Source organism: Perissodus microlepis, chromosome 7 (assembly GCF_051167445.1).
Source record: "Perissodus microlepis isolate ML-2025 ecotype Zambia chromosome 7, ASM5116744v1, whole genome shotgun sequence".
Taxonomy (NCBI): domain Eukaryota; kingdom Metazoa; phylum Chordata; class Actinopteri; order Cichliformes; family Cichlidae; genus Perissodus; species Perissodus microlepis.
The window spans coordinates 27551425-27621507 of NC_140467.1; the positions used below are offsets into that span (position 1 = coordinate 27551425).

General features: G+C 43.5%; 5 protein-coding genes across 8 annotated transcripts in view; 3 read left to right on the top strand and 2 right to left on the bottom strand.

Annotated features, from left to right (window-relative positions):
* Positions 1-9876: 9876 nt before the first annotated feature.
* Positions 9877-11980, top strand: LOC146383248 (uncharacterized). The gene has a single exon (XM_084932559.1). The coding sequence runs from the start codon at positions 9900-9902 to the stop codon at positions 11766-11768; it is 1869 nt and encodes a 622-aa protein (XP_084788685.1). The 5' UTR covers positions 9877-9899; the 3' UTR covers positions 11769-11980.
* Positions 11981-15705: 3725 nt separating this feature from the next.
* On the top strand, positions 15706-38262 carry xpo7 (exportin 7). The gene is made up of 28 exons (XM_084934493.1): positions 15706-15808; positions 23767-23913; positions 24725-24818; positions 25086-25252; positions 25628-25693; positions 26345-26449; positions 27058-27223; positions 27333-27406; positions 27489-27608; positions 27687-27833; positions 28015-28187; positions 28492-28685; positions 28760-28865; positions 28955-29090; positions 29941-30014; positions 30125-30205; positions 30579-30642; positions 30770-30878; positions 31193-31299; positions 31596-31684; positions 31782-31889; positions 32317-32399; positions 32488-32702; positions 32798-32936; positions 33023-33180; positions 33269-33367; positions 33451-33578; positions 34601-38262. Exons 1-28 carry the CDS (start codon positions 15776-15778, stop codon positions 34692-34694), a joined length of 3276 nt encoding a protein of 1091 aa, XP_084790619.1. The 5' UTR covers positions 15706-15775; the 3' UTR covers positions 34695-38262.
* A 2779-nt stretch (positions 38263-41041) lies between these two features.
* Positions 41042-46493, bottom strand: pbdc1 (polysaccharide biosynthesis domain containing 1). The gene is made up of 6 exons (XM_084934494.1): positions 46394-46493; positions 43260-43325; positions 43025-43084; positions 42593-42733; positions 42384-42495; positions 41042-41502 (listed from the first exon to the last, which is right to left on the bottom strand). Exons 1-6 carry the CDS (start codon positions 46421-46423, stop codon positions 41411-41413), a joined length of 501 nt encoding a protein of 166 aa, XP_084790620.1. The 5' UTR covers positions 46424-46493; the 3' UTR covers positions 41042-41410.
* Positions 46494-48102: 1609 nt separating this feature from the next.
* Positions 48103-63278, top strand: dmtn (dematin actin binding protein). 3 transcript variants are annotated; one of them, XM_084934499.1, is made up of 16 exons: positions 48103-48566; positions 53523-53571; positions 53917-53997; positions 54429-54572; positions 55293-55349; positions 57093-57201; positions 58428-58472; positions 58553-58687; positions 58779-58879; positions 58961-59066; positions 59160-59215; positions 59690-59735; positions 59992-59999; positions 61111-61176; positions 61634-61714; positions 61982-63278. In XM_084934499.1, the coding sequence occupies exons 2-16, from the start codon at positions 53563-53565 to the stop codon at positions 62093-62095; spliced, it is 1158 nt and encodes a 385-aa protein (XP_084790625.1). In that variant the 5' UTR covers positions 48103-48566; positions 53523-53562; the 3' UTR covers positions 62096-63278. The 3 variants fall into 3 exon arrangements, with proteins under 3 accessions (XP_084790625.1, XP_084790624.1, XP_084790623.1); XM_084934498.1 differs by lacking the exons at positions 48103-48566; positions 61634-61714; positions 61982-63278 and adding exons at positions 48592-52527; positions 52686-52784 and having other exon boundaries at positions 59992-61138; XM_084934497.1 differs by lacking the exons at positions 48103-48566; positions 61634-61714; positions 61982-63278 and adding an exon at positions 48592-52784 and having other exon boundaries at positions 59992-61138.
* A 1149-nt stretch (positions 63279-64427) lies between these two features.
* The window catches only part of ppp3ccb (protein phosphatase 3, catalytic subunit, gamma isozyme, b), a 19148-nt gene continuing 13492 nt past the window's right edge, over positions 64428-70083 (bottom strand). Inside the window, exons 11-14 of one of the 2 annotated variants that reach the window (XM_084934496.1) lie at positions 69669-69753; positions 67782-67879; positions 66863-66889; positions 64428-66008 (exon numbers count right to left, since the gene is read on the bottom strand). In XM_084934496.1, the coding sequence (XP_084790622.1) occupies positions 65833-66008; positions 66863-66889; positions 67782-67879; positions 69669-69753 (386 nt within the window). In that variant the 3' untranslated portion in view covers positions 64428-65832. Of the gene's footprint in view, positions 66018-66862; positions 66890-67781; positions 67880-69668; positions 69754-70083 lie in introns of both variants that reach the window. The other variant, XM_084934495.1, reaches the window with a different exon arrangement.

Below are 70083 nucleotides of genomic sequence, written 5' to 3' on the forward strand. Positions count from 1 at the left end.
GTGGTTGTTCGTGCTGTTGCATGGAGATGTTTGTGTTCATTCAGCAGGTTCTCGTGTGTTTGTGAGCCTCCTTCATCCACACTGCGTGGACATTCTCCCAATACTCCAGCTGCAGTTGTTAGCTGCTAAGAACTAAGAGCCCCATTTAGTGAGGCTGAGGAGCGATCGTGGTAAAGTTTATTTAGGTTTCAGCACTAAAAACCCAACATCAAAGAGCATTGTGTGCATAAATGAGCTTGAGCGTCAGCTCTGACAGAGTTTTATTACCTGATGACCTGGAGTGCTGGTGATGAATTTTGTTTCATAGTGGTGGTTTTGGTGTTTTGGTGGTGGTGGAGGTGGTTCTGCATGCCTCTGCCTGAAACAGCAGTTATCCCTGCAGGCTGATGAGCTACACACACAGACCTTGACTGATGTTTGCTCAATTTTTTTCCCCTGAGAAAAACGAGGTGAGCTAAGGTGGTAGATTTTTTGATATGATATTTGTGAGCGTGCTGCTGAGTGGAAAAGCATGGCCTCACACACACACACACACACACACATAAATACAGTGTGTATTCCCACCGTGTGCCAATTTTATGAGCACACTGTGCTACAGTGAGCGCTAACAGAACGGTCGCTGCACACCGGCCTCCCGCGGCATCATCACAGCCTCAGGGAGCTAATGCTGTTCCTATTAGCGTGCTGCGTGATGACACAGGAGGACATCACGGAGTCTGTTCGAGGTCTGCATACGCTCTGAGAGACCATCAGGGAGGCTCTGAGCTTACATCCTCACTCACATAAATGGACCATACACTGTGTGCTTCAGCTTCAGCTGCAGGAAAGAAGGAAGAGAAAACGATCATAATGATCATCTACACGAAGTGAAGGCATTTAGAACACATAGAAACATCAAAGAAACAGAAAAACTGACAAATCTGATGTTAGAGTCAAGTTTAAATGTTTAGAGCCTCAAACATCACAGCTGCTTCATCTTCATCAGCTCTTCTGTTCCATTCATCTTCAGCGTGACTGTCAGGCTTTAAAATAGCCTTATTATTCTTCATATTCTGATTATTTTAGCAAAATTATAATTTAAATTAATTTAACTGATATTTTTTCTGTTTACAGTTACTTTCTCTTCTTGTTTTAGTTATACTTGCATGTTGATCTGAACTTGTAAATGTGTAAATGAGTACAGGTGGATGGAGCTAAAGGGAAAGGAGGACTTGGTTCAGCATCCTCCTCTGAAACTGATGGATGAGCAGGAGACGCAGGAGGACGTCGGCATTCAGGGACATTTGAAGCAGATTATTTCCTCATAGATGATCTATCCTCCATCCATCGATCGTTCTCTCCCCGCGCTCCACAATCTCCTCTACCTGATGGAGTGAAGAGGAGCCACCTGTGGCCTCCTCCTCCTCCTCCCTCCTCCATCCGTTTATGAGTTTGTCTGATGTGCTGCCCTCCTTCTCTTAACCTCATCCGCTTCCATTTCCTCCTCTATTTACTCTCCATCTCCTCTCATACACCCACAGCAATGGTTTTATTAACATCCGTCCTCTTTCTCATTCCTTGCTGTCCTCCCAGCACTCATTTACCTCTGCTTTCATCTCCTCACCCTTTTCATTTTCATCACAACCAACAGTTTCTCACAGGAAACAGCTGACTCTCTCTCTCTCACACACACACTCAGACACAGACAGACAGATAGACAGACACACACACACAGACACAGAAGTGCACACAGACACACAAACTCACAGATACACCCACAAGGACACTCACACACGGTGTTTGGAACATGAGGCAGGAGCATAAACATGTTTGCTTCAGTGTGATGTCTGATGCTGTGCTGCCCCCTGCAGGATCACTTCTGTAAGTGCGGGTTTCTTTCACACTTACTCTTTTTTTCATTCTTTTATTATTTATAATTTATATAAATCTGATGTTTCTATAGCAGATAAGAGATAACTGAAACTATAATTGTTACATTTTTGTTGTATTAATAGAATCAGTATGTTTATTCACTCTGTGCCATATACCAATGTTTACACTTCCCCAAATCTCTCATTTTTATTTTTTTCTGTAGTAGTTTTCCTCTAATATCATGACACCAAAAGTCCAGTTCGTAAAATAAGATGAGCAAATTATCAAAAGAAAGGTCAAAATTATGATACAAAACTAAAATTTCAAAATAAAGGATGAAATAATTTGGTGCAAAATTTAGGTTAAAAAATAAATTTATGAGATAAAAGTGAGAACTGGAATAAAATAGCAACTTTGAGAGAAAAGCTAAAATTTCAAAATGGAATTACAAAATTGTTGGGTGAAAAGTCCAAAATTATAAAATGATAGGAGATCAAATTTAAGAAATGAAAGTAAGAATTACATAATCAATTGGCAGAATTGTGGGCGAAAACTCAAAACAAGGTCATTAAGATAGAAATATTATGACAGAAAAAATGCAATGAAAATGTCAAACAGTGACTATAGCTAATAAATATGAGTAGAAAAAGTAAAATGATGAGAAAAACTCTGGAGTGGAAAACATCTGATTACTGATTAGCATCTTTGGTCAAAATGAGCTTCCATAGGTTTTCTGTACATGTTTGTGCTTTGATGAAGAGGAGACTGCTATAATGAAGTGTGTGTGTGTGTGTGTGTGTGTGTGTGTGTGTGTGTGTCTGTGTGTGTGTGTGTGTGTTTCATCCACCTGTACAGCCCGAAGAAACTCACTGAGAAACATTAAAGAGCAGGTTTGAAAGACAAGCCGGAGAGATGATGAAATGCTAAATGAGGCGCAGCAGGAGATGGCTTGCGGTCAGCTAGAGGCTGAAAGGTTTCCTTCTGTGAGAGCTTCAGCACATGAAGAAGAGTCTCTTCTCGTGGTGCATGTGATGAGTCATCCAGCTGGACAACAGAAATCATCCAACAGTGGAGCTCCACCTCTGTCCCATAGCAGGAAAGAGACACAGAACAACTCAAACTCAATCTCCATCAGTTACTTATGCAACTGATGGAGATCCCTCTATTGCCTGGGTTTCATCTGTATGCATCGCCCATGCATGTGTCTCGTACTTCTTGTTTTAGTTTGACAGTCTCTTGTCCTGTGTGTACTATGTTCAGCTGTGCTTCCCTTGTCTTGTCAGTTTATTGTGTTCAGCCATGTTCCTCAGGTGTTTCCTCTCTGCCCTGAATCCTTCTCGTGTTTTTATTGTCTGTTTCCCTCTGTCTAGTGTCGCGAGCTCCCTCATTCTCCACTGTGTGTTCTACCTGCTTTTTTTAGTCATTTCCAGTCTGTTTTTTGTATTCATTTCAGTCCAGCAATAAAACTGAGATTTGAGTTTAGTTTCAGCTCTTACTAAGTCTTACTTGGAGAGCTGTCAGTATATTCTGTTCTTATTTTAACAGATGATTCTGCATTAAATCTAACTTTAATAATATTTTAATCCAAGAGAAAACATTTTCGCCAGGAGCAGAAACAGCATCCCACATAGCAGACAAGTCTGGCCTGGATCTGGTGTCAAGCCGGCACGTCTGACTGACTGGTGTCATGGCAGGGCGTATGTCAACCAAATGTGGGCCCCGTCTGGCAATGATGGCACTATTTATGTTCCTATTTTCCTGTTTTAGTTAGAAAACCCAAATGCCATGTTGCAACGTTTCAAATGCAGGTTTGACACGTTTGTGAGTGTACACTTTATCCAAAACCTAGTTAGGGTTTACTCGTGTTTTCCACTGTGTGGCTGTAGCTCAGGAGGTAAAGCAGGACACCTACTGATCGGAAGGTTAGTGGTTTGATCCCTGGCTCGTCCGGTCTGCATATCAAGAGTGTGAATGTAGTTAGGAAGCACTCAGTTTAGAGAAAGTGTGTGATTGGGTGAATGTGGCACTTTGAGTAATCCAAGAGAGTAGAAAAGTGCTATATAAGAATCAGTCCATTGACTGTGTGAACAGAGTTTCATCATGTGACAGCACATGTTTTTATTACATGGTTTGATTAAGGTACACATTAGGCTGACATCTGGGGCCAGATCTGAAACTGTTCTGGGCCAGCAGTGTGTCTGCAACTGGCCCGTGGCTGCACACAACTTACACATGGCCCACATACCGCCAAGAATGTAATCCACACATGGGCCAGCACAGGACCAGCAGTGTGTCTGCAACTGGCCTTGTGCTGGCCCACACATGAGCCAGCACAAACCAGATCTGGTCCACCAAAGGGCCGTCATTCTTTGCGGTATGTTGGCCATGTGTAAGCACATTGTGTGGGCCAGATCTGGGCAATACCAATTTTGTTATGTGGGGTGCTGATATGTGAAGATCTTGGTAGTCGACTTTAGAAGGAGGAAGTCTGAGCTGCAGCCTGTCAGCATCAACTGGGAGTGTGTAGAAAGGATTTACAGTATCAAGTTCCTGGGTGTGCACATTGACACAGACCTCCAATGGAGCTCAAACACCTCCGCGGTTTTGCTAACGCTTAATTCTTGTGAGTGTTTTTTTCAGTGTAAAAGCTGTAAAAAATGCTATTTTGTTGAGAATGTGGTTTTACCAAACTTAGATTTTCATTCACAACAATGTAATGAAACACTTTTGTTCCTTATGCACTATTTCTGATGAAATGTAACATTTGTTTTGAAGTCAAATGTATATTTTGGTGGTTTACTATGTAAAACTTTGCAGTAAATTCCATGCAATGATAAACCCAGTAGATTGGATACAGTTTACTGATACAGAGTTATAAGTTAGTTGTAGTTCATCTCGTGATTTACAAAAACACCAATTCATCTGTCGATTTCCCGCTCCCTTCTCCTGTCACTCGTGAACAAGACCCTGAGATACTTAAACTCCTCCACTTGGGGCAGGAACTCGTCCCTAACCCAGAGTGGGCACTCCACCCTTTTCCGGCTGAGGACCATGGCCTCAGATTTGGAGGTGCTGATTCTCATTCCCACTGCTTCACTCTCGGCTGCGAACCATTCCAAGGTGAGCTGGAAGCCATCACCTGATGAGCCAACAGAACCACATAATCTGCAAAAAGCCTTCTGCCACTTGACTACGCCTAGAAACTCTGTCCATAAAAATTATGAACAGAACCGTCAGCCCTGGCAGAGCCCATCAACCACAAGGAACAAGTCGACTTACTGCCGGCTATGCAGATCAAGATCTTGAAATGGCTGTATGACAATAATAATAATAAACTTTATTTATAAAGCCCACTGAAAAACCAAGGGTATACCAAGGTGCTTGACAAAATAAGATAGGGAAAAGGAGTATCAATTATAAAACCATGACAATCATAATACATCAAAGTAGTTAACAAAGCATAATGGATAAAAATGTATCAACGCACACCAAATATTAGCTAGGTGGAAAAGCAAGATTAAATAAATAAGACGTTAAGCGTGATTTAAACAATGACATAGAGTCAGACACCCGGATAGCAACAGGACGATTGTTCCATAAGACTGGGGCAGCTACAGCAAACACACGGTCGCCCCGAGACTTCAGCCGAGAACGAGGTTGCTCCAGAAGAAGTTGGGTAGCAGATCTAAGTGCTCTGACAGGAGTGTGTAACCTAAGAAGCTCATTGAGGTAGCTTGGCGCCAGATTATTGATAATTTTGTACGTGAAGAGTAGTATTTTAAATTGAATACAGTACTTAACTGGCAGCCAGTGCAAGCCAGCAAGAACAGGAGTGATGTAGGAAAATTTCCTGCTACCCGTCAAAAGGCGTGCCGCCGCATTCTGGACAGTCTGCAATCTAAGGAGAAGGGAGGAGGAAAGGCCAATGTAAAGAGAGTTGCAGTAGTCCAACCTGGAAGTCACGAACGCGTGAATAAGGGCTTAAGGGCTTAGTCTTAGAAATAAGGCACAGCTGATGAAAACTAGACCTCACTACGGCAGATACTTGCTTGTCAAATTTAAACGAGCTATCCAGTAATATGCCCAAGTTACTGGTATAATCAGAAGGGGAGCTAGCAAAGGGTAGCACACAAGTGGTCGCAGGGGATTTTACTATCGAACACCACGATCTCCATTTTCTTTTTGTTCAGGACAAGAGAATTACTCTTGAACCAATCTTTAACCTCACGCATGCATTCACGAAAATAATGAAAAGACATATCAAGATTGTCAGTAATCTCAAAGTAAATCTGTATGTCATCAGCATACCAATGAAAGGCAATATTATACTTCTGAAAAATATATGTATAAGGATCAAATGGCCCGTAGCAATGGGAATACACCCCTAACACCCCATATTCCTGGAGCACCTCCCACAGGTCACTTGGAGGGACACAGTTGAATGCTTTCTCCAAGTCCACAAAACACATGTATTGGCTGGGCAAACTCCCATGCACCCTCAAGTATCCTTGAGATGATAAAGAGCTGGTCCAGTGCTCCATAAAAGAGAACAAAAACTGCATTGTTGCTCCTGATTCCGAAGTCCGACTAACGGACAGACTCTCCTTTCCAGCACCCTGGCACTTTCCTAGGTAGGCTGAGGAGTCTGATCCCCCTATAGTTGAAACACACCCTCCAGTCCCCTTTCTTAATGATGGGAACCATCATCCCGGTCTGCCAATCCAGAGGTATTGCCCCTGATCTCCATGTAACATTGTAGAGACAGCCCTACAACATCCAGAGCCTTCAGGAACTCACAGCGGACCTCATCCACCCCAGAGACTCTGCCACCAAGGAGTTGTTTTACTGTCTCAGTGACCTAGCCCCCAGAGATTGGCGGGTTTTACAACATACTATTGAAAATGTCAAATGTCACAGTAAAGTTGTCCTGTGTTAAAGCCAGCATCACTTCTCCCACAGCAGCAGATGGTGAACCACATGATTTTATAGCAGCCATTTCTGGAATCTGTTCATCCAGACCTGAACAACAGGACACACCGCTGGCTAACTTTAATCTGAAGGTCTTTGTGGATGATTTGGTATCATGCATCCCAGACACCAGTGAAAATAAAGTAGGATATGCAGTGATCACAGAACATAGGCAAACAAATGGGGTGATACATGATTTTGAAACATTATGGAAACAATAGTTTTTAACTGATCATGGAAATCCATCACGCATCACAAACTTGTGACTCCATTGCTGGATGCCTTATTAGGACCATCTGTCACAAGGAGGGATGGTACAACAAATACAGCTTAAACAAGAAAAAGGATTCCAGATTTACACTAAAACATTTGGCAATTTTTCTATGATTTGTGTAACTAACAATCCATTACAACACTACAGGTAGAACATCTATGTCTAGATAAGCCTTTTAATCGTGTAAAAAACACTCCAATGATTTCACACCATATGAAGGTAAAAATATTGCTAGGTGATTGTTGACATGTTCTTAAAATGTTCTCCAGTAAAATAAATTACTGATCACAGCCTGTACACGAAGAAATCTACTGGAGCACTCAAAAGAAATGATTATGTTATGATTCTTTTCCCCATACTGGTCCATTACAACCAAATTTAGAGTTCATCCACCTGTTGAATCCACTTTAACCTCTTCTATACCCATTTCTTCTTTAGAGGCAAAGTCACCCTCTACAATGGAGGCAACAGAAAATAGAGGTACTTTTTTGTTTTCCTTTTCTTTTCTTTCTCTGCTCATGTTCTACTTGCCTGATTCAAGCAGGGAATATTATAATGTAATTTATAATATACATTGATATAGCATATGGTTCAGTTAGCTTTATATAAAAACATATACTTTCTTACATTTCAGAGCTGGTACTTTTTCACTTTTACTTGAGTAAGGAAGTTGAATTATCACTTTTACTGGAGTATTTTCTAACAGTAGCATGTGTACTTCCACTTAAGTACTGAATGACTGTATTTTTACCACTTCTCTCTGTGACCTCCTTCATAGTCCACCAGAAGCTCTCAGTCTGCTGTGGAAAAGTGGGTGATCACCTGAGGCCTTCATTACTGTGTGAACTTTACCCACACACCACTCTTCACTGCTCCCACCTGCTGGACAGTCGCAGAGTATAAACCTGCTGATTCATGTAAAGGGAGAGGCAGTAAAACCAGAAAAACAGCTTCAGGAAGAGGCAGAGCAACACCTGAAAGACGAGAAGTTCAAGGTCGTTTTCCAGAAGTGAAAGTGTGTGAGAGCAGCAGCAGAGCTGCAGTCAAGACCTGTTAGTCTCTAAAAGAAGACTCACCAGAGTCCATCAGGTTTCTCTCAGCAACAGTGTTGAGTGCATTTTCTGTTTCTACACAAATCTTCAGTTTACTCTGCTCACTTCATGCTGACTCATCACAGTCACATTGGTTCCATAGAAATCTGCTCATGTAGCCACAGATCCACTGTAGAAACATTGAGCTGCAGTGTGAAACAGTCTCACTGTGGTCACTTGGTGAGTATCACTTCCTGTTCCTGTTACAGTACTGGGTCTTGGGACCCAGGGCTTGTGTTTTCTGCTTTTTGAATATTCTTTGATTTAGTTTGATTCGTGTCATAGTCTTTGTATTTCTTGTTTCTTAGTTATTTTCTGTAGTTTCCCTGTCATATTCCATGTTTCAAGTCTAGTCACCCTTGTCTCTATGTTCATGTATCTCCTGTGTCCAGACTATGTTCCCTTGTCTCCCTAGTCAGTCATGTCTCCTGGTCTCAATGTTAAGTCCGTGTCTTAGTCTGTGTCTCATGTTTCCTGTTTTACTTTGATAGTCCCTTGTCTAGTGTTTAGTGCGTTCAGTTTTGCTTCCTCCCTGTCCCGTGTATGTAGACCAAGGTTTTTATGACGTATTTATGACTATATTTTGTTTTTGCTTTCTCTCTTGTGAAGCACTTTGTGACATCTGTCTGTGAAAAGTGCTATATAAATAAACTTTCACTTAGTTTACTTATGTGATTGCTTTCAGCTGTGTTCCCCTCCTGTGTCTCATTCCCTCGTTATCCCTCTGTGTATTTGAGCCCTGTGTTTTCCTCTGCCATTTGTCACTTTGTCCCAGTAGCTGTGTGTTTTCCTGTGTGCTTCTTGGCTGCCTAGTGTATTCCTAGTTGGTTAATTAAAAACTTATAGATAACTTCTAATTTCATAGTGTAATCTTCACAAACTTCATACGAAGCACGTTGATTCATCTACTACTTATATTCACAGTATTCACTCACTGCGGCTTTAGGGATTCGCTAACTTAGCTTAGCTCATAGCAGCAGCTAGCAGCATGACCTCTTCCTTTAGAAATAATGATACTTGTAATACATGTAGCCTATTTGCAGCTCTGGAGGCCAGGATCACTAAAATGGAGACTCGTCTTTGGACCCTTGAAAAACCTGGAGCTAGCCGGGGCCCTGTAGCCAGTGCAGCAGAAGGTAGCATAGACTGCTAGCTGTCCCACGGCAGACTGTCCAGAGCAGCCTGGGAAACAGGATAGCTGGGTGACAGTGAGGAGGAAGCATAGTCCTAAACTGAAGCCCCTGGTATCACCACCAACCTGTTTATGTGTCTAACCATTTTTCCCCAGTCTGTGACACTGCCGACAATCAAACTCTGGTTATTGGTGATTCTGTTCAGAGACATGTGAAGCTAGCGACAACAGTAACCATAGTCAACAGTAGCCATTGACAGAGTCTTACACAAATCTCTGCAGCTTCTCTCCTCCCTTTGCCTCCCAAAACCCCATCCCCTTAGTGACTGTGTCAGCTCCCAAACAGACAAAAAACAAACTAAAAAACAGCAAAAAAAAATGACATAAACATAAAAAATAACAACGAAAGAACAATACAGTATCCTCAACAGCATCAAAGACTAAAACAGTGAAATGTGGATGATAAAACATTAGGTCTCTCTATTCCAAGTCTCTGTTAGTATATGAATTAATAATTGATCAACAAATCACTTTACTCTACCTTACAGAAACCTGGTTGCAGCAGGATGATTATGTTACGTACATGACAGAACAACGCGACCGTGACATGGACACAGCAGACTCTGAAAGAGCGAGAGATGTCTTTCGCCTCCTAAGGCTGTGGCAGCGCATTTCCCACACCTCGGATAAACGGACTTTATCTATTGGAATTAATGCCATTGAGGCAATTTTTCTGGATAACCCTCACCTGCGCCAGCTACCCATAGCTTCAGAGTTTGCCCATAATCTGGCCCAAGCAAAAGAGGCACTCCAAGGCACAGAGCTGGCCCAACCACCCTCAACCACGTCCCAGCAAAAGGATGTCTCCACACTGTCGCAGCAGATGAATTCTTCCATTTCACTGCAGCAGGGGGCGGTTGTTTCCTTGCCGCGGAATCTCTTCCCCTCCACATCCCGATCTGACCCGCATTCGCCTGCCTCCTTCCCGGCTGCAATGTGGTCAGAGGATAAAGAGCAGGTCACCAGTACCCCATCATCACCGACCTCCTCTGTTATCTCTGCTCCTTCTTCCAGGAGAAAGCGGCGTCCACGCCACCGGCGCACATCGCCACGGCTGGAACCCAGTACTTCCTTTGAGCAACCAGTCGTGGTGAGTAAAAAAGACCTTTTTTGTGCTCTGTCCGAGCTGGGAAAGAAAAAGTCTATTCATTCTGAGGCCATCTATTCCAGTTCCGTGGACTTTAAAGACTGTTTGCCTTGTGCGCCTTCCAAGCACGGATTAACAATAACTGCTCTACCTTGTTCTGTTACGGACATTGAGACAAAACTTAAGGACTCTAAGCTCTCAGTTTGTGAATCCAGACTGACCCCCAACAAAATTAAACTGTGTGTTTCCCAGGCCTCTGAAGCTACGTTTTGTGTTCCTCAGCTGACTCATTCTAAGACTTTGAATGATGTTGTTTCTGTTTGTGCAACTCGATCTGTTCATTTGGAGACGGATACACTTTCTGAAAGGACTGTTATTATGGACAATACGCAAACTGTCTTCTCCGTTCCTGAGTGTGGTAGGGATAATTGTTTTGTTGCTGAGTTTACCTTGGATTATGGGAGTTCTGTTTCAGCCCTGGATTGTGTTATGTCCCACCCAGCTAGTAATTCCAGGGCAGACTCTGAGTTTTGTGCGATAACTTCAAAGACTCTAGCATCTGTGTGTGCCAAGACTGTTTTTGACAATGCTAAACATTTCCGCTCGGAGACTAAAACTCTTCCCGAGGCCTACCCAGCGGCTGGGCCTGTGACCTCAGCTGCCTCTGGACCACCTGAGGTTTTGGAACCAATGCAGCCTGTTCACCCATCATCTGTCTCCGCTGGGAGCTCAGGAGAGTCATCCCAGCCACCTGTCTCTGCTGGGAACTCAGCTGAGCCATCTCAGCCATATGCAGCAGCCTCTGCTGGGTGCTTAGCTGAGCCATTTCAGTCTCCTGTCTTAGTTGGAACCTCAGACGAGCTTATCGAGCCAGCTACTGACTCCATTTTGCTGTCTGTGCCTGAAAAGTGGGCTAAGCAGCCCCAGCCACTGCATCCTGAGCTGGCTGTGTGCCCTGAGCAGCTCCAGCTAGCTTTGTCGCTACCAGAGGTCTCCGCATCATCTGGTTCTGCTCCACCAGAGGTTTCCACACCGGCTGGCTCTGCTCCAGTTTCCGCTGGAGTCTCAGGAGAGCCCATCCAGCCTTCACCTGTCTCCACTGGGGGCTCTGGAGAGTCCGTCCAGCCTTTGCCTGTCTCCGCTGGGGGTTCAGGAGAGTCCATCCAGGCTTTGTCTTTCCCTGTTGGGGGCTCAGAAGAGTCTGTCCAGGTGACTGCTGCTTCCACACAGCCACCAGCTCAACCACCAGCTCGGCCACCTGCATCTTTCATGCCATCGTCTGGCCCAAACACATCTCCACCATAGGTCATCACGCTGTCTGGTCCAGCTCCATCTCCACCAGAGGTCGTTGGGCCGTCTGATCCAGCAATGTCTCCGCCAGAGGTCGCCGCACTGTCTGGTCCTGCCTTGTCTGGTCCTGCCTCATTTGGTCCTGCTCAGCCTGAGCCATCTGGATCTGCTTGACCTGGTCCTGCTCAGCCCAAGCCAGAGGTTAGCGAGCCATCTCGACCTGCACGTCCTGCTCAGTCCACATCCTACACATCCACGTCCTGCACAGCCAGTACATCCACATCCTGCATCATCTGCACATTCTGCAGTGCCAAAGCAACCCAGCACCAATCATCTACCAAGGCATGCCACAGCTACCTTCCAGGCCACCAGGGCAGCCTCCTAAACTCATTCATCACCACTGCTTCCCACGCTGATGGCCTCCAGAACTGTCTCGTTGTCACAACGTTTCCCACGTGGTCTGCTTCCAGAAATGTTTCAGTGCTCCTGACTTCCACACAGTCGGCCCCCTGCACTGAGTCAGCACTGCCGCTTTTCACGCGGACGGCCTCCAAAACTGATTCAGTGCTGCCGCTCTCCATGCAGACAGCCTCCAGAACAATTTCGGTGTTGCCACCTTCCACACAGTCGACCCCCTGTACTTCTGGTTCTTTGTTTTGGACTCCGTTTTCTTTTGTTCTGGAGGAAAACTGGTCTTCTTAGGAGAGATAGAATCCATCCCACTTTGTATGGAACAGCTCTCATTTCCAGAAATCTGGCCAAATTTAATAAACCCCCCAAAACGTGACTATCCAGAGTTGGAACCAGGAAGCAGAGTTGCAGTCTAACACATCTCTCTGCAGCTTCCTCCTCCTGTTATACCCCCAAAACCCCATCCCCTTAGTGACAGTGTCAGCTCCTAAACAGACAAAAAACTAACAAAAAAACAGCAAAAAATGACATAAACATAAAAAATTACAAAGAAAGAACAATACAGTATCATCATCTGCACCAAAGAGTAAAACAGTGAAATGTGGATTACTAAATATTAGGTCTCTCTCTTCCAAGTCTCTGTTAGTACATGAATCAATAATTGATCAACAATTCAAGGCTGAACTGAAAACCTACCTGGGAACTTTGAAAGGTTTAACAAATCTGTAAGCCATCAAAACTCAAAGTCATTTTAATGTCTTTAAAGATTTACTTTGAAATATCTGACATGTACCTCTCCTGAATGTTTCATTGTTTCTTTTTCTCTTTATTTGATTTTATTGCTTTACATTGTAAATGTTATCAATTACATGAGTACTCAATTTGTATTTTATGTCAATATTGATCATTCTAAAAAATTACTGTTTGTGCATCACTTCCTACTCTTACACTGTTTCTGTAGCTCTTTCAAAATAAAAGCAAAGCAGAGTTTAAAAAAAGGTTTATTTTTGGACAATTCTGAAATGAGACATTCTGAATAACCTGATTTAAAAAATGTCATATTTTTAGGTTCAGATTTGTTTTTCTGGGACCATTGTTCAAGAACCATCAGAAAGTTGAAAATCTGCCAATCACACCGATTTTTGTAAAGAGTACAACACTGACACTTGTTTCTTTCTTTTTAAAAATGAAATTTAAAGTGAATTTAAAATAAAAATCTTTCTCCATCGGAATGCGTCATCAGTGTCCATCCCACCATCATATGAGGAGACTGTGGTGAGAGCTGTGGCTCAGCTGGAGGAGACACTCAGGAAACTCAGGAAGAAGAAGCTGTCTGAGGCTACAGAGCTGAAGAAGGTCCAGCAGTATGCAGTGGATGTGACTCTGGATCCTGATACAGCATATCCTTATATCATCCTGTCTGATGATGGAAAACAAGTGTATCATAGTGATGTGAAGAAGAAACTTCCAGACAACCCAGAGAGATTTACACGTTATTTTAATGTTTTAGGAAATCAGAGTTTCTTTTCAGGCAGATTTTACTTTGGGGTTCAGGTTAAAGGAAAAACAGTCATTTGCTCCTGCCATGTTTCTACTTTTAGTAAATCTTCTCTCGTGGCATCTGTTTACGCTACTGGTTTTATTTTTGAAAGTCCGCATAGGAAGTTTTGACCCTCTGTCAGAGTCCTGGCAGTTTTCTGCCCTCTGGCGGTCAGACCTGAAACTACAGTATTGTCTAAGCCACTGCAGAAGACGTTTATCATCGTTATCAAACCTGCCTTTTTTTTTTTACCTTCAAATCTTTATTTACAACAGCAACATAACAATTTACAATAACAACATGACTGTGACCAAATAAAAACCGGAAATAACAGAGAGAGGGAAAAAAAAATTAGAAAACCAGCCCAAATCAAAACTTTATTTATTTTAGCCTGAAGAGAAAACACAAAATTCAGAATTTAAGGGGAAAAGATCCAACATTTGAAACATAAAATATGTTTAAATGTGACTTTTATTTTAAGAAAAAAGTGTGTGGCACCTGACAGCTGCAGTCTTTGTTAGTCTGCATGTTAAACACAGACTGGCTATGAGTGCATGATGATGATTACAGAACAACATGAAAGTCAGGTTCATTCAAAGCTCATTCTTTGAGGAGCTGCACATCTGTCTGCAAATGTGGAGATCACATTGTGATCACAGAGGTTCATAAAACCTGTTGTTTATACACATATCTATTTATTTAAATAGAAATATCATAAAAATGATAGTCACCCATCCATTTACCCAGTTCAGGGGTGCTCGGGTGCTGAAGCCTATCCCAGCTCTCACTGGGCAAGAGGTGGGTGCATCCTGGACAGGTCACCAGTATATGGCAGGAATAACACAGACAGTCATTCACGCCTACTGCAGATTCCAGATCAGTAGTTCACCTAACGAGCACGTCTTTGGACTGTGCACGGGGAAAACATACAAACAGAAAGAACCCAGGCAGCCGATGGATTCAAACCCACAACCTTCTTCCTGTGAGGTGATGGTGCTAACACCCAAAAATTACAAATTTAAATAAATGAAAAAATATGAATCTATTCCTTTCTGATTACTTTTGAGCTTACCTGTGTAGATCCACTAACATCCACCAGGGGGGACTGCAGTACCCACAACACACCTTCCAGTTTTATACTAAAACATGTTATCGTATTAGATGACATTGTGCTTCACTGGACTACATCACTGTTGTGTTTAAGATTATGACTCAACAACAGAAATATTTTAATAATCCAGTGTTTAGGACATTCATTCAAACAGCAACAAAAATACAACAAGGGCTTAGATATAATATGACCAAACAAATATGCTAATGAGGTCAAAACTCATCTGAAATTAAACAATCCCAAATACAATCAAGCAAAATATAATTATAAATGTAAATATAAATAATTAGTAATAATATAAAAATCGCAAGTGCAATAAATAAACACAAAATAACTTTAAAAATACAAATAAAATATTCAATTTAATAAATCATACATTATAATACTGTTTTTGTTTTTTGATGTTTTACTATATGATAAGATGTTACATTACATTTGTCCATTTAGTCCATCTATCTATAAGCACCAATGTAAGTTAAAATACTACTACTACTAATGATAATAATAATAATAATAATATGACAGTAAAATTAATTTAAAAAGTCAGAAGTTTATTTAAAAAAGGTTTTCTAATGAGTTTTTAAAATGTCTGTCACTAAACAAACTCTGATTTTATGCATAACTTCTCTTTGTTACATGTTATTATGCATTCATGTCTCTATGTATTTGATTCCAATGTGTTGTAGTGCATTACATTGTGTTGTATTGTAACATAATGTCTTACAGTGTTGTATTAATGAGATGTATAGTTTATTAATCTATTTGTATTGTTAAATTACATTGTGTTGTATTAAATTGTTTTATGTTGTATTTAATTGTATTAAATTGTATTGTGTTATATTAAATTGCGTTCCATTGTGTTACATTGTGTTGCATCGTGCTGCTGGAGTCCTGCCAGCGGCCACCAGCGGGGGCGCTGTTGTCACTTTGGTTACCCATAAGCGGGGGAGTGAGAGGTGCATGAAATGGAGAAAAATGGCGGATCATGTGCAGGTAAGCGGAGGTTTCATGTTTTTGTCGCGGATAATTTCTGTAGGCGGGCGCAGCTGAAGCTGAGGCCGGATCCGAGTGCGCCGCTCCCGGCACGGAGCCGGCGTGCAGCCGGTGCGTGCGGGCGGCGGCCGCGGTGGAGCTAGCGGGGAGAAAGAAAGGATGCGGCCGCCTGTGTTGACTTGTGGCCTGCTGTCACAGCACGGGCTGGAGGCTAGCCGCTGCTAGCAGCCAGGGGAGGGCTCGGGCTCCGGGGCGAACAAGGGAGTCTGCGGGCTCCGAGTGTCCAGCCTGGTGAGTTCCGGCGTCCGTGGCCGTCAGAGGCGAGTAACCGGAGGGCGAGCGGCGGGAAAAATCGATGTATTTCAGTGAAGTAAACAATGAAACAGGCGGTTAGCTGCAGACGGATAGCTGCCAGGCTAGCACGCACGGTCACCTGGCGCCACCGGGAACCGCCGTAAACACGCTTATCCCGGACGGACCGACGGACCGGGCGCGGTACCCGGAACTTCTGTCCCGGAGTTCCAGGTTTTTGTGTTTTTATTCACGGCTCGCTCCGGTAACGACACCCTGCCATGCAGCAGGCTAGGCTAACGTTAGCATATCCACACGTCAACTTCTCCCGCCCGAGCGTGTTTGAAAACATGACCTGGTCTGTGTGAGCGTTAGTCGGTGAAACAGGGCGACGGTACTGGGCCGGACCCGCGAGGGGCTCCAGGGTGAGGACAGCGGGTTTTTTTTACCCTGGTGTGGGCAGAATGGAGCGGCAACTAGCCAAGGCGCTGTGCTCCGGCACATGTTTGGGAAGCCGAAGGGGGAGAGGGATGAAGTTCAGCTGCTCTGGACTTCCTCCACGATGCCCCTGCAGGGAACTCTGTGAGGAGACTGTGGAGACTTTGTGCTGAGGGACAGGTGAAATCCAGACAGGTGAAGCCAGCTTTCGTTTTCTCTGCTGGTCACATGAGCTGTGTGTGACATGACATAATATATTGTTAATTGCGCACAGCATGCATGAACTATGAGGAGAAACTCATCCGATCCTCTCATGTTAGCGGCTGTAACAGCTCGTTATTATTGTTTCTGCTTTAGAGTAACTTTAATCAGTTTATCTGTGATCAGCTTTAATCCCAGGAAGGGTGGTACGAACTCAGGTGGGGCACAGATTCACTGAATGTGGTCAAAGTGGAACATCTCAGCCTGATTTCATTAATATTTCAATAATTTACCATGTAATCAAACGTTCAGGTGAGTTTCTGAGGGATTCTGGGTAAACTTGTGACGATGATTTCAGGTTTTTCAGTCTCATCTCTGGTCAGAATACTGAGGAGAAAATATTTATTAGTGATAAAAATGATAATATAAATTATTCTGGCAGCTATTTTCATGGTTATACAGATTAACTATAAATTCAAAGACATGAAAACAGCAAACTTTATAAAAACAGCTTTAAGTTAGCAGATTTAACCTAAAATAAACTTTTTAAAATAAACTTTTTAAAGCTTTTTTTTTTTTTTACCTAGAAATGACACTTACTCCATCACCTACTCCCAGGTTTATGATCCTGTGAGTGCCATAAACTGTCTGATAATCCAGGTGAAAGTCTTCACTTATGTAATGGTTATACTGGTACCACTGAGCTGGATGTAGCTCATAAATTCATAATTAATAATGTGCCAGTAAAGTAAGAGAAGGGCCTCACGTCGGGCAGTTCTCGTAGCTGGATTAAGTTGAATTTCTGTGATTCTGACACACAATAAGCCCAGATCCTTGTTTTTAAGTATTTTTAGGTGAAATCTAACAGAAAGCAGACTTAATGATTTTTAATGATTTTAAATGACTGAAAACGAACCACTTAAGTTCTTTCTGGTGTTACTGAGACAGTTTTTGGTGGAATAAAGATCAGGCTGATATTTACTGTTCGTATCCACTGTGTGCTGTTTGCTTTCACTCAGCCGTTTGTCTCCAGACTGATGATCATGTGGCTGCCTTGTTCTGATGGGGGGTTGTTCACTTTCCTCACTGTAATAAAATAACATTCATGTGTAATTTTTAAAAGATCATCTCACGTTAGAGCATGAGCCCACACACCTTCATTCCTGTGATCAAACACTAACTTTAGTCAGTTCAGCTGTTATGAGCTGTCATCCAATGATGATGTGATGTGGCGAGTCGAAGGCCAACGGCATGAGGTCAGAGTCACCCGCCCGAGTCTAAAAAGTTCACGTTAAAGTCCAACGTTTACCCTGGTGTTCCTCACGCAGTCAGGCTGGAGTCAGTACGCAGCAGGAAAAGAGATTTTTGCTCTTTAGCTCCATAAAACAGTTTCTAATGTTTGTGTAGTGACAGCAGATGATGATGGAGAGGATTTTTCTTCAGACATTTCAGGCACTGAATCGTCTGTTTTTCATACACCTGTGTGTTTATTTGAATAAAAAGGGGTGGTCTGTATTGACAGCCGTGCTCCTGTGATGTTCAGGACTCCTGCTAATGATGATTAAATGTCCATCTGGTAATCTTTAGATAATAGCTGATCAGCCGTCTGCTCCCTGACGCCTCCCACAGGTTCTCTGTTTATGGAGATAAGCTGCAGACCAAAAATCACCTCCTGAATATTTAATGATTCGGGAGGTTTCAAAGGATATCCCTCCATTATGTTTATTATGTTTCTGTACACATGGGCCATCGTAGCTCGAGCCTGCAGAGCCGTCAGGAGTTTATAGAATATAAAATACGTTAATAAATAAAAAATCTGCTCTCAGGTTTCGACTAAACCTATTCCTGTGAGGTGAGGTTATTATTTATTATCTCTGTTTTCTGATGCTTACCTCGGTCTAAGCAGAGACTCCCCAGCTCTCTCTGTGGGACGCATCCTAGTCAGGTGCTGCATCTCCTCAGCTGGAGGAGGAGCGTCTGTGCTACGAGCTTCTCCCCAATGACCAAATCTGCCATCCTGTCTCTGGTCTCTGAGGGAGCTCCAGGGGTCAGATCACCTCCATCCTTACACCTGCGATCGTGTCAGGATCACACCCGACCTCTATGGCGCCTCCATGGGACACTGTGTGTTTCCAGGTGGATTAAATGATAGAAGTAGTTGCATATTTGTGAAAAAACCACGACAATGTTCAGTTTAAATACAGGTTATTTAAAGTCTTTGGTGAACACGGCTGCTGTTTGGACGCTTCGGTTGTTTTTGTAACTCACTTTTATTGAAGTGACTCTTCATAAGTTTAGATGAGGAATAAACAGTTTCCCGAGTCTCGCGTGCAGCTGAGTGTTTTATTCAGTGGTTTCATTCTGACTGGTCTGTGTGCTGTCAGCAGGGAGGTCGATGCTCCTGCAGCATCACCAGAGGAGGCTGAGATGTTTCTCCACTAGCTTACCTGTAAAGCTTCAGCCTGAAGCTTGGCTCACTGGCTGTTGGTGTTTCTGAGGTGGGCTGGACTCTCCTGAAGCCATAAAGAAAACACCTCTGTCCTCCTCCCACACCTGCACTGACACAAAGTTTGGTCTCTTTCAGCTGTTGCAGCATCTCATGGTCACTGAACCGGTGATGAAATCATCAAACCTGTGTGCTCGTGTCTCCAGCACGGCCGCAGCATGTTTCTAAATGATGAGCTAAAGCGTGGCCAACCCGACCTTTCAAACTGCCACAGTTACAGTTTTACAGAGTTGCGGTTTGACGCCAGAAAAAGCTCAGACACAGATAAATTCAGATCTGTGACGTTCATGCTGCTGCTCGCAGGCCTGCAGCTGGACTCAAGCTCCCAGTACCAACCCTCTAAGTCAGATTTACCTTCACACTTACCTACAGCATTTACAAATTTGGGGTTTATATCTTTATTATAAAACTAAAAAACAAATGCATCCTTCTGTTCTGCAGTTTTAGACGTCCTGAATATAATAAAGAAGAATATTGTTGAAGGAGCTTGCAGGGTTACGACCAGGAAGTTAAAGATGTGCTTTCCTCTGGTTATCATCGCTTTAGGATTAAGGTTATTAGAAACTCTTTGAGCAGACGGTCGAATAAAAAGAGACCAACTGTGTTAAGAGTTATTGACTGAATATGATAATTATGCAGACAAATGGAGAGAATTTAAAAGGAATCAAAGGTTTGCTACTTCTTTCACGTTTGTTTGTGTTTTTGAGTCGTTTGTGACAGTAAATGTGAGTCTCTGGGTTTATTTAATTAAGATTAGACGTCAGAGTCAGCACAGGTGAAGTTTTCCCTGTTTATGGACCAAAACACTGTTTATGGATTGAAAACACAAAGTTAGACCAGTGAGGACATGTTAGCTGCCACTGTAAAGAAACTGCATCCTTATTTCCACATGGATCAGCGTTAAAGCCGATTGATTTATTGATCGAGTGAGAGAAAGTTCCTCTCCAGTCCTTGTGATGGTGTGAAGGTGGAGAAGAAGGGGAGGTCTGCATACAGCCCAGAGGCAGGAAGCCAGTACATTTACACCGTGATGCTCGGGTTAAAGGTTGCTTTATGAGCCAGATTTTAAAATGTTTCCGATATGAGTGGTTTGAGGACTTTGAGTCGTATATCAGGGTGAAATTGGTGTTAGCCAGGTAAAAATAAGGCTCCTCAATCATAACTTTAAAGATTTTCTTTTTGATTGGTTTCTTATCTGTAATTGTTCTGCTGGAAATCAGGAAATTCAGATTACTTCCTCGAAGTCTTTCCTGTCCTGCTGAAAGCAGTTTTAGTTGAGCTGGTGAGAACTTCATTTCATGTAACTGGTCTGATGGTTGGAGGCTGCCGGCTCGAGTCACATCACATTTATAGTGATCCTTTATTTATCAGGTAAAAGTCTCATTAAAAGTCTGTTTCAAAGGAGACGTGTCCAAGAGGGCAGCAGCAGTTACACAAATACAACAACAGTATCAGGATAAAGACGCACACAGAGCTGATATTCAGTCACAAACGTGTGACAGGGCTCTAGACTAACTTTTTGCCATGGGCGTACCGGCACAAAAGTTAGGCGCACACAAATTTTATAATAATTTATATAATATAATGTGTTTTTCTGGATACACTGTGCTTTTTCAGCATTCAAAGATTGATGACACCGTGTCAGAGCACTGGCTATGAATTTCAGAAGGATCAGGCCTTAACTTAACAGAAAAGTTAGCAATAGTTCTTTTCCTATTACAGCTACATCCACTTCTGTCATGCCTAGGCTGCTCACTAGGGCTGGGTATCATCACTGATTTCTATAATCCATTCGATTCCGGTTTTCAAAGTCCCGATTCGATTCAACTTAGCCTCAGACAGTCAGAAATATTATAATTCTGATCATTTATCAGTACTGACTTCATCAGAATTGTGAACATCACAGCAGATGCCTTTGTGTGAAAGTAACTGAGAATAAAACACAGAAAAACATGAAGGAGATTTTCCTGGTCTGGCTTTTTATAGCAGATAACCTTAAAAATATTCTACAATGTTCTGCATATAAAGTTTAAATTTCTTCAGTATTGAACAACAGAAAAATAGGCTTTCTTGTCCGAGGTCATTTAAGTGAAAAAAAGAAAAAGAAAAGAAAAAGACAGCAGCCGACAGCGCTGTAAACAACGGTAGACTGGTGGGTAATAAGCGAATGAGTAATACAGAAAACAGAGATTGGAGACGGGAAACTGTTCTTGAAGTACAGAGAGAGATAGAGAGAGAGCTAGCTGTGCATGAAGTGTGATTTTAATAGTCGTGGAAGCAAAACAGCAAAATTCATGACGACATTGATCAAATGTGAAGCGCAGTTTGCTGCTTCTTTTGCTGCTGGCTCGGTGAATTTTGGTTGGAGAGAGACAAAACCTGCAGCTCACAATCAGCGCAAAAAGACGTAATCACAGCGCGGACCGGACGCATCAGAATCGCTAAGCTCCGACAGCGTGTCCGTCTACGGGCCGTCGGGTGAGAAAGCCGAGAAAGACAAAGTTGATTCTGATGCGTCGGTTCCGCTCCGTGTTTACGTCTTTGTGTGGAATCCGTGTACCTGCTCTCATCTGCTGTTTGGTTGTTGTTGAAATGGTTTTGTGAGCTTTGATCTGAGAATCTGGCGTTTCTGGCAAAACACAGTTATATTTAAAAGTCGATTCAGGATTTAATGAATTGATATCGCTTTATTCAAGCTACTCACCTCCCACTTCCACCTGCACTTTCAACTGGACCACGGCCAATCAGAGAGGTCCCGCCCCTTCCTATCTCTGATTGGTTTAGTCCACGATAGGGGCAAAATGTGTGTCTGTTGTTGACCACGGGGAAGGTTGCAGATTTTTTTTTTTTTTTGCTACCTGAACAGCTGGTCGCACAGGTGCAACCAAATTATTTTTTTTTAGTCGCACCACTGAAAAATTTGGTCGCATTTGCGACCAAATTGGTCGCACTCTAGAGCCCTGTGTGATCAAACAGAATAACAGGCCATCAAAAGCCATCGCTCTCAGTGGGATCTGAAGGTCGTGAGTTAATCTGTGACGCTGCTGTCGCTCAGTTTGATGGTTGTGAAAACTGAAATCTGAGAGTTTAACGCCAGCCCAGAAGTGTTGCTCAGTGGCAGCACGGTGAGGAAACTTTGTGAGGAAGTTGTAAAACCAGCTCCTGTGTTATGGGAACCAGTTCAAATGGCAGAAGTTCAGGTTAGTCCTGAATAATGAAAGTAAAGCATGCAGCTCTCTATGAACCTCTGTGGTCATTGTGTAGCCCAGATCTTCGTCATTTTCACTTAATTACAGAAGCTTTTATTTTGTAAAATAGACTGAAAACAGTTCATTTCATATTAAATCAACCAAATCAAAGGAAACTTCAGAATCAGCTGATTTTCTTTTTAATTTAATTTAATGAAGCCATGAAAAATTAACCTTAATACTGTGAATGCTTTCAGAGTTACAGGAAGTTTGGGAGCGTTTCTTAGATCTGGTTGATTTTCACATCTAAAACGGACTCGGCAGTCAGGACTCACTATCGTCCTCCCTCACTCTAATGGGACCAAAATAAACTTCACTTTTATTCACTCATAAAACTAACCTACAAACTCATCAGAAAGCGTTTGATGAGCTCAGAGGTCAGGTGGCTTGCATCCAATCAGACCTCAGAAGAGTCACCCCCTGCTGGTCGTTAGAGAGAGTGGATGTCACCTGTGAGATTAAAGCATCCAGAGTATGTATCTGCAAAATAAAAGCAGCAGTTAAAATCCAGAAAACATCCGTCTGCAGGCCAGACGCACGGCACAAATTTAAAAATAGAAACCGTTTGATTTAAAATTAGAAACTGGAAGCATCTGTCGGCTGCTGCACCGGGAAGAGCCGGAATCAGGCTGATGCCGACACCTCGGGAAAACGTAGAAAATTTACACGAGGAAAACAAATTTATGAGGAAAACTGGAAAATGCTCTCGTTCTGTTTTTATATTTTTTTTTTGCGGAATATCTTTTCGGTTTAGTTTTCTTAGATGTTATTAGATGTTAGGTGTGTGTGTGTGTGTGTGTGTTACTGTTGAACTTGATGAGTTTCACGTGAAGCTGAGTGTAAGCTGAGGGTCTGCGGGCATCACAGTGGGCGGGGTTTGGTGTTCGCCGCTTATCTGACACCTGCAGAATTTCGACGCACATGATGCAGTGCTCTGTCATACCTCACTCCATGTACCCTCAACGCATCACACGAGTGGAGGTGGCTAGCTCACCTAGGTGGAGGCTGTAAACACCATCAGACCATCAGCTTCCACCTGCACTCATGCCGCTGTCCCCCATCTTTGGCCCTGTCGGTGTAGTTTTCCTAGAAAGTAACCCGAGACGGTCGGAGCAGACGGCGCTCGGCATGTTTGTCTGTGATTATGAGTGTGTAAAGCTCGGCGTGGCCGCCCGTCTTATCTGCTGTGATCTCTGTTTGTCTGAAACGATGAAAGACTCGAGCCGGCTGCGGCTCGCTGATAAGCCTGCGCTGTCTCCCTCTGTCTTATCCAGGGCCTCGCCCAGCTGGAGATCCTGTGTAAGCAGCTGTACGAGACCACCGACACCGCCGTCCGACACCAGGCAGAGAAAGCTCTGGTGGAATTCACCAACAGCCCCGACTGTCTCAGCAAATGTCAACTGCTGCTGGAGAGAGGCAGCGTGAGTACAGACTACAGCCAGACTGTCCGAGCAGCTTCAGTTTAACTTTCCCACGTTAGCAGAGATGATGCTCTGCAGGGTCAGACAGTCCTGTGCCTGACCCTGCAGACTCAGATCAGACTCAGCAGACATGATGGGGGATTTTTGGAGAAGCTGAAAGCATGAAGACTTTCAGTTTTGTGCTCCATCTTTCACTCGGACAAAAGTCAAGTCAGTGAAAAATGAGGTGGAGGAGTCACGCCCTGATGAGGGTTAGCTGAGCACCGACTAATCCATCCACAGGTTCACCTGCAAAAGCTTTACCTCAAGGGTGGGCAGCGTTTCCTCTCATAGAGAGAAATGGTATCACACAGATACATGACCACAACGTGCAGACACACGATAAAATCCAAGAATCCCAACACAACAAATTTTTAAATATTTGTACTTAATATTTATATCATATTCTGTGCTTGATAAACACAAACTGAAATATTTCAAGGGGTTTGTTTTAATTGGGATGGATGAAGTATCGTGTCATCCAGGTGAAGATCGCTGACCCCCCACACTAATGAGGAGGTAACTCTAAAATGAAGTGGAGTCAACTCGTACTTCATATTTATGAGCAGGTTTCTGTAGGTGTGAGGGTTTATTTTAAGATTTCAATTTTTTTCATCTGCCTGAGAAAATGATGGAGCAACCCCTTCACTGACCAGCATATCAGGTTGGAGCTCATGTCTGAAAGGCCATTTCCTCTTCTGTTGTCAGAATAAAAGCATGTAGATGGCTGTCAGAGGAGATAACCTGACCTCACTGTTTTGTCTCCTGTCAGTCTTCATATTCTCAGCTGCTCGCAGCCACCTGTTTGTCAAAACTGGTTTCTCGGACCAGCAACCCTCTACCCCTCGAGCAACGCATCGATATCCGTGAGTATCTCCTGAAAAAAACAGATAAACCCTGCAGGTCAGGTCAGTCTGAGGATTAAAGAGAAGCTAGAGTGATGCATTAACAGTCACAACAGAGATGCACTCATCAAACCTCAATAATGACAATGAAGATGTTTGTCTTTCAAAATATAACAAAATCGATATTACTAGTTGAACAGGTTGTGGGGTTTTCAGTAAAGCAAAGCAGGGTGTTTTAGTGTTTTATTTTGAAAAGCTGCTGCTAAATGTTTTGTTTGTTTTTTTCAGGGAACTATGTGCTGAACTACCTGGCGACGCGGCCGAAGTTGGCGGCGTTTGTGACGCAGGCTCTGATCCAGCTCTACGCCAGGATCACCAAGCTGGGCTGGTTCGACTGTCAGAAAGACGACTACGTGTTCAGGAACGTGATCGCAGACGTGACACGCTTCCTGCAGGTCAGAGCGCTGAAACCCTTCTGTCCTGTGAATCTTGTGTATATTTATTTGTTTAATTTGTCAGAATAAAACGTTTTAAACAAGTTTTTAAAAGTAAGAAGATTCAGCTTATTGGTTGGATCATTACCATGGTGATTTCGGTGCTTTTATAACTGTTAAGTAGGCTCATTTGATCTGGTGTAAATGTGCAGCGTACTTTGATGTCATAATGACCTGTAGTCATTTACTTCTCCGCATGGCTCAAACCTGCTTACTGTTTCTGGACCTGTTTTATTGAATGTGTGAGAAGAAAGAAACAAACAGGATCATTTAAGCCTGGATTAGTTAAACCTGATCTGTGTGCGTTTCTAACTTTTTGTGTGGTTGTTTTTACAGGACAGCGTTGAACACTGCATCATAGGAGTCACCATCCTGTCCCAGCTGACCAATGAGATCAATCAGGTAAGTCACAGCGTGCAGTTTATGGAGGTGTGGCAGATTTAAACAGATCCTCGCGGTGATCGACGACCACAGCAGGCTGAGGAGTTTGCATGTTTGGTGACGTGCCCAGACCAAACTGGGCTCTATACTACAAAACGAGTTCAGCATATCCAGCAACAGTCACATGACCGTTAACTTGTAACTCGCTAACCCAGGGTTCGCTGCACGTTCAACGAAAGTGATGATGTTGGCAGCATCTGACCAACCGCAAAGGGTCATTTGACCTTTCTTCTACAGAACATGAAAATGATCCCTATGAGTGTCACCTGCTCCAGGGATGTTACCAAATACTGGCTCAGTAGAGCAAAAATAAATCAACCTAGTTATAATGTTCAAAAACGTACAGCAGTTTTAAAAACATGCAAGGAAATAATAAAGTGTCTTAAAAATAAAAAGTTCAGTAAGGTGGATTAAAAGAAATCAAGTGACTTGATTCCAAAATAAAATATATCTGTGTAATATACAGTGAGCGTACAGTGCAGGATATTGAAGCTAAACTCTGGAAGTGTCATTTTTATTTATTTTTTGTTGATGATGAAATCACCAGCATTACAGTTGGTCCTCAGATTTTCTGCCGACTCTGATCGTTTTTTTTTTTTTTTCTCTCCTCAGGCCGACACGACGCATCCTCTGACCAAACACAGGAAGATCGCCTCCTCGTTCAGAGACTCCTCGCTCTTTGACATTTTCACGCTTTCCTGCAACCTCCTCAAGCAGGTTTGTTTCGTCCTGTCGGCAGTTTCTCCCATACAGGCTTACATATACACTGCATTTCATTTTTGTACTGATTTCCCGCTTTTAGTTTTTTAATTATTTAAGACCTGTGTTATTTTATTTTTGTTCTGTATTTAATTTTGTATCAATTCCTCAATTTATCTACCGTAACTTTAGATTTATTCTTTTTCTTTGCATGTCCATGTTAGTCTGACGCTGTCAGAGAGAATAAATCTTTTGTCTTCTTTGTGTCAGATATTTAATGTTCATATTAAACATGAGTTGATGCTTCAAACAAAGAGCAGAAAGTATGAAAATGTGATCTCTGCAAGGAAAACATAACTGCTGCCCTTAAGCAGGCTTCCACAAGTTGGCCAATCAAAAGAAAATAGGGGTCTTAAAGAGACAGAGGCTGAACTAAGGCCCATTGTAGGACAAAGAAGGATTATTTTGATCTGTGGATCACGCAAAGCTGCTCTAAAAGCTCATATAAAGATGTATTTTGAGTGAGGCAGCTCGCTGTGGACACTAACAGATCATATTAAATGCCTGAGTGTAGCTGATGATGATGACGGTTTGTTGATGATGATGATGATTCGTTTGCTTTTCAGGCTTCAGGGAAGAACCTGAACCTGAACGATGAGTCCCAGCACGGCCTGCTGATGCAGCTCCTGAAGCTCAGCTACAATTGCCTCAACTACGACTTCATAGGAACCTCCACGGACGAGTCGTCGGACGACCTGTGCACCGTGCAGATCCCCACATCATGGAGATCAGGTAGAGGAGCGAGGCACCCGCCACTTACAGATTAATGTGGTGTTGTTACTGAGATTTACTGCCTCACGACAACGTGAAAACGGTTAAATCTGTGTTTTGTCTTCTGCAGCGTTCCTCGATTCCTCCACCCTGCAGCTGTTTTTCAATTTATATCATTCCATCCCTCCATCCCTCTCCCCACTGGTAAGTGAGCACAGTCATGTGACTACAGCCTGCAGACTGAGGCGTGAAGCTTTACTGTTTGTGTGTGTGTGTCTGGGTGCAGGTGTTGTCGTGTCTAGTTCAGATCGCCTCAGTTCGGAGGTCTCTCTTCAACAATGCAGAGCGAGCAAAGTTTCTGTCACACCTGGTGGACGGAGTGAAGAGAATACTGGCAAACCCACAGGTAACACACACCTGTCTGAAAACACACACACACCTCTGTAGCTTCGTGTGTGTTGAACAATGTGTGTTTGTGCTTCAGTGTTTGCCCGATCCAAACAACTACCACGAGTTCTGCCGCCTGCTGGCGAGGCTGAAGAGTAACTACCAGCTGGGCGAGCTGGTCAAAGTGGAAAACTACCCAGAGGTCATCCGCCTCATCGCCAACTTCACCGTCACCAGTCTGCAGGTGGGTTTTTTAACTTTTTCCGGCTGTAATAGTGTATGTGTGTGTCATCCATGTTAAAAAAAAAAAAAAAAAAAGTGTATGTGTATATATATACACACACACACACACACACACACAATTACATCGTGGTCAAGCAGCAGTGTTGTGTACCTGACTCTTTACTCCTACTCTTCCTCCTCAGCACTGGGAGTTCGCCCCCAACAGTGTTCACTACTTGCTGAGCCTGTGGCAGCGCCTGGCAGCGTCGGTCCCTTACGTTAAAGCCACGGAGCCCCATCTGCTGGAGACGTACACTCCAGAGGTCACCAAGGCCTACATCACGTCCCGGCTCGAGTCGGTCCACGTCATCCTCAGGTGAGACTTAAACCAACCTTAAAGTTAGACAGGATTTAGGATGTTTCATCTCGTTTGATTTTACAGCAAAATATTGCATTTTCATTATTCCATTAATTTAATTAATGCGTCCATAAGATGTACATAAAAACTTAGATGTGTTGGGAACAGATTCTGGATGTTACTCCCATGATGTGTTCGGTGTTTGTGGCTGTGAATCGGTGCAGTGACGCTGGTTTGAGTCTGAAGGGTTGGGTCGGTGATGGCTCAGGCAAGCTTCACCTGAGGGTTTTTAGGGACGAGCTGAGCATGTCTCTGTCCGTAGGGACGGGCTGGAGGACCCTCTGGACGACGCCGGCCTCGTTCAGCAGCAGCTGGACCAGCTCTCCACCATCGGCCGCTGCGAGTACGAGAAGACATGCGCACTGCTCGTCCAGCTGTTCGACCAGGCGGCTCAAACCTACCAGGAGCTGCTGCAGTCCACCAACTCGAGCGCCATGGACATCACAGTGCAGGAGGGTAAGAGCGCGAGCCCCACCCCTGTGCTAATTTGGGGACTTCGGGAGTCTGACGCCTCCTCTGCTTCTCTGCAGGTCGGCTCACGTGGTTGGTTTACATAATCGGGGCAGTGATCGGAGGACGCGTGTCGTTCGCGAGCACAGACGAGCAGGATGCCATGGATGGAGAGTTAGTCTGTCGGTAAGAGTGTGAATGTGGCGAGCCGGTGTCTGGGGGCGTGACTTCCTGTCGCTGAAAGCCTGACCTTGCGTTTCCTGCGTTTGCCTCAGGGTGCTCCAGCTCATGAACCTGACAGACTCGCGGCTCGCTCAAGCTGGGAATGAGAGGCTGGAGCTGGCCATGCTCAGCTTCTTCGAGCAGTTCAGAAAGATCTACATCGGTGACCAGGTGCAGAAATCATCAAAGGTAAGGCGCGCCTCTCTGTAAGCTCCACCCCTTTCAGCTGACAGGAATGAGCAGGTCTGACTCTGTGTGATCTCTCTGCTCAGAAACTGCAAAGTGTGAACATCCAGATAAGTGCTTGAAAGTAAATTGTGGTTGGTGTTAGCGCCCCCTGCTGGCTTGCAGAGCATCATGGTGGTGTTTAAAATTCAGGATGTGGTGTTAGGTAGGCATAGAGTCAGCTGTGAGTCAGATGGTCAGCCTCCTCCTCCTGCTCCTCCAGTGGTTCCCCGGGGCGCAGCAGTAACTCACTGCACAGAGTATATGATTATATATCTCTGCTGGCCCAGGAATGCCTCAGGATGCCCACGAGGAACTCGGAAAAGTCTGCAGCCTCCAGAGCTCTGTCAATCTCGGTTTTGTCAAAACATCGGTCAAACCCGAGGCCTTACTTTTGGATTCAGTTCCAGTACCTGTTCTCGGGCTGGGAAGTCTGGCTGAATCTGGAGCGTTGTTCACACAGTGCTCGGGCCAAATTACTGATTTCTGGCTGGCTGGATTCAATCGATTTAGCGTTTTGGGGCTAAAACTAAATTTAGGGGAGTAGTAAAGTCCTGAAACCCTTTTTAAACGCTGAGGGTGATCGAGCATTCAGTAAAATGTTCAGTATTTTACTGAATGTGGACAGGTTTGATATTATTTTATTAAAATATTTATTATTATTGTTTCTGTTTTCATTGGAACTAAAGTAAAATAATAAGAAGCAGAATTCGGTGCAGACTGTTCCAAACTGAAAACAGAGAAATGACTTACAGCGTCCTCTAAAGTGGCAGTCGTGTGGTGATCATGTGACTTCCTGTTTGTTTGTTCGTAGCTTTATCGACGACTATCAGAAGTTTTGGGCTTGAATGACGAGACGATGGTACTCAGCGTCTTTATAGGGAAAATGTGAGTAACTGAAGTCCAGGTAACTCCGGCAGACCTGAGAGCCGATGTTCAAAGTTAAACGAACTCTCAGCCGCTGTAAATATGTAGAAGTAAACTTTCCTCTCTTTCAGTATCACAAACTTGAAGTACTGGGGCCAGTGTGAACCAATCACCTCCAAGACACTCCAGCTCCTGAACGACCTCTCCTTAGGATATCCTTCATGTCTGTGACCCACACGAATGTTTTCATGTTGATTTAGTCTAGTTTTTATCTTTGTTGTTGTTGTTGTTGTTGTTTTTGTGTAGTGAAAGTAAAGCAAAAGAAGCCTTGCCCACCTGATCTTATCGTTAATGAGGGGCAGCCAATCAGAAGAAAGTTGTCTTTAAATGTTGAGCAGCTTGTTTCAGATGAGCTGAGGGCCTGGTGCCTAATAAATAAGGATAATTATGAACTGTGAGTCATGAAAAGCTACTGAGCAGGATAATGAATCCATCTTAAGGACTTAAAGGTTAAACCAGGCTCTGAGTTAAAGGAAGGGGTGGGGCTCTGGGTCAGCGTTTTCTCCTTGACTTCACTGTCTGCACGTACAGCAGCGTAAGGAAGCTGGTGAAGCTCAGCGCTGTCCAGTTCATGCTGAACAACCACACGGTGAGTACTTCACATTTATCGGAGCCCGAGTTTCACGTCTGATTAAAACGAGTTGAGCTGACACACAAGCGTCACAGACGAAGAAGAAAGTGAGCTGTGATGAACTTCCTGCTGCTGTCTTTGTCAGAGCGAGCACTTCTCCTTCCTGGGAGTGAACAACCAGTCCAACCTGAGCGACATGAGGTGTCGGACCACCTTCTACACTGCACTAGGACGCCTGCTGATGGTCGATTTAGGTACGCAGACACAAACACACGCTGGTGTGGCTTCAAGTTCTCCAGTTTCAGACTTTTTGTAGACTTCACTTGGCAAAAGGTCGCTGAGACACAGATCCAGAACGACCCACTGCGGCGCCCCTTGTGATGAAGAAGCAGCAGAAAGTTTTTATCTTGTAACAACACAAAAGCTGAAACAGGAGAGACACTGGTGCCTGAAACTCAGGAGACAGGAAATGAAGTGTGACGTGGTCTGCAGGAGCCACACACACACAGTTTACACTGGGCCTCGTGTGTGTGTGTGTGTGTGTGTGTGTGTGTGTCTGTGTCTGCAGGTGAAGATGAGGACCAGTTCGAACAGTTCATGCTGCCTCTGACGGCGGCGTTTGAAGCAGTGGCTCAGATGCTGAGTACAAACACCTTTAACGAGCAGGAAGCCAAGGTCAGAACACCCTCACAAACATACAGACACATAAACAGCATCAGTTTTGTCAAACATTTATTTCTGTTTTTGCAGACAGACACACATTGTGTTGCTCGTGTGTTTGTGTTTCTGTGTGTGTGCGTAAACGCACGTGTGACACAGCGATGGCGGTGTAGGAGGGATAAAGAATAAAGCGGTTGTAACTCAGAGTTGTGCTAATAAAACTGCGACCCTGCTTAAACACGAGGAAACTCCAGCAGAAGCAGCTGAGCACATGTTTCGAAACATTGACCTTCCTCCTCTTCCTCCTGCAGAGGACTCTGGTGGGTTTGGTCCGGGACCTGCGAGGAATTGCATTCGCCTTCAACGCCAAGACGAGCTTCATGATGCTGTTTGACTGGATGTATCCTTACACTGACTTCAGATCAGCACGCGGTCAGATCCTGGTTTTTCTGTTTATTGTGTAAACAATGAAAGTGTGTCCTTAACCTGCTCCACAGATACCCGACCTACATGCCCATCCTGCAGCGGGCCATCGAACTGTGGTACCACGACCCAGCATGCACCACGCCAGTCCTCAAGCTCATGGCAGAGCTCGTCCACAACAGGTAAACCTGCCCAGTGACGGAGGGGCAGGTTTAAGAGTATGACCTCTGACCTCTGTGCTGTCACATCCTTACAACGGTTCAGCCTGTGAGGATCCACAGACGACTCAAAGAAAGTAAAGGCAGCCCACTGGCGGCCTGGGATCAGCTATGATTGTAGCATTTTCCCTCCCAGCAGGAGCTGTGGGAGTGTTTTCATTGGTTCATTCTAAGAGTACACACAGTGATCAGCAGAATAATCAAGTTTTAAATGAGGAAGCCGCCTCAGAGGTCTGACACCTAATGTTTTCAGAGTTCTGGTGAGGCGTGACTAATGTAGATGGTTTTCAGTGATGTTTTACTCGGCTCAGAAACCAAAGCGCGTCTCCTTTCAGATCAAATGTAGAGGTGAAAGGTCACTAACTGTGTTTGGTTTTTGTTTTGTTTTCAGATCACAGCGGCTTCAGTTTGATGTGTCGTCGCCAAACGGCATCCTGCTGTTCAGAGAAACCAGCAAGATGATCACGACCTATGGTACAACCTTTGACCCCCACTCAACCGCCTCAAACATATAAGTGTCTTTGTTCTGGGCCGCTCGTCGAGTTCCTGTTTTCTCCTTCAGGGAATCGGATCCTGACGCTGGGCGAGGTCCCTAAGGACCAGGTGTACGGGGTGAAGCTGAAGGGCGTCAGCGTGTGCTTTGCCATGCTGAAGGCGGTGCTCAGCGGGAACTACGTCAACTTCGGGGTCTTCCGTCTGTATGGCGACGACGCTCTGGACAACGCCTTACAGACCTTCATCAAACTACTGCTGTCCATCCCTCACAGTGACCTGCTGGTATGCTCCACCTCCTCACAGGTTTTGGTGACTTTGGAGACGTGGACTCCGTTTAGTGAGTTTTTAACCCTTGACCTCTGGTCCTGTCTCTGCAGGACTACCCGAAGCTCAGCCAGTCCTTCTACTCTCTGCTGGAAGTGCTGACGCAGGACCACATGAACTTCATCGCGAGCCTGGAGCCTCACGTGGTCATGTACATCCTGTCCTCCATATCAGAAGGCCTCACAGCGCTCGGTAAGGCAGAGGCGTTGGTCAGGTTTGTGTGTGTGTGCATGCGCGTATGTTGAAGTTACATCATTGTGTCTTTGTGTGTGTTTCAGATACGATGGTGTGCACCGGCTGCTGCTCCAGCCTCGACCACATCGTCACCTACCTGTTCAAGCAGCTGTCGCGCTCCACCAAGAAGCGGCCCGCTCCCATGGCGACAGATGACCGCTTCCTGCACATCATGCAGCAGCACCCGGAGATGATCCAGCAGGTGAGCTGATCACACCTGAGTCACCTGACCCCCCCACACACACACACACACACACACGTGTTGACACCTTGCTGCTGTCGTTGATCAGATGCTGTCCACCGTTCTGAACATCATCATCTTCGAGGACTGCAGGAACCAGTGGTCCATGTCGCGGCCTCTCTTAGGCCTCATCCTGCTCAACGAGAAGGTAACTGCCGCTCGCACTCGCCTCAGAGGTGGCACCGCGTGGGTCTATGTGCGCTATAACACGTGTGTTTTTTCTAACTGCAGTATTTCGCTGACTTGAGGAACAGCATCGTCAACAGCCAGCCGCCTGAGAAGCAGCAAGCCATGCACTTATGTTTCGAGAACTTGATGGAGGGAATTGAGAGAAATCTACTAACAAAGAACCGGGACAGGTGAGAGCAGGCAGCATTCATCCTCTCAGGTGGTCAGGAACGTGAAAAACAGGTGGAGACGTGAGACACGCTAGACTCAGTCAGGATCGTAGCTTAGCGTTAGAGATAAAAGCCACTCACAGACTGTCACTCAGTCTGTGATCATTCAGACTCTGCAGCAGGGATTGTATGAGGTTCTGATCCACAGACAGGGTTACCTGCAGAAAGCCACACCCAGAAGTAGGTACAAACTAAAGGTACTGCTGTGGACTCGATTACTACTGTCACTGATTTATTACTCACTTAAACTGGAGGAAAACATTTTTTCTTGTGTAATCCTAAACAGCCTGAAAGATATATGAAGACCAGTGTTCAGTGATGTGGAACAGCGACACACCTTATTTTTGGAGACACACATTGCGCATTATAATATAACCTGCTGTCAGGGGGATGTCAGGACGATCGGTGTATGGAGGAAGTCGTCCAGTTACGTTAGATTACGTTGTGATCCCGAACACACATTTCCTCATCAGCTGGAAGGAACTGAATTAGGAAAGTAAAGCTGCTGATGGAGAACTTTCAGAAGGCGTGATGGAGCAGCAGCTGAAGGTCTGGGTGACCTAAAAGGGTGAAAACTGTGAAAAATGAGCTCGAAATAATTTCTGTACAAATATTGTGTTTGTTCGCGATCTATATCTAACCTCAAACTGAGTTTTAAACATGGCTGACGTGCAAATAATGCTGCTGTTTGTGCAGTGCATGGTCACATTACTCCAGTCGAGCAGTTATACATCAGTCTGCGCTGTAACAACCGAAAAATCCTAATGATTCCCACGGTAACCCTTGCCCTCGGTAACTAACGAGTGTTTCTGTGCTGATGCCGCAGATCTGCTCCTCTCCACCAGACTTCATTCACAAAACCACAAATTTATTCTGTAAAAACACGTCGTTACACGCTGGTCAGAAATTCAGGCCCTGAAAGGGACTGAGGGGAGTTGTTCGTGTGCCTGACGAGGTAAAAATGCTCTGTGTGTGTTCTGCAGGTTCACACAGAACTTGTCGGTGTTCAGGAGGGAGGTGAACGACAGCATGAAGAACTCGACATACGGCGTCAACAGCAACGACATGATGAGCTGACATTCCACACGGCCGCCCGCCGAGTTCGCCCGGCCCCTCGACCCGCCTCTCCACGGCCTCCTACCCCTCACCTCTCTGCATCCCCCTCTCCCCCCCCGGGCCCGGATGCCCGGGGATCATCACCCCGCCACGACACCGATTCAGCCCTCCCCCTCCTCCTTTTTGATATAAGCATATATAAATATATACAGATCTATTTTAAAGCCAGCCCGCCGCGCCCGGCTCGCCTGGCTGCTCGAACAGAGGGGGGGGAGGGAGCATGTCTGAGCACTCTGAATCACTGACAGGAAGTGGAGTGCGCCGCAGCCAGAAGAGGCGGCGAGGGGACGAAAGGACGAACGCCGGTAAACGTAGTAATCCGCTTCTGCCTGCCTTGTATAGAAACCACCCGAGAAACCAAGTGTACATTTTCTTTCGTAACATTTTGAACAATGTTTATAATGATCGACTTTAAAAACCCACAAAGACGAGACGACAAACCAACGTGTGATTGAGCTTTTTACAGAGTAGTGAGTTAGTGCACATGTCTGTCTGCGTGGGCATGAGGCCGGAGGGTGGGCGGGGCAAGCACAGGAAGCAGGTACACACACTAACGGAAAGGGAGGCTCAGAGCATCCATGTTGTACATTTTTCTCTGTCTCTGCTGCTTGAAGTGATGTAAATATTCCCGAATGACGGCCTCAGAGGGACCGTCCTGCTGCTTTTCCTCCTCGGCGTCACAAAACCGTCACATTTTGGTCACGGCGAGGTAGAAAAACGCCACCTCCATCCTCGTTTCCTGTTTTTCTTTGCCCATAAACACTAACCTGGAGGTCTTTGGGCTTTTCCGTGGTGCTCGGACAAAATTAAACACCTTCAGCAGACCAAACATCTTTCATTAGAGCCACTTTTATTGTGAAGGCTCGCTAAACCTTCAGCTTAAAGTTGGTCTAATGTCAGCATGTTTGTCAGAGCGTCATAAAAATGATTTAAAGGCAGAAATAGTGATTAGCTCCTGTTTTTCTTGGTCACGTGACGCTTTTTCTCCAGCCATCATTTAAAAAGATTCATCAAAAAAAACCCGTGGTTGTCGTCGTCGTTATTATTATTATTATCATTATCATTAACTGTAAGCTGCAGAACAATAAGCTGGCACGTCATCAACTTCAGTTTGACTAAAGCGTGATCAAAACAAAACTTTACCTCTTTAAGGTTACAGTAAAACAAGCGATCACACAACACACAGACTGACATTTCAACGTTCAGGGAAGTTCAGGGTGTCATCAGGCTGACAGGAGGTCACGACCCAGGTTTGCAAATATAGAGGAAATCCTCAGAGAGGCTTCATCAAAGCCATATTAGTATGATGATGATGATGATGATAATAATTATATTATTATTACTGGAGCTGCAGTGACGATTTTAGTGGCGACACAAAGCCGGACATAATTATCAATCTTCAGTCAGATTTTTGATATAATAATCTGCTGATTATTCCTTGATTAGAGCTTCTGTTGTGACGAAGGGTCATAAAAGTTTTCAGCCTCAAAATGTTTCAAATGTTGAACTTTTAGATATTTTGTTCTTGAGTTCCAGCTTTTCTTTTTCCCGCAATACTAAAGCAGATTATTAACTTGCTCGTTCTGATGATTAATTAAAGCTGCGTTATTTTAAATGATTCATCTTTTGATTTTTAAACATTTGTCAAACATCTGAAGACGTCTCCTTAAAAATTATTTTTCATTTTTTTCCCTGTTATTCAGACGTTATTCATTTATCAGACAAAATGATCTGCAGCATTTCAAACAAACATTTCAGACTCGAGCTCCTGAAGCTGGGGCACTTCCTGCTTTCGCCCCACTTAACAGTCCCCGAGTGAGTTTTCAGCTCTCCGATATCTTCACCTTAAAAATTCTCGTGCTTTCTGTAGATTTTTTTTCCCTTTGTAATGAAAATAAACTTTCCCAATGAAACCAGCAGAAAATGAGGATATAATCACACTCAGTTATCATATTTTCAGTTGAATTAACACAATGAATCATGTAAAACTAGATGTGAGGATTCTTTTTCAGACAGACTTTAAACGGATCGTAAAAGCGACATGTTTAAACCTCCGTAAATCTGCTTTGACATCAGAGGAGTGTCGGAGTGCAGACGTCCTCTAATAATCTGCATGTTTTAACTTCAGCTTCTCGTTGACTCGTGACCCGAGTGTTCATCATGATCACCAGCTGCTGTTATCGGCTTCAGCTCGACTAAAATGGAACCACACGAGCCTTTAAACGAGTCTTCAAACTCAGGAAAAACACTTAAAGTGATCACATGGTAACATTACAGTATTACCCCGATTCGCCTCGACGACTGGTTTAATATTGCGACTTTTACAGGATGTTGTCGGGTTAATAGAGTTCATGTCTCAGAGATTTTCTGTGTTGACGTTCTTGAGTGTCTGACCGACAGAACAAAGTCCAAAACACTGAATCCACTGATCGAGGAAAACGTTTAAAGCTGAGCTGAAACCTCCACAGATCTTCAGGCAGCACTAATTTCTACCAAGTCTCAAGTCGAATACGGCAACATGACGGCGTTTAAAGACTCGTGACCAAGAAAAACCAGGAAGTCAGGGAGGAGGGTCACCGTTTGTTCATCGCCACGTGAATTGTTTCTTTGACGGTTTTTGGAGTACATAAGGTCATAATTTCTGAAATTTCAGGTTTCACCACGTTATTTGTCGTTTTCATGCAGTTAAAAACGTGAAATCCTCTCCAGCGTCAGCTGACTGAATTCACAGAAACTGATGGAGGTTTTTTTGTTTTGTTTTGTTGTTATTATAAAAAAAAAAAAAAAAAAAAGCAGCAGAACTTCCCTTTAAGGCACCCGTCTGCATCGCCGCGGCTCTGCCTTCCTCTGAGCATGGCGGCTGCGCCAGTGGTGACGTCCTGCAGGTGTCGCACGCCTGCTGCTTGATGAACGTGTAAGCAACATGGTCACAGCTACATTTTCCCCTCTGGTAGGCTGGGTGCAGTTTCCACCATTTTGTTTACACTCTGGATTCCTCTGACCAGGTCTCGGCCTGCCCCCCTTTTTTTAGGGAGTCCTTTTTGGCGTGTGCGTTGATGTTGTGTGTGTTTGCGTGTGCGTGGAGTGGAGTGGCTCTCTGTTGCCTGGCGTGCGTGTATGTGGTGTCTCACGGTGCTGCGACGGCTTGAACCCGCAATGGAGCTCAAACAGCCAAGGTCTGAGCCGTTAAGCGGGAAGCAACAAGGGGAAACCATCGAGGCGGGAGTGCGGCAAAGGCGTCCGGATCGGTCGTCAAACCTTGGCAGAAGGTGTACAAAGAGAAGCAGGAAGTGGAGTCTATTAGCAACTTGTGTTACTCTCTACGATGTTGCTGCTAACTGTTTGTGACAACTAGCTCATCTCTAACCATGTCAGCACTCACGGATGTTTATTGAGTTCCTAATTTTTTGGCTTGTGTCCCTGATGTGAATGTGTTGGGTCCATAGAGTGAATAGCTGTTTGAGTTGTTTGGATGTCTGCTACATATAGTGTAAGCATTGTGACTGCAAATAAACCTCATTGATTTTTACCTCGCTGCCTCGCATCCTCTTCTTGATCTCAGGTGATCTACAGCTCGGCACAGGTGCTCAGCAGCAGTGCTGCTCTTTTTGTGAGCTTATGGTCACAACATCAACAGTCAGCAAGACTACGAACCTCCCTCAAGCTCTTCCTCTTTTCCTCCATCTTCATCAGCCTTTGTCAAATATGTCCACTCCTCTGATGTCATCCTGCTCACTGCCATTGAAGATCTTATCATCTTAAGACAGCCTTAGTGCCACCATCTCCAAATCATACGTCATTATAGTCCTAAACGTCATAGGTAACAAGATGCTCAGAATCAGTTTTACTTATAACGCCAAGCCACAGCATCAGTCACATTAAGGTGCTTTATATTGTAAGATAAAAATCTCACAATCATGCAGAGAAATCCCAACAGTGAACAAGCAGTTGGTGAGAGTGGGAAGGAAAAACTCCCTTTTAACAGGAAGAAACCTCTGGCCATAAAAAGGCTCAGGGAGGGGCGGCCATCTGCTGCCACCTGCTAAGGGGGAGGAGAGGGATACTGGACAAAAGAACAAAAGTAGCAGTAAAGCCTCAGAGCTGCTCTTACATCATCACCAGTGTCTCTGCTTCACATCCAGGTAAAGGTGTTTCCTTATGTAGAAAAATGGGGGCTTGATTGTATGCAGATTGCACAGTCCAGCTGCTTCACACTGATTCTGATTTGCTAACATACACAGGGCACATGGATGTTTTCATATGGTACATCAGTAAATGAGGGTAAACATCTGAGAGCAAGCGAAGGTCAGCCAGCTAGCTGATAAATTCTAAATCAACTAGCGTGCCCATGTTAGCAACTAACATCAACCAGAGAAAATCCAGTTTAATCTGATGATGTCTAGTTGAATAAACAGGAAGTTAACTTTCAGTTTAAGGTTAATTATTATAGTAATGCTAGCAAGCTAACCTAAAAACAAGTGATGTAATGTTAAATGTTGATTTTTTTTTTTCCACCATTAAATTGTGTAACAGTATAAAGAGGCTAACTAGCTACCATTAGCCAGGTAAACATATTTTATAATAATGTGTTCCATTTGAAGTGGGAGGCAATGTCTGAGTTGGAGCTTTCGACTAGATAGCAAGTCCAACTTTGGGGGCTGAGTTTGAAAGTCGGAACAGGCCCGCCATTTTTTGAGTTTTTTGAGCGCCGTGTACCACATAAAATCGGTTAAGTTCAGTAAGCACAACCAGAATTCATACATAAGGCTGTAGATTTTTCAGAAAATCAAAGAATTGATTTTAAGAGTGCCTTATTTTCCGAAAAACACTGTACTAATTATGGCATACATGCCAATCCTCCCGATTTTTCCAGGACAACAAAATTGAAAAACCATATCCCAGATTGGCCCAATCAATTCCAGTTTCCAACAATGGCTACTACTACTCCAGCTACTTAGTTTTAATATTACTCTTATTACTCTTTCTGGGTCGCAAAATAAACTTTTAACATATTTTCAGGCGAGAATGTAGCTGTGTAAACTTCAAATATCTGAGCCGGGGAAAACAGCAAACTCCCGGCACATCGTTTTCAAACCCCCGCGGTCTTTTGCAACTCAGGTTAAACATGATATATAAGTCACTTAAATAAGTTAAACATGTTATTGCTTGGCCTTTTTCAGTGTTTTATTTGTTCGTGAGTAAATCGGTTTGGCTGAGATTAAAGTTATTAGATTAGATTAAATAAAACTTTATTAATCCCTCGAGAGGGTTCCTCCGGGGTTTTCACACAGCTGAATAAACGTCAAACAGAAAACTGATTAAACAGAAGTGTGAGATGTTCTAAAATTATACTCTTATATTTTAGATAACAAGGAGCAGACGGCAGAGTTTATTCAACTCCACCGAGAGAGCTCGTGACGTAATTCTGAAGGCTAAACCGTCCAGTTTCAGTCGCTCAGTTCCGGTCTACCCGGCTTTCGGAGGACCCGGCCCACTTAAACCACGAAGGCCAGATCCTCAGGTGGACGCAGCCTCTGAATTTGGACACCCCCGCTGTTTCTGGCCGGACAATAATAATGGTGACATTTAACTTATTTTATCCGATAAATAAACATTGTAAAATTCAAGTTTTTATGTATATGTATACCCCCCACCACCACCACTCCCAAAAGTCCTTTTGAATGTCTCCCTAATTCTGAGGTCTCAAGGTTCGCAAGTATGAATGATGGCCCGCTTGCATGCTCTACCAAAAAATATGCTTTGTGGTGGGTATCTGACAGACGAAAGCCAAACCAGTTCCACACCACTGAAGTTGCACCATTTTTACAAACCAATTCTGGTTCATCTGTTTCATTCAACGATCTGCTATCGCTCTTGTCATTCTCCGTCGCCGCCACGCTTTTTTCGCCATGTGCGTATGAAAACAAAGGCACTGCGCATGCGCGTTTTACCCATATTCTATCGCGATATTTCATTTTCTTAACATTGTCTAACATTATACCAGTATTACCGTGAACGGTATGATATGGCCCAGCCCTATCTGCAACTACTCCACGACTTTCACAGTGTGTAAGTAGCTTAATGTATTTTATTGTGAAAGGAAGGAACAGGAAGAATCCCTTCTCCTGCATGTGTAGAGTAGATCAGGTTTACAGAAGCTTCAGGTTTCTGTTGCGACTGCTGGAAATAAGTTTTTCTGTTTGAAGCTTCGGGAAATCCTCTGCGAGGCCTCAAAGAGCGCTCATGAAGACGTCCCGCCAGCAGGCACTTGTTTGTTTTGGGGGTAAAACAGAGTTTAAACAGAGGGATTGGCGGTGAAATGAAGCTCAGGTTTTATTGGGTCAGACAGATACATTTCGGTTTTTACAAAATAAAATAACCACTTATGATTGGCACAAAAACCTTGAAACTTTACAGTAAATACAAAATTCATTGTGTTCATTACATCAATTTTAAATGTTCAGGAACTGTGAAGAAGACTTTCAAACAGGTCAGGTAGCGTTGGTGACAAAGAGTTCGGTCCTGTTCTGGTTTGTAGAAATGGTTCTGATCCGATCAAAAATTTTAATGCCGGACATCAAAATAAACACAGATGGAAACTTTTCTGGAATAACGAGCGAAGCCTCGGAGGCGTCTGTTCCACTGACGGTCGGCAGTGCTGTGATCCTGACTGCAGGTTAGCTCTTTGAACTTTTGGACTTGAACACAGCGTTGTTGTAACCCTCTCTGTTCCTGGCGATCTCAATCGCGAAGAACTGAACCCTGGTGGCTGAAACCAGAGAAACGGGAGCCAGTCAGAACTCACCTTTATGGGTTTCTTAATAAAAGGGTCATTTTGTCTCAAATCAACAAATCTTATTTTCTGCTCAAACGTGTCAGATCTGCAAAAAAATCTTAAGATCCAGAGTTTGAACATTTATAAAAAGTGCTGTGGAGTTTTAGCTTCATATTTCAAACAATTTTCTATTCATTTTGTAAAATTCTGGATATTTTTTAGCATATTGAAATCTGAAACAAATCTTTAAGCTGTAAGAAATTTTCACTGTTCTTTCTCATCATCTACATCAATCAGCATCTGTACTTTAGGACCGATACATTAAAAAATGTCTCAGTATCTCTAGTTAAAATGTGAGGGAAGTACAGTACGGTGTACTATGTGTTGTACACAGTATATATGTTTACATTTTTTTAAGTTTCTATTAAAATTGAAGACCAAAGCGGAGAAGGCCCATGCCTCATTGAAGACGCCAAACTCAGGAGAACACACGGAGGTTTAATTCTATTCTACAGGCAGCACGGTGGTGCGGTGATTAGCACTGTTGCCTTCACCACCATTCTATCTAGAGTTTGCATATTCGTGTTTGCGTGGGTTCTCTCCAGGTACTCTGCTACTCGGTACCACAGTCCAAAGACATGCCCATAGGTGTGAGTGCGAATGGTTGTCTGTCTCTGTGTTAGACTAGGGTGTCCAGGGTGTACCCCTCCTCTCACCCAATGGTATAGGCTACAGTGACCCTGACAAGAGGATGTATGAACTTTTGGTTTGGAGAGATGAAATGAAGCAAAGCAGTCTCTATGATTCAGTTTGGAGACTTGTTCTTGTTGTTGATACTTGTACTTGAGTACAAACGTCGTGAGTTAAATGTTTACCAAAGATGGTGTTTTCCTCCGTGTAGTCCTTCTCACAGTCCAGTCGCAGCAGCGTGCCATAGTTGAAGTCTTCTACGAGTCCTTCGAACTGGTTACAGAACGGACGCCACGTCTGAAAACACAAACCAAAGCTGTCTGATCAACCCAGCATCTGTGACTCTAAGCACTGATGGAGGAGCAGGCTGAGCTAACGGCAGGTGCTGACTGACCTCTTTGGCCTTTTCAGACTTGAGGTCGTCTGCGTTGAGCAGCTTTACGTCGAGGTCTTTGAAGGTTTCCCTGAAGCTCGAGTAGATTTTGTCGTCCATCTTCGTCAGCTTCAGGAACTTTGGATCCACCGACGAGATGAGCTGAAGGCAGAACGGAATCAAACACCTCATAGTGAAAACCCACAGCACTCAGCTGGTAATACAGATCATGTGATCTTCAGCCTGCTGAGGTCCGATAAAGGTAGTCGGTTTTGTGAAGGAATATCACGCCGTCGTCTTTAATAAAGCGAAGCATTCCTGCAGATAACCAAGCCTTTGACCTTCGAGCAGACACAGCGTGTGCTGGTTTCAAACCAGTAACTAATAATAACTATAATGAGTCATAACCAGCTCCATTAACATGGTGAAGGGTGGAGCAGCAGGTGGACTTACATTGAAGTAAACCTCCGCATGGTTGTAGGCCTTCATTGCCCACATGACCTCGAGCCGCGGCTGAAAGGAGAAAAAAAGTTTGGATTCATCACACTGTCAGGAATGTCTCTTTGGGAATATTCAGGAATAATTACGAGGTGTTCACAGCACCGCAGAATTGTTTCACATTTCATGTTTAACGCGAGGTCTTCTAAGGACACAGTGACTGATGAAGAAGATGATGATGTAAACTTACATCATTCCCATAAGCCTCTGCAGGCAGAGACAGAGCATGTGCAGCTGCTGCAGCTCCCTCCGCACCCTGAAAACACACAAACACACACCGTCACACACTCCAGTATCATCAAGGTCTGTCATGGCGTCGTCAAACACACTGAGCAATAAAGATCGTTTGAATCGTCAGCAGGAACACCTGAGCTTCAAGTTTTCCACCAACAGGGGGAGCACAGGTTTGTGTTGGAAACTTAAATTAATAAAAAAAAATTTTAAAAAATCCCATTTTCACACTCTGATGCTGTTCTGTGTGTATGGAGGTCCAATTCTGCCAGAATAAAATGGTAAAGATTTAATAAAAGAAATTTTAAAAAAAAACGAAATTAATATGTGACTTCACAAATCAGAACTGAGTTTAAAGAAATAAAGTTGATATTTACACATAAAAAACTATTTTATCATGTTAATTTTTTACTTTTTTTATGTTATTTGAATTTTTGACTATTAAATATTTTATCTATTATTTTTATTTTTGTTAAGTTATAACTAATTATTTAAATCTCACTTAAAAGTCTACATTATTATTATTTTTCATCATTATTATATATACATATATATATATACACACACACACACACACACACACACACACACACACACACGTGTGTGTGTGTGTGTACAGGGGTGCACATAAGTGGTCTGGAGGTGCGCATGCGCTTTCAAAATAAAAGACGCGCACCAGATAAGTTGCAAGGCACATTTGCATACACAAGATTTTCCGGAGGGGGACAGACATTTGTTTAGAACTCTTAAAGATGTGTTGCCTTTAAAAGGCAGTGTTTTTGTCTGCTAGAGTGGGATTTTCACAGCACGTTCTGCACCACATCTCTGTGCGTTCATTATTTGTTTAAAGCCAGCTCACCTCCTGCAACCACTTTTCCGAGAATACGTGCTTCTTTTGCGGTTCGGACTCCTTCTGACATTTCTTTGGAGGTGGAGCAACACCACCTCCAATTAATAATTGCTTAAAGGAGCTTGCTTCTTCGACTTCTTTAAGAGTTCTAAACAAATGTCTGTCCTCCTCCAGAAAATCTTATGTACGCAAACGCGCGTTGCAACTTCTTATCTGGTGCGCGTCTTTTATCTTCAAAGCGCATGCGCACCTGCGGACCACTTATGTGCACCCCTGTACACACATACATATATATATATATATATACACATTACAGCAGGTCGATATGACCAAAAATATTTATCACAATATACATTTGAAAGTTTGTGATAACGATATAACTGACACTAGACAAAATACTTTACAACTCCACAACTTTATTTGTGCAAAAAAAAAAAAAATCAATGTATTTTCACTTAAACAAGCTGCTGTTTTTTATGTGCGTGAAAGTTATATAAAAATTTAACAGTGCAAATGCAAATTCCTTGCTGACAGTTTAACCAAAAGGTATTTCCAGTGGAAATTGGCCGACAGATCCTCAGCATAACCATGTATAATATCCACAAAACTTAAAAAGAGGTTATATGCACACAATACGGTAATATTATGTTGAAGCACAGTACGTATCACTCCGTGAGGCTCCTGCCTACAATAGCCGTAATGCTCCGACAATCCATCAAGCGGTGCGTGTTCATAGCTTAGCAAAGTCGTATTAAAACATTTGATTTTCGAGCGCCGTGTACCACATAAAATCGTTTCAAGGTCAGTAAACACAACCAGAATTCAAAAATAAGGCACACTGGATTATAAGGGGCACTATTTTCAGAAAAATCAAAGGATTGATTTTAAGTGTGCCGTATTTTCCAAAAAACACGGTAATAACGACGGCCCGCTAGCTGTACCAAAAATAGTGTTTGTTGTGTATCTGACGGACGAAAGCCAAACCAGTTCCACACCACTGAAGTTGCAGCATTTTCACAAACCAATTCTGGTTCATCTGTTTCATTCAACGATCCGCTTTTGCCGCCATGCTTTTTCCGCCATGTGCGTATGAAAACAAAGGCACTGCGCATGCGCCTTTTACCCATATTCTATCACAATATTTCATTTTCTTATCGTTACCCAACATTATACCGGTATTACCGTGAACGGTATGATATGGCCCAGCCCTAATATACACATATATATATACACACACTTTTTTTTACCATATGGATTGTTTTAATTCACACTTCTGATTTTTTGCTTTAACTTTTAATCTCTGAATTTTTATTTTGTACGTCCTGACTTTGACCTGGGCGATAACCAGGCAGCGCAGTCAGATGTCACAGAGGCCGATGTCGTTGAAAAAGGCGAGAAGAGAAGGCTTCAAACAGTGACTCCACCCCCTGCGTTCATCATCACACCTCAGCAGGTCGCACTCTGATGGAGGATACCTGTTTCACCAATCACATTCATTCACTGATATGATTTCCATGTCTCCTTTGTCAGGCTGTGGGACAGGAAGCTTTAAACTGGTTCCATTTAAAGTCTTAGAGCTCTAATGTGCAGCTATCACCTTAGAAACAAGCAGTCCAACTGAGCATGCTCAGACACAAAATCATTCACTGCAGTTCAAATTTTATGTTACTTCTCTGTACCACAAATGAATGCAGAGGGCCCATATTAACATAGAAAGTTGATAACCACAGTAGTTTTATAAGACGAGCGAACTCAAACAAAGCATGACATTGATAAACTTCCTGTGTGACCACGACCCTCTGATCAACTTCCTGCTAATAAAAATAAAATAAGTGCATTAAGTTTAGATATTTTTTTTGAAACATTCAGCTGTTTGTTCATAAACACAAATCAGGTGATCAGTCTCTTACTTCCGGAATAAACAAACCCACACTGACCACGTGACGGCGTTACGCACAGAGCAGTGTTGCACGTGGCGAGCAGCCCTAACACTCTACAGTTTTTATCACACAAAACATTTTATCAATGAGCGAGCTGAACACAGAGATCAAACGTCCGAGCTCATCGCTCCCTGCACGTGTGATTCTCTCAGCTAGCTACCTTTAGCTGTTAGCTAACCATCTCGAGCTGCGTCAATAAACCGCGCGTATCTCTGCCTCATTTCAGCGTCTCCGTTATATCAGTTCACAAACAGCACCAATACACGAACACACACGCGCGGGTTTTCACAGTTAAAGTCGTACCAGAGCGGCAAGTCCGTTGTCTGACGCCATGTCTCCCAACCGAAGATCGTCTACGAGGCAAAGATGGACCACTGTCAGAGACTTCACGCATGCGCAGTGCCTTGCGTGGGTCCCAGCGACGCATCAACAGTGACTCATCGCCTTTTTTTACGATCTCTGATCTCAACTTTAACACCGTTCATGTCACAACATTTAAAGGGCCATATTATCTTAATATTTACTTTTAAATAAATTAAATTTAAAGAAGTCCAAAGAGGGTAAAATGAAAAAAATGAGTGACAAAAGGAAAAAAAAAATTTACTGCCCTCAAAACCAAAAACAGTGAATTATTATTTTTTACTTAATTAATAAATTTAATCAATAACAATTAAACAAATAAAACTGAATGAAAAGTATATAACATTTATATGATAATTACTTTATTAAATTCATTGTGTAAATGTTATATTAAACATTTCTGTCTTCGTTTAAAATAACCATCAATGAGATTAGAAATTATATGATTGATTATATGTTTTTGTTAAAATAAATAAATAATAATAATTATAATCTATCTTTGTTTCTTTCACCTTGTATATCTAAATTAATTCTATTTATAACTATGTTTGTTACTGCTTGCTTTCATTTTTATATGGATCTAATTTTTATTTTTAATAATATTTTATGAATTTACTTCATATGTAATCTTGTGTTATCTTGTGCTCCTAAATGTAATGAACACGTGAAAATATTTAATTAAATGTTTTATTTATCTAATTTATTGAATTTTTGTTTAAAAAAAAAATAACAGTGATCAATCTGAAGCTCACTAACACAGTCTGCAGTCTGTGCTGCCCCCCTGTGGTAACTGAATGAATTTCATTTCTAGGTCCAAAACAGTTTTTTTTGTTTGTTTGTTTTTTTAAAATTCAGAGTAACGTTTAAACGGATTTATGTTAAATCACAATATTATCATGGTAAGCAGACATAAACAGGACCGATGAACTGAAAATATGATTACAGTAGTAAAATACAAAGACATTGACAAAGAGATTTAATCGTGGTTTAAAACGTTCAATGTTTCAGTCTCAGATCACATGATCTCATAATTTTGAATTATTATTATTATGTTATTTTCATTTTATGCTATAAAATTAAGAATTTGAATATCCTTACAGCTTATGAAAATTGTTTAAATTAAAAAAGTAATATCATTGAACAAAATGTTATTTTTTTTCCCTAAAACCGCAATTTAATCTCAAAATTTGTAAATGTTGTAATTATTTTAAAATGTAATTAAGGTTTTTCTAATGATTAAAAATATTATTATGCTGTTATTTGACTCCTCAACCCTGAAGATGTGGGGTATAAGTGGTTATAAGAATTTTATAAAATAGGGCTGTCACTATATCACATGATAAAGTATTATGATATGTGTCTATGTATGTGTAAATATTAAAAAATATAGAAAATAATAATAATTTGTCTAATTTTTTTTGAGTATGAACACTGATATTTAATATGTTATTGTTATTGTCAGTGCTGGTAGTATCTCACACCATCAGGCCAACATTTGGACATTTGATCTGAAAAATGTACCTGATGTAAATAAATAAATCAAATCTATATCCTCTGTAAATAAAAAATAATAAAATAAATAAAAACTTGGGAGTGGCTTTGCTTTTTTGGCAGAGTTGGGCTTCCACAGAGGGTGGTACATTGTGCTGTCATTTTTGTAATCAGACGTAATATTTTCCCGTGTTAATCAGATAAACAGAGTTCCCTCTGATCACTGTAAATGTTTCTTGTTTGGTGTCTTTTTTGGTAAATCAGGTGAGGTTGGTGTTTTTTTCTGACTCTTTCTGATTGGTTGGAGCATGAAGCTTCGGTTTCTCGGTGCTGAGCTCCTGTTTTTACGTATTTATGATTTTATTTAATGCGAACGTCACAAACGTTTCCTCCCCCCGCGGAGCTCCACAGTGGACCGACCCGGGCAACAGGAAAACAGCCTCCTCCTTCTCCTCCTCCTCCTGCTGGGGTCACAGCAGCCCCCAGCCCGGGCTTTAAAACCAGCCAGCCGCCACCTCCTCCTTTTTCTCCTCCCTCCACCCTTCCTCCTCCTCCTGTCGGGGCTGTGAGGACGGAGCGCCTCCTCTCCTCTCATCTCCGGTCAGCCTGATTCTCCTGCTCGGAGGTAAGATCTCCCTCTGTGCGCTTTTCTGTTTTTCTCGCGTCGCTGCAGACGCACTCGTCTCCTCCTCACCCTCCTCTTCCTCCGCGTAATGAAGCCTCGATCGGCCACATGACCGCAGAGCTCCTTCATCCCTCCGCTGCACCTCAACTCGGAATAAAAAACAGCGTCTCAGGTTCAGTGTGTGTGTGTGTGTGTGTGTTCGGGTGTTTTCGGGCCTCAACCGGCTCTGCTCCTCTTAGAGGAGGAAGGAGATCTGTCGGTATGATGTTTTGATGGAGGGGGGGTCGGGTTTCTGTGAGATGTAGAAAATAAAGATAAATGATTATGATGAGGAGGAGGAGGTTTAAAGCCTCCTCCAGGAGGGGAGCAGCAGTTGATTCAGTCTCTAAAACATGAAGGAATGATGAAAATGCTACTGCTGCTCCTGGAGTAGGCAGGAGGAGCTCAGCATTTACCTCCAAACAGATTAAGAGGAGCTGCAGGTGTGTTTAGTATTTATGGCTCAGCTGTTGGTCAGAAAGTTACACCTGGCCCATTAGAGGCGGAGCTGAGTCAGTCAGGGATTCATGAGGCTGCCTGAAGAGATAGTAGAACAGCTGCTCTTTGGGCCAGATGTGGTGATGATGTCAAAGCAGAGCTAACATCTGGGACTAAGGCTGCGCTGAAGCAGCCAGAACGCCAATCGTAGCCCAAACACCTGCAGCTGAGGACCAATCGTCATCATCGCTAACATTCCTCATGCTCTCAGAGATCCTGGACACCGAGGTCTCTCTGAGAGCAGGTGCGACGCTCTAGCACTGATCAGTTCTATTATCGGTGATTAATCAGAGAAATTCGATCAGTTCAATCCACAAAACGTCAGAATCGGTGAAATGCTCTCTAACAGGAAGCTGGATCAGTCTCTGGAAGTCATTTACTGATCATCACTGAACTGTTGGAGTGAAGAGGCTTCTGGGATGGGAGCTGAAACATTTTCAGGAAACTTACAGAAGTCCAGTCGATTTCTCCTTAGCTCCTTAGATTTGAGCTGTTGATTCATCCTGTCTTCCTTCTCTCACCCCAACCGGTCGCAGCAGATGGCCGCCCCTCCCTGAGCCTGGTTCTGCCGGAGGTTTCTTCCTGTTAAAAGGGAGTTTTTCCTTCCCACTGTCGCCAAAGTGCTTGCTCATAGGGGGTCATATGATTGTTGGGTTTTTCTCTGTATCTATGAAGCGCCTTGAGGTGGCTTTTGTTGTGATTTGGCGCTATATAAATAAAATTGAATTGAATTGAATTCATCAGCTGATTGGTTTATTGGTTCTGGTTGTTTACGATCACGAGTCCAAGAGCTCCCAATAAAATCTGATATCAGATTTTAGATGGAGAAGCTTTCAGTCAGTGCCTGGAATCTGCCAATCAGGTTGGAGTTCAGGTTCAGACCTGATGTTCTCTGAGGCGGACTGGTGATGACTCCTCTGACAGAGTCACCGTGGTGGATCCTTCTGAGTGTTTCTGTAGCTTCACAGTTAGAAACCTTCCAGTGTTTCTCGTTTGACTTGTATTTGGTCTGCAGCGGTTTTCATGATCTGATTCATTATTTGAGTCATTTTTCTGTTTGTTTTCTGTTCAGATGACACATTTGGACTTTTTTAACAGAAAACAAACAGAAAACCAGTGAAAGCATGGCTGACATGCTGCAGACCGTCTATGAGTTTCTGGCCTGTGTGCTGCTGGGATGTGAATGTGAAGCAGGCCGCTGCCTGGATCCACCCAGCGCCTGTAAAGTGTGTTTAAGTGTGTGTGTGCTTGGGCTAATGGCAGATAAAAGCTCTTAGTGATAAGACTATCAGCCACACAGAGCACTCGGCCTGCTGTCAGTCCTCAGAGACACTCAGCACAGTCAAGTAACTGAGTACTTTTACTCGGCAAGCCGCTGTAACTGCAGCCTCAGCTTCCTGCAGAGAAAAGCAGTGAAGAGTGATTTAAACCACGAGCTACAGAAATAAAACAATAAAATGTCCAAAAATGATCCCTGTTATTGAAAAATAAAAAAGAGCGCTCCAGAGGGCGTCCCTCCTGGAGCCTGATCGGGTCTGCATCAGTGTGTGGTATCTCCTAATTGTCCTTATTTCATTTGTATTTGTGAATGATTGTTTTTGTTGGATTTCACAGTGGTGAAAAATCCTCCCAACAGTTCCTCATTACCAAACCGAATGATTTCTATCCAAGTCCTGCTGGAAAAACCGACCTAATCCCCGAACCTGCTCGGTGCAAGAATAAAATGTCATAAAACATAATGAAGTGAAACTAAAGTAGGAAACATTAATAAAGAATAATTCATCGAAGTCAGCCTGCTTTTAGATGTTTCATTTTTAAACATTTCACTTCCAGCTGCTCACTGTCCTCCATCCTTCAGACACGGCCTTCATCATTATTGTGCAAACACACTCAAGATACAGTCAAGGCGGCCTCACGTGGTTATTAGAGCAAATGTTATAAAATTACAATAAAACATCTAAAAATGTATAAAAACAACAAAAACAGTGATAACAGGAAACTGAGTCCACCTTAAAAGTTTAGGATAAATCATTCTTCATGTTATTAATGCTGTGTTGTCCGGGGCCGGGTGGCTGAGGCAGCAGCCTAAGCAGAGAAGCCCAGACCATCCCTCTCTCCGGCCACCTCCTCTTATCTGGAGACGCAATCTCTCCAGCATGTCCTGGGTACAGAGGAGGCCCCAGGAGATCTTTTACGTGCATTGTTCAAAGAAAGCAGTGATGAAGAAACTGAAGCTGAAATCAGACGTGTTAAAAACCCTGGAAGGGCAGAGGTGAACCATCATCTCTGAGGTCACCGGAAACATTTGAAACTGGATTTTTTTTTAAAATCAGGAAATCATTAGCATCAGTGTAGCCAATCAGAAACAAGGAGTTTACAGGGAGAAGGTCACATGGGCTGATCCAGATTTACCCTGCTCCAGAGCGAGGGGGGGCAGCAGGGTAAGAAGTGATGCTCCCATCATGCCTCGGGCCTGTTGTACCAGCCTGTGTGGGCAGGTCTGAGGTTGCTTCAGGTGGTCAAGTCAGAGGTCAGCTGACTGAGTTGAAGGAGGCTGGTTTCTCCTTTAGAGATTCCTTCTTCCTAATGGTACAGACGTACTCCAAAGAGATCAAGCTGGGATTTATCAAGTCCAACTGGAGATGACTTCACCCCATGGTGACTCCATCATTACCAAAAAACGAGCAGAAACAGAAACAAATTCTGTGAGCTCATCAAAACAAAGCCATGGCCACCATTAAACTTCAATTAAAAGGGAGTTATACCTTTCCACCATCGGCAAGTATATCATAGGTGTTCATCTGATTGTCGGTGTTTTTACCTCACAGTAGCTCTTTGAGGCAACCATTGCTTTGATTTGGCGCTGTATAAATTGAATTAAGGAGCTCGTTAACAGAAGCAGGTGTTTACAGCAGGTTTCTTCTCGGCCTTTAAGATAAATTAAAGCTGCTGGATGAGTTTATACTGTTTCACCTCCTGCGGGAGGATCTGAGCGTGCTCCTGGGTAACGTTTGGAGGAGAACCGTCACTGTGACTCTCACACATGTTCACAGGTCAGGTTCAGCTGAGGGCGCTCTCCTCTCACTGATCTGGTGTCAGATTTTATGGTTGGACAATGATGGAGGGGGGAGAGGGTGAAGCTGCTCTGCTGACTCTGAGGACAAGCGTAACCACAGCAGCCGTTAGCAGCGGCTGGGCGTCGCCCGGCTGGGCAAGCTGATAAACAGCAGAGGGGAGGGGGAGGAAGGGAGGAGGACGACGAGATGAAAGGAGGTGGTGGGGGACGGTCAGAGGAAGGATGGAGGATATCCTCCCCCAGCTCTCATGTTGTTTAGGTAGAAGGTGTGCCCCCTCCCCTCTGACTGCCTCGCTGTGACTCTCCAGCAGTCGTCCGTCCTCAGCAGCTCCAAACACCGTCTGAGCCGTGAGTAACACCTTTAACGTTGAACGCTCTTCATCAGGACGCTGTCACACATCCTCACAAAGCTGCAGCACCTTCATATACACTCGAGCTCGTTTATCACTGTCAGACTTTCAGCATCAACACAAAGATTCAGATAATCACTTTACTGTGTCTTGAAGTCACCGTAGCAACCCGAACATCACCACAAGTCTGCGTCTACTTCCTGAAACTCTTCGCAGCCAATCAGAGAGCTTACTGGAGACAGCAAACTGAGAAATGTAAGTCAAAAAAATAAACACCACAAAAGCATGAAACAATAATTTCTGCTACATAACTTTGCACTTTTGCTGTAACAAAACAAATTTCCCACCTGTGGGACTAATAAAGGTCATCTTATTTTATCTTATAACACTAAGAGAAAGAGTAAAAATAAAACAGAATAAAAACAAAGCTAATCTACCAAAATAAAATCAAAGGAAAAACAAACAGAAACTGCATTTTAAATTAGGTTTGAAAAAATTGTCCAAAAACTTCAACAAAAGCCTCTTAAAGGTTAAAAGACTTTTGATTTTAAAAAAAATAAATAAATAAATAAAATTAAGAAATTAAGAAATAAAGAAATTAAATAAAGAACTAAAAACTACAAAACATTAAAAAATGCAGCCAAAACTCTGAAAAACAAAAAAAAATTAATAAAAAATAAAAATCGTCTCAAAACTCTGCTGATCGGATGTCAATAGTAAAGGAAAGAAAGGATATGAAACAAAGTCCCCAGAATGCCTCGATGCTTCTTCCTGCAGCCTTCCTCCTGTTCTGTTTCCTTCTCTCTGTTTCCTCCCGTTCTGTTTCTTCCTGGATGTTTCTAGTGGTTTCAGGAAGGAAACGAGTTGACATCATGTCTGAGGCTGTGCTGTGAGAGAAATTGCTCTTCCTCTGATTCTGGATCAGATGAGTCCAGCTCGTTCGTTGGAGCAGCTGATGCATTCACTAACCCTCTCTCTGTTTTTCCTCTGCAGCTGCTTAAATCAGGTCGGAGCGACTTCCGTGTCCACAACTATGCAGAAGGTAATGAGTCACTGCTGGAGCTTAATCATCACCACACTTACACCTAAAATATTGCTGCACAATGAGGTTCACACTGAGACTTCAGCTCAGTGAGCAGTCTGTCACTCTGAAAGTTCATTTACACCTTAAAGTGGATGTATTCTCACTGCAGCAGCTTTGCATGATTCACAGCTCAAAATAATCCTTCATGACCATCATCTGTCTGAAACAAGCTGTTGTTGCTGTCGAGTCAGATCTTCTTCTCCTTCTGGTTTGTTTGTGGTTTTCACCTGCTCTTTGAGCTGGTGCCAATAAACTGGACTGTTTTCACTTCCTGATTGTCTCTTCTGATTGGCTGTTTGGCAGGTGGAGGGACGGGTAACTCCGGTCAACCTGCCGTCCTCGAGGGGCCCGAGCACCCCGGGGTCTCCGGCGACAGGCATCGTGGTAACGTCACACCTGCTCAGACGTTCAGATGTTTATTTACTCGTTTCATCCATGGAAACATGATTTTAACACATTTACTTTATTTTACTGACATTTTCTACTTTTAGTAAACATACTTTTTGTAAAAACCTCTGCAAAATGCAGACTTTCACCACAAGGTGGCAGCGTTTACTGTCAAAGTTCTGCATGTACGATTTTTTTGTTTGTTGAAATTTGAGCTCTGATCAGATGATTTTAGTTCTTTTAGTTCTTCTTTTATTTTTATGTTGAATGTTGAATTTTTATGTTGAGTAACGGGCTGTTAAACAGTTGTAATCCTACCCAGTAAAATTAAACACTTTTATACATGGAGTACTTGTATTTGTATCTTTAAGTAATCTTTGTGATGATACTTGGAGTGCTCGTGGTAAATAAAGAACTTCCTCTGTCAGGCCCGTGTCAATGACCAGGTGGTGGGCTACAGAGACCTGGCGGCGCTGCCCAGAGATAAAGCCATCCTGCAGGTGGAGAGACCGGACCTGATGACCTACCAACCCCACCTGAGCTTCTCCCCACTCGACCCGCCACGCAGAGAGGTGCGGGTTTGGATTCTTTAGTAGTTAAGGAACATTATTGCTTCACTTTTCAAGCCTGAAACTGAAATATTTGACTTAAACACTGCTGCTAGTCCATTTGTCAAATGAGCCGACCTCTGACCCCGACTGACAGCACTGATACAGCAGCGTTCAGGGACAGTCGACAAAATCAGAACAGACAGTTTCCATTTCAGCTTCTCCTGCCAATTTAACACTTTTCTCATAAATATTATAAAAAAAAAACTGGAGTCAAATCACTTCCTGTTTCCCCTCGACGGCGCTGATATGCTGTCATTAAAATCCTGACATCATGTTTAAAGTCAGAGGAAAGGAATAATCTGGAATAATCCTTAAAGGAAGATCAGATGAAACTTTTTAATGATCATATTTCATAGATATGCTTTAAGTTTTTTGATTTTAACTTTAATTTTCTTCATAATATACAGGGTTTTTTTTCTATATTATTGAGTGCACATTTATTAAAAGAATATCAGCTGAAAAAATAGGTGTGTGTGTGTGTGTGTGTGTGTGTGTGTGTGTGTGTGTGTGTGTGTGTGTGTGTGTGTGTGTGTGTGTGTGTGTGAGCACACAGAGGTGTGTGTTTACAGGTTATTACTGACACTAATGTAATCCTGAGGCCTGTTCGATGCCTCCAGCTGTTGGACTTTATTAAATTCCTGCAGCATCTATGATGACTGTTCATATCTGTGTTCTCTGCAGAGATCTCTGTCTCCTCCATCCACGTCTCCAGCCTTGTCTCCAACCATGTCTCCTGAGGTAAGCCCTCATCAGTCCATGCTGGTGGTAATAACCCAGCTCCATCATTCATTTCCATCCCGGTTTCTTCTACACCTTCAGGACACGGGGATATAAACTGTTTTTAATGAAGTGGCAGTGCTTACATTTTCAACCTGTTCATTCAGGCCAGGCTTTTCTTTAATTCTCTGGTCCGGTGACCTGGAGTCTGGAACAAAGCCCCGCCCACCCGAGTTAACCTGACCCTGTGACACTGAGTAGACCTGCATCTGTGGTCGATAAGACTCAAACACAAGCTTTGATTGATGGTTCAGTTCTTGGTGCCACAGCATTCGTTGACCTTTCTGAAACCTCAAGTGGTTCGTGACCTCGGCTTTTTAGGAAAACAGTGGTTTGTACTTGTTCTTGGCCAGCTTTTAATCGCAGCTTTGTCTTCACCGCAGTGTTGAAACCGTGACACTCGCTAGCCGGGGAACAGAAGGACCTCTGTTCAGACGGCTGGAAACTCCCCTCAGTCAGAGCACGAAGGGCAAAACAAAATAGGAGCTCCGTTTCTGTCCAGATTTAAAGGACGGGACATCTGTGCAGAAATCACTCAGTTTGGGTCCTTTTTTAACTTTAATTAAGATTTACAGCACAAACATGGTCCACAGGTCCAGTTGGTCAAAAGTGGAATCGTGTTGTTTAAAGGAAAAACAGGATTATATGTTCGGATAAGATCAAGTAATCCAGTCCAGCTTTTTTATCTGGATTAAACCTTCATTTTGTGTTGTTCAAAACACTGGAACAGGATCAGGATGACTTCCAAAATATCAGGATTACCCTGATCCCAGGCCGGATTCAAAATTTACAAAGAAAAAAAAATGTAATAAAGAAAAGTTATTCCAAGAAGAAAACTAGAACTGATAAACTTAAGACAATAACAAACTTGCACCTGGACTACAGTTTTCAAACTTTGTCCTATACTTACATTAAAATACTTGTTTTGTAAGTTTATTTATGATGCATTGCATGTCATACATGCAATATGTTTATATTTAGGACTTTAATTTTTATTCATACAGAAAACAATTATATAAAAAAGTGTGAGCTGGGAAGTAAAGTCAAGACATTGGTTTAAAAAAAGGTTTTGAGTTAAGAATGATAAATACAATCATAGTAGATGACAATTAAATTATTAAAACTTAAAGCAAATCCAGCTCATTAAATCACATTGGAAAAATTGTAAATAGTCTTTATTTTTACCTTCTTTGAAATTATTTAAATGTTATGACTTAAGGACATCGTCCACAGTGTTTCTGTAAATGATGGTGATTTGTTGTCAGGTCAGTGAAAAAGCAAAACCAATGAAAATTAACAAATTTAATATAATTATTTAAAGTTCCTTTATTTTAAGTGAATTTCAGTGCCCCCTGCACCCCAATTAAATTACTGGTAATCCTTAAAAGTTTATATGGGATCAGAGTGAACCAGTCCAGTTTTTGTGTGAACAAGAACATGAGCTGGACGAGCTGGATTACATCATCCACCAAAGGAAAAAAAGGATCATTTTTATCCGGATTACACCTTTAAAAAGCTACACTACAGCCACCTGTCAGCCAAAGAGTCCAAGCCACACAGCAGCTTTGTTTTATGGGCCTCTTTGATTTAGACATCAAAGTTCTCACGGTCAATCGTGTGACCCACGCTGACGTTCTGACTCACTGATTGGTCTGAGCTCACCTGTCAGGCCGTTAAAGGTTAAAAGACTCTGTTTGCTTCCAGGTGAAGGGGCGCAGGGCAGAAAGTGAGAGCGGTTCTCCTGGAGGATCCACGCTGCAGCTGCAGGCAGGACGCAAGATCAGCACGAGCCTGCAGCATTTCCACCGACCAGGTAACACACACACACACACACACACACACACACACACACACACACACACACACACACACACACACACACACCTGAGGGCTGTCAGGACTCATTAACCCTAAAACCTTTCTCAACCCTGAAGGCAAAGCGGCCGTGTGTCTGAGTTTGTGCGCTCAAATCAAATCAAATCACTTTTACTGTCACATCACATGTGCAGGTACACTGGTACAGTACATGCGAGTGAAATTCTTGTGTGCGAGCTTCACAAGCAACAGAGGTGTGCAAAAAAATACAATAACATAAGAACAAGCAAAATATAAGAATGGGTAAACCAGAGTTATATGAATAAATATATGTACAATACAAGAGTGTATGCGCATTACTGAATGTGTATACTAAATATGTATATCTACGTGTGTGTGTGTGTGTGTATACATATTTTAAAAATTAAATAGAATAAACAATAAAATAAAATATACAGAGGTTGGCAGTTGGACATGTGCTAAACAAGTGGCATCTATATACAGTATGGAGTGAATAATGTTGAAGTTCTGGTAAGTGAGGGTGAGGTGTCTATGAAGTGTTCAGCAGTCTGATGGCCTGGTGGAAAAAGCTTCTCTCAGTCTGCTGGTTCAGGACCGGATACTGCAGAACCTCCTTCCTGATGGAAGTAGTCTGAACAGTTTATGGCTGGGCTGACTGGAGTCCTTGATGATCCTCTCCGCTTTCCTCAGGCACCGCTTCCTGTAGATGTCCTAGAGGGACGGAAGGTCACCTCCATTTATCCATTCAGGACACCGCACTACTCTCTGGAGAGCTTTGCGGTTGTGAGCGGTGCTGTTGCCATACCAGGTGGTGATGCATCCAGTGAGGATGCTCTCAATGGCACAGCGATAGAAGGTCCTGAGGATGCGGGGGCTCATGCCAAATCTTTTCAGTCTCCTGAGAAAGAAGAGGCGCTGCTGCGCCTTCTTCACTGTTTTGTTTATGTGTCCTGACCACGTAAGATCCTCAAGCTGCAGACTCATTTAAAGACTCGTAGCCGGTGTGAACGTCATATTTCTGACCCTTCATCACCACTTTGGCTTATTTCATGTGTTCGGCCAGATAAACAGCTCAAAAACATTCTTTAATTATCTTTTAGTCTTTTATTTGAGATATTTAGAGTTCTGCACTGTCTTCAGCAAAAAAAAAAGACAGGAAACATTGGAGAAACCGTACAAAAAAGTTTTTATGCATTTTTTCAGATAACGGGACCAACATTTACAGGAAGCCTCCTATCTACAAACAGGGTGAGCTCTTCCTCCTCTTCCTCACTGTGTGTGTGTCTGTCACTGCTTCATCACTCAACAACTTCATGCTGTCTCCACAGACGCTCACAAACACGGCGAGGGCAGCGGCGTCATCCAGTCAGCAAAGTTTCCCGCAGCCCAGCCGCCAGATCCCAACCAGCCTTCCAAAATTGAGACTGAGTACTGGCCCTGCCCACCCTCACTGGCCGCCATGGGTAGCACACACACACACACACACACACATGTGCGCATACACACACACCTGTGCTGTGAGGTCATTGGTAACACTGAGGCTGAACCCCGCAGAGATTGAGTGGCGGAAGAAGAAGAAGGAGCTGCAGGAGGAAGACGAGTTTGAGGACCTCACAGAAGAAGCGAAGACGCTACAGGAACAGGAGCTGGAGAAGGTTTGTGACCGTCGCCCCCTTTTTCCAGATTCACATTTTGACTAAAAGCGTCATCTGACCTGCGGTTTTGTGGCCACTCAGATCAAATCCAACCTGGGCCGTCTGATCCTGAAGGAGGAGAAGGAGAAAGCTGTCCACTTCAGGAGGAAGACGCAGTCATTGCCCGACAGAACGCACATGCACGGCAGTAAGAGCTCTCGCACACAGCCACCGCCTTCACATTCCCCACTTTCACCACGGAGCGCTCCTCTGACATCTCTCTGTCCACTTCTACCTGCAGGTTTGTCAGCAGGTGCCTCCAAGTCTCCATCACGCTCAGGATCAGGCCTGACCCGAGTAAGTGCTCACACCTGACACGGTGCAGAGTGAGACCCCGAAACTGGAGTTAAACCGGACTTAGACTCACTTTAAGTGACTTTTTTTTTATCTCACTGTAGTAAATGAATAGTTAAAACTGGAATCTGGTTTGAAGTGTTTACAACACGAACAAACATGGGCGGAGCTTCTGGACAAATGAAGCATTTTTTCTTCCTGAGCAGCCAGCAGGGGGCGACAGCTGTGGCTGCAGAAACACTTCTTTCCTATAGACGTGTATGAAACAGCTGTTTGTGTTTGTTGGGTCAAACTTATATAAAATTAAATCTCAGTCCCACGATGTTTCAAAATGGAGGATTAGCTTTGGTATGAAGCCGCACATTAATTGGCTGATGAGTCGTTGCACCGATGGAGGTGATGTCACAGTGGCTCCGCCCATCTTTAACCACCCATGGTGTAAATTTAACGCTCAAAAGGACTGGTTGTGTGTTGCAGATGCAGTCGGCAGAGTTTTCCACAGATGGCGATAAAGGACGGCCAGGTATGAGTCCTCGCTCACCTTTTTCATGATATCAGAAAAAACAGCGGCGCTGCTGGTTTAACGAGTTCATTCTGAGCGTGCAGCTCTCACAGACGATTGGTCACATGAGCCTAACGCACATCACATGAAACAAAAACAACCAGAGTTTGTAGAAACGAGTCACCTGTGAGTGTGCTGATGAACTGTGCCTGACACACCTGAGTGACATCACTCGGTACTAACCTCTGCTCTTCCTGTTGTGTCTTCTATCTTTCAGCTGCTCAGGTAAGCATGTCTGTGTGCATGACCTGTTTAACCCGCACAGCCCTGACACACCTGAGCACATTACTGGCCCCGCCCCCACAGCTGTTATAAAGGAGTCTGTGAGCACTGACTCGCTGTTGGAGCCTCTGGTGGTCATCAGAGGAACTGCAGGTTTGGCACCCAAAGGTCAGCAGTTGAATTTAGGTTCCTGCAGCTTTGCATACCTCGACATAAAGAATCAGCTCCTCTTTACCACTTTAGCACACCACTGGTCACTTTGTGACTGTGAATTGTGGACCAATCAGACACTTCACAGCAGGGCGACTAACCCCACCCTCGTATTTCCTGCAGTCTCACGCCTCTCTAAAGCCTCACTGGTCTGTTATTGTTGGATTATTTCTTATAAAACACTCTCATTAAGTCTTTGTCTCTTTGATAGACAGTTTGTAAGGAGGCCCAGAGAGGTCAAAACAACAGCAAATTGAAAAAAGCAAAAACACAACAGAGGTGATTCAGGGGAACCAGTAATAGCAAACATACATGTACAGTACATGAATCATGTGACTAGAATAGCATCTCTTCCTCAATCAGCACCAACCAATCCTCGGCTTGTTTTACTGTCACCGTTGCAGCTTTTCATCACGTTCTGCTTCATATTGTGAGATTTTGCGATATTTTATTATTTGCTATGTTTTCTGAAGTCGCATTGCATTTGAGCTCTCAGGGCCACAGACGCTGTTCTGTGATGCAGACGCTGCAGCTGCTGCAGCTGCTGAGGATAAATCCAAACGGCACTATGAGGCAGATGTGGCGCAGACCATCAGGAGCAGGAGGGCTTTGATGGCCCACATGTCACGATCCAGCTGATGTTCACAGAGACACTGTTGGGCTCGAGCTTTAACGTGTTGGACTGTAGAAAACTTCAGTGTTTTCCATGAAGGAACGCTTCACTAAAGATACCACTGGCTTCATTTCCTGTCACCGGCTGTCTGGAACGCTCCAGGCCAGAGATGGAGAAATACAGAATTTAGAAACAGTCTTCCTGACTTGTGCTGACAGAAGCATCAGATTAACGTGTTGGTTTCATGTGTCGTGTTAAATCAGTCTGAGCATTTTAAATGTGTGTGTGCAGAACGGTGACACTCGCAGGGAGCGCATGGACCGAGGAAACTCTCTGCCGAGCATCCTGGAGCAGAAGGTGAGGCGCTCCCAGTCTCTCGTAGAGTAGCTCTGCATGATTCACAGTTCAAAATAAAACATATTTATCTTTAAGCTGCTCTTTGTGATTGGGAGCCAATCAGAAGAGAGCTGACTTAAAAGGGGAGGAGGATGAACTGGTAGGGGCTCTTCAAGCCTCAGGATCAGATAAAGGAGGATTATGTTGAACTGTGAATCATGCAAAGCTGCTCTGTGAAGTCCAGGAACAAAATTAGACCCTTTTTAATCACTTTGATTACTGATTTTACCTCTGAATTTTGTCTGAATTTTAAAAATCAGTTGACACGAACAATCAACTGATCAGATCTGACTGGTACTGTCTCTGATATCATTGTAATACTCCTAACTCAGGTACTACTGGCTCGTTACACTGATGTGTACTTTGCAGTGTAGTATCCGAGTACTCCCTCCAGCTGATGGCATGCTGTGTATTTCAGATCTACCCCTATGAGACACTGGTTGTGACCCACAGAGGGCGCTGTAAGCTGCCTCCAGGCGTGGACCGCACTCGGCTTGAGGTGAGGGACGCTGTGCTGGGTAGTCATTTCCTGTCTTCCTTCTCAGTGTCCCAGTTGAAGCTTCTCTGTGGTAGCACTGGTTTCTCTGGTTTCCCAATTTGACTGTTTGAAGTCAGACTTGTTTGCGCGTCCCAGTTTAACTTTAGAACTGGTTTACATAAACTTTCTTAGAGGTGGGACTGGTTCCAGTCCTCCCAGTCTGAGTGTCGCTGCAGCACGACTGCTTCACTGGAGGTTTTAACTTCTTCTTCTTCTCCTCCCTGTCAGCGGCACCTGTCCCAGGAGGAATTTGAGCAGGTGTTCGGGATGCCGATGGCCGAGTTTGAGCGCCTCTCGCTGTGGAAACGAAATGAACTGAAGAAGAAAGCCTCGCTTTTCTAACAGGAAGTGACCTCATCCCAACAAATACTTGATGAAGGTTTTAAAGGAGGAGGAGTTCAAATAAAATATCCAATCAGCAGACACACACAGAGCCAATCACCTAACTCCGACAAGTCCTCCATCTTACTAACCGTGCTCCTGGAAGCTCGCCGAGGAGCAGACCGGTCCTGGTTAACCTTTTACTGCGACTAACCTTAATCGATACACTGATTACCTGTGCCGCGCATATAATCACCACTGCTTACAGGTCACCACATTATCTTCATCATCTTCATCACATGTAATCTCTGTAGCTCTGTCTCCTCACGTGGATTATTCCCAGCTCCGGGTCTGATCCATGTCAGGGACCTGCTGCGGGTCCCTCAGATTTCACGCCATCTTCAGGTGTTACACTAACATGAAGCTGCTTCACTTTCATCCTTGTAGTTAGACAGTTAGATGGGATTATTAGTGGGATAGTAAAAATGAAAATGACCTCTTACAGCTTTCCCAATCATTTCTAGGTCTAGGAAAGTCATTATGGACACCTCATAAGGATTTGTGGAAAGAGCAGACCTCAATCTCCAGCATATCCTGGGTCTGTTAGTCAAACCTCAGATTCAGGAGGATCATGATCTTTATTTAGAGAGCTTTCTTTTTAGTGACGCCCCGTTATCATGGAAGCCTGCAGCTCTTCCACAATCCTTCACAGATCTTCAGAACAGCTCTGGGAGTTGCAGAGGCTTCAGGAAGTCTGAAACCCTCCGGGCTGCTTCAGGCTGGCTGTAATTCCCCTGGATGCCCCGCTGAGGGCGCTCTAAGCTTGCCATCAGCCTGTTCTGTCAGCTGCAGAGAAGCAGGCTGCTCGTGGTGATGATTGTGGTCCTGCAGCTTCATGGTAGCGGTCCGGGTCTAACAGCTGATTGTAATGATTAACCACATGCAGCTTTTATTTATTGGACGATTGTATTTTTTCTGCATTTGTCTGCTACTGTGAAGCGTTTTATTTTGGAAATCTTGTTGAAAATATTTTTGGCTGTATAGTTTTTTTTCTGTTTTTAAATATTACTCCACGTGGAGTTCAGACCACACACACCTGCAGTTCCTGCTAGCTCACCTGGTGTCACCTGTGCCGTCTCATCCGTCCCTTGCAGTCCTGTTTCTGTCCTCTGATATAACGGAGACCAATAAACTTGCAGAGTAATGTCCGTCTCTCGAGTCTTTTTTCACACATTTTCACCATAAAAGTCCTCCGTACCTGCACACCAGAGCTCAGACTGCAACCAGTTCCAACCACACGGCTCAGGGACTGGACTGGTTGTCAGTGTCGAGGCATTCACACATGACCTGGGTTCTTACTTAGCTTCCACTTTTATCATCCAATCACAGTTTTGATCTCCACCTCTGGCTCGACCCCACCCTCTCTCTGGATCTTTGGGTTTTTCTGCCTTCATCATGATGATGATGATCACCACCATCATCATCCAATGTCCAGTCTCCATTTCTCCCCAGCAGGGATGTTGAACTCATAGCTGCTCCCTGTCAGTGTGAGAAGTTTAACTGAACATGAGAAAGTTTTTCCACACGATGAAAAAAATGCCGTCGCAGGAAGTGAAAGAAATCTGTCAGTGCGACTGTTTGAGCAAATAAATGTGTAAAATTACAGCAAAACTCTATAATTTTAACACAGAAAGTTCCTGTTCATTCACAGTGAAAGTTTTTATATTCTTTATTCATTTATAATTTTTCATTTTCCAAAGACATCCAGCGGGCCGGATTGAAGACTTTCCCGAGCCAGATCTGGCCCTTGCACCTTATGTTCGACACCCTTGCTTTTACTCATTTAAAACAAAGACGGGAGTCAAATCATTTACACTGAGCTCACAGCACTGATGTGGGCAGGAAAACACAGCCTGAAAGGTCAGAGTTCATCTGAACACCTCTGTGTGCTCATCTCCTTTGGTTCTCCAGAAGTCTGAGCAGCAGATCTCCTGCTGTGTCAGGTGTGACTGAGTCACAGGAGATTGGAAATGCCTCTTCCTGTTACTACAGCGTCACACCTCCCAGCTCTCTGTTGACGGTTTCTGCTGTGAGCAGTCCAAACACCCCTGCCACCATATTTAATTTTTTTAATTAAATTGAATCATCGTCAGCTTTTCCCGCCTGGCTGCGAGCTACTTCACGTGGAGTGAGCAGCAGGTGATGATGTAGAGAGTCTGCGTTGCTTGGTAACAGATAAAAGCTGCACAAAGGACCACCTCCCACGCCGCACTCTGATTGGCAGCTGCTCGGCGACCCGTTCGCACACAGACGGCGTCCTTGAGACCAAAGCACACACAGACACACACTGAGCAGCTGTTGTTGAGTTTTTATTGAATGAGTGAAACGTCTACAGAGATGAGGCCTCGCAGGAACAAATCCAGCTGCTTACAGACAAACATCCAGATGTTTTTTCCTCTCTGTACATTCGGTGAGATATGTTCTGAGAAATGAGGCCCGGCAAACACCCCCACACCCCCCACCCCCCACCAAAAATAAATCAAGAGTCAAATCAAACCCACGCAGGTCCTCATCACACCTGAAACTCCCTCCTCCTCTTTGTGTGAAGGGCTCTTCTGTTCTACTAAAACTGCCGGTCTCAATCAAAAATGACGTAAATTATTATTATTGATGATTATGGTTATTATTTACATCCAGCTCAGAGACGAGGAGGATCATTTTAAATGATTCAGCTTTATTCTGCATCAGCACTCAAGCCATTTATTAACAGATAACTTTATTTATGTACACTTTTTTTCCTCTGATAAGTTTTCTCTGATTTGTTTTTGAATATTCCACATGTGTTTTTGACAGAATTCTCTTTTGAAGTTTTTAATTCATTAAAATATTTTCTCAGGCTGTCATTTCCATTTTTCTCAGACATTTTTGACCAATGATTTTAATAGAATTCTTTTATAACAATTTTCCCAAAGAGCTGTGATGGATTTGTAAAGGTGCATTTCACTGAAACGCGCTGGAGCGCCAGTGGAGGCCATGTTAAACTCACTCCTGTAAAACAGGAGCATGACGCATTCCCGGCTTTCCCAAAATATCGGAATATAACAGATCTGTCTGAAGTTCAACTGGCCGAGGAGGCTCGAGTCATTTTTCCAGAATTAGGAGCTTCAACTCAGAAACTCAGTTTTAATAAAGCAGAACCTTCAACTCTTTCCCTCCACTGCCTCCACACCTCCACTCTCGCTCCGCCCCCTCCCACCTGGATAGTTAAAGCCTAAGTCTATGTTATAAAAAAAAAACAAAAAAAAACATCACATTGAAAAGAGGGAACAATTAAAATATACATATATTATAAATGTAAATACTCGCTCGGCGGAGCTCAGTCACACTATCATTGGCATAAGAAAGGATGGGTGTGTGTGTGTGTGTGTGTGTGTGTGTGGGTGGGCACGAACACAGCGTTTGAATGAGCGTCACTTCCTCCCCGGACCAAAGAAGAAAAAAGAAGAAAAAGAGGTGTGGCTGATACGAAGGTGTGGCATCGAGTACCAGCTGCCTCCTGATTGGAGGCATCGAGCGGCGCTGAGACTTCTTCCTGTTCAGTCTGGATCTACGATATTTAACCGATGATGTAACAAATAAAGCGCGGCGAGTCGCTCGGACTGAACGGCCTCGTCTGCCGCTCGTGACGGAGGGAGGAGGGAGGTGAGGAAAGGAAAGGAGGCAGGGAAGGAGAGAAGGAGGGAGAGGAGGGGGAGGGTCTAGGCCTGAGCGTTGGTGCCGTTCTTGTCCGGGGGTCCGGTGCTCGCCGGCAGGTTGTTGAGGGAGGGCGGGGCCTCGTGCTGCTTGCTGTCGCGACGCGGCGGCATCCTCTCGTTGATGCGGTCCAGCCCTCGCGCCTCCTCGAAGCTCTGGATCTTGTGCTGCGGGTTGAAGCCTTGAATGGCTGCGAGGAAACAGGAAGAGGTTAGACACGAGGAGACGTCAAGCACAGCCGGGTCAGAAGGTCACCGCCAGCGCTGGATGCCGCCGTCCAGCTTTACTTTAAAATGTATTTTCAATGTCTGCACGTAATGCTAATATTTTATGACACATTTCAATGATTTCTCCTAAAAATAAATATCAGGTGAAAAAAATTCATGTTATTGTGTAAAAAAAACTTTCCAGTTTTAAGAAATATTTAAAAACAATTCTGAGATTTTTCTTTAAAATTTCAGTAAAATACTTCTATTACTTTTAACAAATTACATTTAATTTATAAAATAAATTGTCAAAAATGTAAAATGTAAAGAAAACATTTAATCAAAATTATTTTCAGCAATATTTTTGCACTTTAAGGATATTTCTGATTAGTAATATATGATTATGGAAATTATGTTAATATTATTTAGATATTTTAGTATTTACTATTTAACATCTTGTCATTTTTATTTCAGCAAATTTTAGTAATAAATTAGTGTTTTACTACAGTATTTCATTAGCGTGTAACATCATTTAAAATATTTCACTTTTTATTTTAGAACTTGTGTTTGAACTTTTCCTGTCCTGCTGGCTTGTTTCTGACCCGCTGCACAAACACAGTCACTTTTAAAAACACGAAGAGAAGGTGAGGAAACTTACTTGAAACAGGACAAAGACAGCATGAAGACAAAGAAACAGGTGATCAATAAGCAGCTCTCACATTAGCTCATAAAAGGTTCAGGTTGAACATTAGACACCAACAGCACAGACATATTTCAGAGTGGGTGAACACAGACAGTCACACAGAGAGTCGGAGGGTCGGTTGCATACCTCGTGCCTCTTCTGCCTCTACGGTGGCTGTGTAAGCGTGAGTAGAAGTGCCATGCCAAAAAACCAATGGAGAGAGAGTGGGAACGTTATATATCAATGCATTCAGTCAGTCACGTTATCAGTCCTGTTAACATGGAATCAATCATCATACAACCCCACCCACCCCCCACCACCCCACCATCCTGACCACAGAGTCTGAGATTAGAGCACAGCTAACATCTTCATTGGGTTTACGGGAGTCTGTCGGAAACGCCACGCTGCCCCGCAAAGACAAACCACCCGCGCCTGACTCTACCGTCATATCAAAGTGACGATTTTGGCGTCTAAACGTGACGCAGCTCCCAATCGGTCCCGATTCAGTGGTGCAAAGTTCATGCCGCCAACTCCGACCTACCCTGTAAGACCCGCAGGTTAGTCTGACCCTGGTGATGATGGTTTTTACCAAGGGGACAAAAGGTCGAGGTTCAGGCAACTACTTTTACATTTAATATGAATTCACCTCCATAGATATAGACGTTATACAAGTACATATAACCTGGAATATTGCCACAAGCTGCAGCTGATGAAGTGATCTACATGACCAGATCAGGACCAGGAGTGTGGGTGAAGTTTTCAGGCTTTGTAATAATAAGTAAAATTAGCCATAAATCCATGAAAATAAGTAAATGCAGTTTGATATGTGCTTGCTCTCCCTGCAGCCGTTTGTCTTTGAAGGCCAGTGTGCTGCAGAGATGTGCACAAGTTGGTCCGTCACAGGAGAATCGAGGCCACTTGACTTTTCCACCAGGCTACGTGCTGATGAGGCGGTGGCGGTTTCTCGGCGGTTAGTCTCTCGGTGTGAGTGCAGGCATGGGGCGGTTAGTGTTAGCTGGACTCTGGGTTAGTGTTTGGTGGGATGCTCCGCTGCGCTCGCACTCACCGCTCTGCAGAGTCCGCCGACCGCCGGACAAAACACCGAGGGGCAGCGTCCCCGTCGGGGTCAGCCCCTTCAGCTGCAGTACGCTCTCGTTCTCCTCTCTGTCGACACACAAACACAACATCATTAGAGCGTCAGCTGATCGTGTCACCGATGAGGCACAGTTGTTAAAAGTTAACTTTCAAAAGCCTCCAGACAGGAAGTCTAAATATGACGGCGTGATGTTTTCAGAGACAGCACAGATGGAAGGAGGAGGTCACTGCTGCACAACAAACCTGAAAGAAGAAACAAGGACTCCTCCTGACCCGGTTCACCAACATTTTACCAGATTAGCTCTCCAGATTATTGTTTATGATATAACCAGAGCTCAAAGCTCCACACAACCTTTCATAGCCTCCTGTGTGTTTCCTGTGTGCCAACACAGCAGAAACTAGGAACAAAGCACGTTTGTAGAGCCCCAGCTTTGGAGCCTTTTTAAGCTCCTGCTTAGGTGGAGGTACTCTTTATTAGCATCCACACTGAGATGCAAACACATGCAAACCTCTTTCTCAGTTTTCTGAGGAAAGCTTGTTCCTCTCCACCAGGAGACAAGTCACCTGTTTAGTCTTTTACTGCAGATGACTGTATTTGCAAAAATAACTAAAACATAAAGTGATTTTCATAAAGAATGACATAAAAGCTAAAAGACGTGGTCAATCACTGGCCTGCTGCGATTTTTTTTTATTCACCCTTCTAAACTTCATAATAAAGGTGCTGCTCTATCCAGACAACACACGGCTATTTGTTCCTACTCGGCTGATGTCAGTTCTCTAAAGAAGTCAGGGTTGAATTCATTTGTGGCTGAACTAAATGTTTAGTTCTACTAAATTACTCAAACTGTACAACAAACTGATTTGTTCAAACATAATATTTGTTTAGGTCAAACCCGAGTAACTGAAGCCAAGTCTAAATATCAGGCAAACACACCCTCGTTTGTGTTGGTTAGGTGTGAAAAAATCCCAGTGGTTTGGACAAAGTCTGACTGATAAGTCAGACTTTGTCCAAACCACTCCAACTTTTCGCCTGATTATAGCCAAAGCCAATCAGAATTCAGAACGCTTCTGGTACCAAAGACTGTCCATTTCCTAAGATGTCTAAATATTCATGTGCAGATATCTGTTAAACCTGTTAGTTTAGAAAGCATTAATGAGCTTCTGTTAGCAGCAGGTCCAATGAAACGCTGCTGAGCTGTTCAGATTCCCATACACGGGCCAATATACATCTGGTTAACTGGTTTAAACTTGACCTGTTTTTTCAGGCTTTTGTTCTTTGCGCATGTCTGTATCTGTGGTTTTATATCATATCTGATATCCTGGGTGTGGGACCGTTTCATTTGATTTTATTATAGTCCTAATTTTCATTTTATGATTTGCACTTCAGTAAAAAGACACCAAGCTGTAATGAAACAAAGTTCTCGGTTTAAGAAGTGAGTGCAAACAGAAGTAGAACTAAACTGCTGATAGAGATCAACTCAGTCATAAAGACGGACTCACGATAAGGTGCCTGCGATGCTTTCCTGAGCCTTAAAATAACAGCAAGACATTTTCTGAAGAGGAGCAGTCACACTTTAAGGACAAATTATTCTGACACACTTCCACAGAATCAAAGGAGGACAAATGTAAACGACTGAGAAACTCATTAGCCTTAAATCAAAGTGGAGCAAAACTCTCAGTACCGTACTCCAACAACCTCATTATTCCACATTTTAGAGTGACGATTAAAAAAAGAAAGACAGAAATCGTACAGAAAAAGGACTTAAACCCTCTCCTGCTTCTAAACACGGCCCTGATGTTAAAGAGAGTCTCATTGTAGTATAAACTTCACCCAAACCTTCAGGAATATAAAACACACCTGAGCACGGAGAAGACGCGAGCCATCTTTCCAATCGCCCGGATCTTGTTCCTGATCACCTCCTTCCTGACAGCCGGAGCGCCACCTGAGGAGCAGAATGGAAAAAGTCTTGAAAAGTTTGGTGGCATTTGAAATGAAGAACTCGATCTATACTGCGGAAGCTTGTCAGGGTCGACGAAACGTTCGTAAGGATATCAAGATGCGAGTCTGACTGTTTTTAGAAATTGAGGCAGAACTGGATTTAACCAAGACATCTGCAGAACACAGTGAGAAAAACTTCAGAGCCAAGCAGCTGGGTCGGAGAATTCAACCGTGTGAACCAGCCTTAAATCAGAAATAAGTAACTTGTGCACAGAAATAACAAATACACAGGCTTTAAAAAAGTCACATGCATAGAAAAATACACCAAATGTGC

What these genes read in the sequence shown, in the direction of transcription:
- LOC146383248 (XM_084932559.1), top strand. Translation starts at nt 9,900, where the DNA reads ATGACAGAACAACGCGACCGTGACATGGACACAGCAGACTCTGAAAGA.
- xpo7 (XM_084934493.1), top strand. Translation starts at nt 15,776, where the DNA reads ATGAAATGGAGAAAAATGGCGGATCATGTGCAG. An exon ending in CTCCATCCCTCTCCCCACTG is followed by an intron (nt 27,407 to 27,488) that starts GTAAGTGAGCAC and finishes GTCTGGGTGCAG; the next exon opens with GTGTTGTCGTGTCTAGTTCA. An exon ending in CTAACAAAGAACCGGGACAG is followed by an intron (nt 33,579 to 34,600) that starts GTGAGAGCAGGC and finishes TGTGTTCTGCAG; the next exon opens with GTTCACACAGAACTTGTCGG.
- pbdc1 (XM_084934494.1), bottom strand. Translation starts at nt 46,423, where the DNA reads ATGGCGTCAGACAACGGACTTGCCGCTCTG. An exon ending in AGTCTGAAAAGGCCAAAGAG is followed by an intron (nt 42,496 to 42,592) that starts GTCAGTCAGCAC and finishes TTGTGTTTTCAG; the next exon opens with ACGTGGCGTCCGTTCTGTAA. An exon ending in GGAGGAAAACACCATCTTTG is followed by an intron (nt 41,503 to 42,383) that starts GTAAACATTTAA and finishes CTCTGGTTTCAG; the next exon opens with CCACCAGGGTTCAGTTCTTC.
- dmtn (XM_084934499.1), top strand. An exon ending in AGGAACAGGAGCTGGAGAAG is followed by an intron (nt 58,880 to 58,960) that starts GTTTGTGACCGT and finishes GTGGCCACTCAG; the next exon opens with ATCAAATCCAACCTGGGCCG. An exon ending in TGGACCGCACTCGGCTTGAG is followed by an intron (nt 61,715 to 61,981) that starts GTGAGGGACGCT and finishes CCTCCCTGTCAG; the next exon opens with CGGCACCTGTCCCAGGAGGA.